The sequence below is a fragment of the Tyto alba genome, unplaced genomic scaffold (genome assembly GCF_018691265.1).
Source record: "Tyto alba isolate M040663 unplaced genomic scaffold, T.alba_DEE_v4.0 Super-Scaffold_5, whole genome shotgun sequence".
NCBI lineage: Eukaryota > Metazoa > Chordata > Aves > Strigiformes > Tytonidae > Tyto > Tyto alba.
This window is the reverse complement of record NW_024881326.1, coordinates 14,632,842-14,702,956: the sequence shown is the minus strand read 5'-3', so window position 1 is coordinate 14,702,956 and position 70,115 is coordinate 14,632,842. Positions and strand designations below refer to the sequence as shown.

Here is a 70,115-nt window from a genome sequence, read left to right as displayed (position 1 = left end):
ATGGTGTCAATGAGCAGAGCCCACACTGCTCCACTCTGAGGCCAGGTACTAGGGCAGCCACCTTTCCTCTGTGTTCCAAAGCTATTCTCACTCATCCCCAGAGCTCTGGCTGAGAATTGCATCCCACCAGCATCCCAACACAGGACTTTTGGTGTAAATATTCCAATCAGTCCACAATACAGTTGACATTATTTTTTTGAAAATACTGATTATGTGAACCAGAAACTCGGAACATTTTACTTAATCACAGTGTTCACTGTTAAGTGATAAGGTAATACTGCTGTGAGTTGGATATTCTTCCTTGTTCACCTCAGTATTGAGTGACTGGTCTGAGTAAAGCATGTATTGCATTAACATATAACACCTAAATAGCCTTGACAAAGGGTAACAAATGGTCCTGGTGAGGACTGCTATCTATGAGCAGAATTTGAGAATAGACATGATCCAGTGAAAGGAAGCAGACGATCAGACACATTTACTGGTGGACTGGTGGAGCGGCCGATGCAGAGAGCAGCAGAGCCTCAGCCCAGAGGGATATGAGTAACTTCTGGGCCAGCAGAAACCCCGTGAGGTACGTCCGGGAGAAGTGCCAGGTCCTTCACGTGGGCCAGGAAAAGCCCTGTCCCTGGTACGGGCTGGGAAGCTGCTGGGTGAGGAGCAGCCCTGCTGGAAAGCACCTGGGGTTTACAGAAGATGTAGGCTGAACATGAGCCACTGGCGTGTCCTCGTCTTCAGTAAGGCAGACCATGTACTGGGCGACATTTGGATGAGGGAAAATATTACCCCCCTTCTACTCAGTGAGACCTGGAGGCTGCATTCAGCTTCAAAGCAATAGGTGTCGGGACCTCCCACACCTCAGGAAGGACACAGAGACACCAGACAGGACCCACTGAAGACATAACCAAAATGGCCAGGGGCCCAGAGCACCCGACCTACAGCGAGAGGCTGGTGGAGCTGGGCTAGTCAGCCCGAAGAGGAGGAGGCCAAAGGGTGACCTAAGAGCTGCCCACAACTATATGAAGGGCAGTTACAGAAATCTCAGAACCAAACTCTTGCCAGCAGTGCCAGAAGATAGAAACAAGGTGCAATAGCCACCAACTGTGGCTTGGAAGACACAGATTGGACATTAGGAAAAAAAAGTCAGTAGGAAGGTAGTGTAGTACTGGACTAAGTTCCCCAGGCAGGTTGAGGAGTCTCCAACCTTAGTATTTTTAAAGATCAAGCTATATAAAACCTGAACTAATGTTGGTGATAGTTCTACTTTGGGAGGGAGGTTGGACTAAAAAACAACAAAATTCTCTTCTAACAAACATTCCCATGTTTATGTGATCTTAAATTCAGGCCAATGCACATGTCTTAAACATTAACTTGTTGAGATTTCAATATATCCTGAATTGATTTCCTTAAAAAGACTTTCCTTCTTGAACTGGGGTGCTTCATACAGAAGTGCAACAGAAGAAAACTACCATTTTTTAGGGATTTCTTAATTCCATTCCTTCAAAATGCAAATGTTATTCACTCTGCTGTGTGCTGGAGAGCCAACACATTCAAAAATAGCATCACATGGAGTCCCATCAAAGACTTCTATTATCACCAGGTGTCTCCTCAGGATGAAGAGATTTCTTGGAACAGGAAAATAAAGTACCGCAAGTTATTTCCCGTATCATGATGTGGTGTCTATCACATGAACAGAAAACACCTTCTGCGTAAAACCTGTAGTCTGCAAATATGATGCAGACAGTAGATTTGCTTTCCCTTAAAATCAAAAGCCATCTTCTCAAAACTAATACATTATTAAAAAATTAACAATTTTGTTAGTCTGTTTTGACAACATAATATTTCATGTATGGATTGAACTTTGTGTAAGTATGTGCTTGTGTCTGTATCAGAGTGTGTGTGTGTGTGTGTGTGTGATCATGTTTCTTCCTCTCTGCACTGTGAGGAGGAAACCCATGTGTGTGTGTTTGTGTGTGTACGATCACAGGCTTCTTCCTCTCTGCAGTGCAAAGAGGAAACGCAAGCTGGGCTCGGCAGCCTTCGTCTTACAGAACCAGCTTTCATCTTCACCCAGGAGCAGACACCGCAACGTTGTTGAGGCTTTGCCTCTCTTTGCTCACAGATAAACACCATAACAGGATACCAATATCACCTCTTGTGCTCCTCAACAGAAAATCTGCACCCGCTTGCACAACTTCTCTGATAATCTGCAGAAAAAAAAAAAAAAAAAAGGCAACAAATCTCTTTAACTGACGGTATTTGTACTCCAAGCTGCTGTTAGGACAGGTGTTCTGCGGTATTTCTATTTTTGACAGTATAGGCTTCACACAGATGAAAAGGGACACCTGTATTCTAAAAAAATGCCCGTATGAGTAGATGAGGGTGAAGGCATGTTTGTTTTCTGTCAGTGCTTCTTTTTTGAAAGTTCATATTATTTCATTAGGTAAAATGAAGCAAAAGGGCAGTGCAGCTGGCTACAAAAATTAGTAATGTGTTCTCACTCAAAGGCAAGTATGAGTTTGATTTCTGTTAGCATTAATGGACTTAAATTCAGTGGGTAAAGTGACACACTAAAATATTTTTTCTTCAAAGTTCTTATAAATTAGTTCTATTGTTATGATTCCTAAAGTATATACCTGCTCTTATTTAAACAGAAAAGTGACAGAAAGTAGGGTGCTATTTGCAGGAAAGGAATCTCTATAATTGCATTATAGCTTTTTTACTAGCTAGGTACTTTCAGTTCCAATTCTGATATACCTCTGCACATTTAACAAAACTGCTAAAGCCCTTGAAAGATTCACCTGTGATTTTTCACCCCAGCTCCAAAACCTTCTATAGCCTCTTAGTGCTCAGACTGGGTGCCTAATTACATCACCTTGTAAATAAGAAAACTCTCCAGCTGCCATATTGTCTAGCTATAAATCCTTTATTAATGACATATTAACAGATATAGCTACTTAATATGCAAATGGCGTGCATGCAACACAGTCCAAAGCACTGATGTTTCCTTGGCTTTTCGCAGAACTTCATCTTCACTGGAAGACTTGATCAATGTGTCTTGATCAAACTGCCAATGTGCCTACACAGCAGTTATTTACGTAGTTCAGGAGTGCTGTCTCTACAGGAACTATTTTCATTAAGCCAGAAAAGAGCTGTCCCTGTGTGCACAGCCATATCGACACATTGCAAAGTAAACCCACACATAACAAGTCCAACAAGCTACGCCAGTCAATGCACAGTTCTGACAGCACATTAGGGATCTCTGCCAACACAGCTCTGTTGATCTGGGAACATCTTCACACAGCCACAGTGTACGTACTGCTCTGGCTCTGGCTTAACTGCATTTGTAGGCAAGCACATGTCGAGTTCAGCACAGTTTGGGACAGCACAGCCAAACAAGATGCACCTGTGTCCATGCTCACCATTAAACTAAGTTCAAACTACGATTGTGGTCACAAACATGGTCAACACCGGGCTGTTTTGCTGCTGTTGATAAGAGGCTGGCCATCACAGCAATGTGGGCTGAGTCCCGCGTGTGGGTGTGGGCTCTGCTGCTGCTGCACCACATGCCAGCAGGCTGGCTCCGACGCCATCCCGCAACTCTTAGTAGCAAGGAGAGGTTAGGAGACAGAGAAAATGCCAAGGATGGAGGGGTGGGGTTAACCCCAGCACTTTCCCATTTAGGGTGTCTAACTCGTAACAGCCCCTGATCAGCCCGTGGTTCTTGCTCGGCCCCGGGGGTCCTCGCCAGAGTTGCAGCCCCAAGCAGGTGAACTCGCAGCACAGTGCCGCAGAGCAGTGGAGAGAACTGAGCCCCAGCCAGCCCACCTTGCTGGAGGGAGGATTGCTGGGGGATGCCCAACCTAAGGGTGGTTTGGGGGGGGAGTGTGCCCGAAAGGAAAAAGACGGAACCCAGGATGACACCCCTCAATACCAAGGTAAACATTACTCTATGCCCAGAAATGCGCATTTGGTCAGTAGAAGGCAGTTTGAGCTTTGAGTATTTATTGGTTTTCCTCTATTAACAGTGTTTAGCTATGCTTTTTTAGACCTGCCAAGACTCTGGGTTCCTAATATATTTCTGGTGTAATTCTGCTTGCCTCAGTGCAGTTATGCCAGAGGTGAATTTGGCCCTTCAATCGTTTGGGGTTGCTGATCACTTTGGGCGTGCTACTTGCTCAGCAGATTTTCCGGAGGACTGGAATTTCTTGTGGAATTCTGTTCTGTGAGGCAATGGCTGTGTGGGCGGTGAATCCTCATCAACATTGGTCTGAGCACAGCCATCAGAGAATGTGCTCTTGATGTTGTTGCATAATCAGTAATCACTTCTTCGTCTCTGTCTCCTTCAGGCTCACTTTTCTGCTAATCACTTCCACAGTTTGTCACTACAGAGAAAATGGACTCATGACTTTCCCCTGAATGTAAACAGGTTATTTTCCATTTAACTAATATTCCTTTTACAGTATTTTGTAACAAGGCAATCAGTAGAAGTAAGAGATGTGTGCTTTCTTTGCAACAGATACTAATCTAATACTGCCTCAGTGAAGAAAAGCACGCCAGGCAGTAAGGAAAGTCAGTGGAGCAAGCACAGCATTTGCTGTCCAGAAGCAGAGATCCTCAGTCAAGGGCTCAAATTCATCTCAAACCAGTAGGAAAAATTCTCCCCTACAAAAGTTTATATTGGCAGCTCTCAGCATGACAGTTTTGTAGCTTGAAATACAGATAGATTCCTTATCAACAGCCTTATAAAGAAGAGAGAGGTAGAAATGCAAAAGATTTCCCATGATCACTGGATTAGAGAAGGAATGGAGACCGTGAATATCAGAGCTAGAGTGAGAGAAAATGGGCTGAGAAGGTGTTAAAGGAGGATGTCTCAGCAAGAGTTGAAAAAAGCCTGGAGGCAAAAAGTAGAACTTCTGACATCTGGATAAACGTAAAATGTCAAACATGGGAAAGGTCTCCTTGCTTAAAGGAGAAAGTTTGTAGTTTTTCTTTCATTTTTAATAGTCCTACATGCATACTTGTTGTTTACCTTTTGCTGTCCTTTCAGTAATTATGCTACTCATAAAAAAATTAAATTGATAGATGTAGTGTATTTTAAAAACTATCATTAATTACAGATATTAATTATTGTTTCTCTACATGTGCTACCTTGAGTCTGGGCTGGGTCTTGACTGTGCACTGCCCTGTGCACGTGTAACACTGTGCAGGGCACAGCCCTTGTACCTGTGAACTTGTGCAATGTGCAGTGAGAGTATGAAGCTCAAGCCAAGGAAATATACTCTTCAGTACTTGACTATGTACCTGGATTCCAGACTAACAAAAAACTTAAAACACATGCTTAACATTAAACTGTGAGTGACCATTGAAATGTAAAGTGTGTGCTTACATGTCTTGCCAGACTGTAGCCCTCCTTTGTTTGAACTAGAACAATACACAACTGAAGATTATGCACATACCTAGTACCTTCTACTTCAAAGTCTGAGAATGCTTTACAAACTAGAACAAATATCATATTGTTCCCAAAAGGTAACAAAGTATTCTCCTGAACTACATGAGAGGAGGAGATAGAATAAACGTGAATGTATTTTAAAGTTTGAGTTTTTTAAGTAGTACATTAGTATAGTACAAAAATTCCTACACAGTAAAAATTAGTTTTAGTGCTGTGTAGAATTGCTCAAAAAGATGCTTCAAGTGGCATTATTTGCTGAACCAATGACTGGTCCAATAAAAGATACTACCTCATTTTACAAACCTTGTTCTTTAATGTTCTTAGACTTTCTAGGCTACTTACATCGTCACTGCCACTAAAAAGGGAGGTGTTGGTGTTTAACGTCACTTTTAAGAAATACAGTCTGTTTCTTTTTGTGAGTAAGCTTAAAGGTAACAGAATCATAGCCACTATAGCACACCACCATTTTTTTGGCCAAATTCCTCCAGTCTCTAAAACAATCTAGTCTGTATATTCGTTAAATTTTTAAGCAGTGTTGCTTTAACATTACAAACACCAGGATTGAAAGGATAATTAAGGATAAAGGGATAATCTCCTGTTTTTCAAGGTGATAAAGATGATCCCAGAATAAAAGCCAGTAAACTAATCCCAGGGTATTTTAGTAGAAAGGAAATTCTGAAATGTTATGGAATTCATAAGAATAAGTGGTATTACTTGGTTAGATGTCTTGGGATTTCCAGGCCTAAACTGCAGCCAACATATGGCAAAAGTCTGAAAGCAAACTGGGCTGGTACTAAGAGTCTCATGCAAAAGCATTTTAGAGGTGAAGTGGTAGAGTCCCCCATGGAGATCTCTAATACTTATTCAGTCCAACGACCTGATGATTTCAGGATGATAAAAAAAAAATCTGATTTTTCCTATGTCTATACATGAAGTCTTTTCTTCTTCTCCCCCTTTGGAGACATTAAATGAACGGAGATGCCTTGTGTGTCTCCCTGGGTGTTGAAGATCCCTCAGGCTATAGTTCACAAGGGAAGGCAGGTAGCTTAACTAAAAATATCCCCATCCCCGTGCCATGCTGAATGTGGCCCAGAGATGCCTGCTTTTCACCAGTGGCGCGTTCCCAGTGTAAAATACAGAGTATTAGACGTATGTACGATTGTGTGCACAAACAGTGCACAAACCTAAAGGGAAAGAAAATGATTGCTGTGGGGGCAGGCTCGAGAAACGTGCGACGGTCGCTGCCTCCTACTGCCGCTCGCTGCTGTCCCCTCACTGCTGTCCCCTCACTGCCACTGCCGGCCTCTCCCACATTTTAGGCTGATTTCAGGATGCAGGTCTCTTCTGGTTTGGCCCCTGCCCTTGCCTGCAAGGCTCCCCAAGCAGCCGTGGAGCTGCACAGCCCCTGGCAGGGAGAGCCATGGCACTTCTAGAAAGCTCCAGGAGAACAAAGGCCGCTGCAGCGAGGCCTGCGCTGCCGCGGCAGGCTTGACCTCAGCACTAAGGGCAGGCAGCGGTGTTCCCCAGCCATTCCCACACCGAACTGCTCAAAGGACCCGATTATCTCTTGCAGGGTGCCATCCTCCGCACAAACATGAAGCAAAAAGCAAGTTTCGGTCACCCTCAAGATGTTTACAGCACGTCTCCCTTCCGGGGGTCAAGTACGCTGCCCACTGTAATGGCGCCGGGGTGTCATTGACTTTCTCATCCCGCCTCACCTTCCGAGGGGAGGTAGGAGGTTTGGGGGGCGGGGATGGGACGCCGGCGCCCCCGGGGTGCTGCTCCGCGTCCCCGCTGCGGGGGCAGCGGGTCCCGCCACGGCGCGGCCGGCCTGCCGGGGGGAGGCGGAGCTCGGCGGAGACCCCGCCCCCGGGTCGCGGCGGGGGGGCGTGGCCATCCCGGCTCGCCCCGCCCCGCCGGCCGGAGGCTCTTCAGCGGGGAGGCGGCGGTGCGCAGGAGCGGAGCCATGGTGAAGATCGCGTTTAACTCCCCCTTCGCTCAGAAGGACGAGCCGAAGAAGGAGGCGGCCGAGGCGCTGGTGGCCGATAAGGTGCGGGGAGCGGGGTCTCTCCGCCGCCGGGTACGCGGCGGGAGGAGCGGTGGGCCGAGGGACGGCGGTGGGGGGTGGCGGCGGGAGGAGCCGCCGCCATCTTCTCGCAGCGGCTGCGGGCCGGGGGAAGGCGGCTGCCAGCCCTCGGAGCCTTCGGCGGCTCTGGCGGCCGCCCCGCCGCTCCCTCCGGCGCTCCTCGGCGCTGGGGCAGCCTTCCAGCGTGGGGGCGGCCGCTGTGCGGGCTGCCCCAGGAAGGGGGGGTGTGTGGGGGGTCGCTCCCCTCGGGGCCGCCGCGGGGCTGAGGGCCCGAGCGCGCCGCAGCGGTTTGCGGTTCCCTCACCGCAGCCGTTTCGGCAGCCCGGCTGCCGCTCGGCAGGCCGCGGGCGGAACTGAGCTGTGGGCTGGCGTGACATAACCCGGGACAGTTTCGGGCCCGCACGCAGGGGGCAGGCCCGGCTGTTAATCTCGCAACTGGGCCTGTGCCAGGGCCGTGTTTCCTGACGGGGTTTTTTAAACCTTTGTAGCTCGCAGGCGGGTGAGCCCTGTGCCCTGGGGAGTGAGCTCCGGGGCTTGGCTCCGGCCCGGCGCCGCGGCCAGCCTGGGGAAAGGCGCAGGGAAAGCGCCGTGCCCTCAGCGGTAGGCTGGTCCCTCCCCCAGGGAAGAGCAGGTTTGCAGCAGCGTCTTCAAGGCAAACAAAGTGGGTTAGGGCTCATCCTCCGTTCGCTGCTGCTCCAAAACCCTTGTAGGCAGCGAGTTGGAGAGAAGCGCTGTGGTGAGGTATCTGGGCTTCTGGTATGTCTAGCTTAAATTAAGAAACTTGCCATAAAGGGTTTTAAATAGAAACCCAGGCAAGTAGTCTGAGGTTGAGTTTTCCTTCCTAATGAGGTGCCGTGTTGCTGACTTGAATTGAACTTTCCAAATCTGTAGGAGGCTTTATTTTGAAGATGTCTTGCTTACCTGCTTATGTGTTAAGTCAGATGGAGATCAGCTTCTAGGTAAATAAATCAGTAGCTCTATAGGAGGAATATATGGTGGACTGAGTTTATTTGTAATCAGGGAGTGGGACTACTAAAAAACCAAAACACAAACAGCTGTGGACTTGGACTCTAGTATCTTTTTTTTGTATTTTCCTCCCCCTTTCTAAGCTGTAATCAGGAAAGCAGCCTGCCTTCCAGCCTACAGAATCTCCGACTCTCTTGAAATAGCCTCCCTTTAAAAGAGGAAGTGGTGCAGAGTGGTGTTACTGCTCAGTGGACTCTTTTGAGCTGTAGGAGTTGTATGCGTGCACAGTTAATACAGTAGCAGCGAATCGCTATATTGAGAGGAGGGGGAGGAAGTAGCAAAATAGTGTAGATAAAGGACTAATTTGAATTTTGAAAGTGTCAGTGTGTCCAATTCCTTGTAGGACAAACTCATCACCTACTCCTGAGGCAACGTATTGTACATATTTTTACTGGCCGTATACCATGCAAGGTTTGAGCATAATATTTCTAACAGACACACACTTTCTTCTCCTCGTGATAGCTGCTCTTCTCAGTTTAGAAGCTATATATGCTGTTTTGTTATACCTGTCACAATATTCTCCGTGTTTGTGCGTGTCTGCATGTTTTTTTTAACAACTCCACTCTGACTTTAGGGCTTGGAGTTGCATGTAAACATCAAGTTCACAATTTTACTCCAAGACAAACTTGTTCTAGTGCTTGTTAATGTCTCCTTTTGCTGGAGTATTTGTGCAGAGCAAACAAGCCTAATGGCTAAAGTTGGCTGAAAGAGTACAATAAAGTCCCCTAGAATATCTGCACAAAACACTTGAGCTTGCAGGATACTCTCCTTGCAGATTCTTTGGAGCTGACTGCGTCAACAGTGTCTCTTGAGCTAGCTGCAGATGTTAACACAAGAGATTTTTCTTTTCCTCTCTTACTCCTAGTTTGTTTTGCTTGTTACTGCTCAGCTTAGCACTGCATTTCCTTTACAGGTTTTTTGACATATTTTTGAGCAGAGGCTTTGTAACCTACTGGAGTGAAGTCTTGGTATTGTGTTGTCTTATCAGTTCTTCTCAGATTCAGGCTGCCTGCATTGCTTCTTAATATGATAAATATCTTTGCTTTGTTTGAAATATGTGTAGTGCAAGGGTAGCTAATTACATGTCAACATCATCCAAGCATTAGAGTGTCTGTAGTGCCAAAACCTGCTGCAGACTGTTGTGTTCAAGTAATGATAGGCTAGATGAATAAATTACTGAAAGGTGTAGACGAAGGTGGCAGAGTATGAGGAGAATCAGTCTTGATCTTAAAATCCAGTTAACTCTGAAAGATGGTTTTCACATAATGTCATATAAATGTGGCATAATTCTGGCTCCAAAATAGTGGTCTGTGGGTTTTTTTGTTGTTTTGGGTTTTTTTTTAACAAATGCTTAACTAACCAGTTGTAGCAGCTTATGTCTTGCTGAACCAACATTTTTCTGTTTGGAGGATGTGACAGTGGAATGTAGGAGTATTGACTTACACAAAACAGCTTGTTTTTTGTTTCAGTGCTTGCATAGCTAATGTGCTTGACTTTTACGGTGCTATATCTTGCTGAGCATAGAAATATGTGCAGCCTTTGTAATAATACTGTGGCTGCTTGTGATCATAGGTCACTTAAATATGTTGTGTTCTACAGGAGTGCAGATAGTGGGACCCAAATGAAGAAAGGCCATGGAAGCTGCTGTGTTAAATGTAGCTGCTGACTCAAGGAACAACGTGAAGGAAAAGATCTTTTCCTGCGAAATCTAATTTTTCTTCCTGATCAGTACAAAGAGCAGATCTTAAAAGTGAGGTGCTAAATACTGGAGTCATGAATAATTAAAGGGACATACTTGACCAAATATATAGATTATTTAAACATTTTGGTGGTGGTGTTGGGTTGTTTTGTGGTTTTTTTTTTTGTTTTTTTTTTTTTTTTTTGTTTTTTTTTTTTTTGAAAGACCCAAAACATATGTGTTTGCCCAAAGGGAATGTCTCTTCTGGTTGTTTACTGTTTGACAGTACTTTTGATGTTGTTGTAACTTGGCTTGTGTGAGCTTTTCACCTTGGAAGTCTAGAAAGGCCCTGAAAGAACTCTTGAGTGTTAAACTTACCATTCAGACACCATCACTAACTTTGCAATCGGTATTACACAACTTATGACCATGTTATGTGATGGTGATAGTGGTTTCCTTTGGATGCAGTCATCTTCTGTTTGAGAGAAAACTGTAGGAGGAAAAAACAAGTCACTGCACTAAAGAGATAAGTTTCAGGCTGCTAGAAACAAAACTTCTCTGGGACTTGGGTGGAAGAAAATATTTTGAAGCTGCAAGATAGGATGTGTCACAGGGACTTATTTTTATTTGGCATAATTTGAAGTTGCGTTTAAGCAGACAAGTGGTTCTCTTTCATAGAGACCTTCATGTGTGCATATTACAAGTTCTAAACCCTGAAAGTTTGGCTTGTGTCAGATGCCTGGTTGCCTGCTAATAAGACAAAGTTGCATCTTAGCTTTTTCTGTTAGTCCAGCCTTGTAAGGAAAAGTAATGTTATCTTAATCCATCTGATAGCAAGAGGGGAGGGATAGGGAAGAGGCCTGAAAATACTGTGTACCTTAAAATGACCTTGCTCTACAAATCTTGCATTCCATGTACTATGTTGTGGCTGCAGCACTGTATCTTTTGTTACAGTTACTTAAATTTCTTATGCCTCAAATAGTTTCTGGATAAAGCATTGTCTAGAAAGCATCCTCTAACTAAGAAAATATCCTCTTTCAGTGGCGTTTGAAAACTGATCTTAATATGATGCAGTAGTTTTTAATAAAAGTGTTTTGTTATTGTATGTTGCTTGACTTACAATTCTCACTGCATACCTAGATGAAATAGAAGATGGTAGGTCACAGTGAAGTAGTAGATAACAGCTTATTTTCAATTCAGAGTGGCTACGCTTTCTAAGTTCTCATCCCTCTTTATTTAAAGGATCCAGAAGTTGCCACCCATGGAGGTGAAAATTCATCTGGAAGATGTCTGTTGACTCTGCTGGGCCTAGCATTCATCTTGGCAGGAGTTGTTGTCGGTGGAGCCTGCATCTACAAGTACTTCATGCCTAAGGTAGTGTGAAATTTTCTTTTTTCTTTAAGAGTCACTAAACAAAAAATTTTTAATTATAAATGGATTACCACTATAATAGAAAACCTTCAGTAACTGGGACATGAAGACTGCTATGTCCTTTGTAAAAGTTCCACGTGTGACAGCCCTGTGCTTTGTTACAGTATTAGTGTTAGAAATACAGTTTTAAAGCAACATTTGCTGTAAAAATAACTAGCCTTGTTCTTACTTTCAGCATAAGGTGTACCGTGGTGAAATGTGTTACTTTGAAAATGAAAATCGTGATCGTGCGGTAGAACCTTATTTCCTCCCTATTGCTGAAGAAGCTGACATTCGAGAAGATGATAACATAGCTATCATCGATGTGCCCGTTCCAAAGTTCTCGGACAGTGATCCCGCAGCGATCGTTCATGACTTTGATAGGGTCAGTATATGTAAAGAGATAAGAAATAACTAGTCTTGCTGCTTACTGGGAAACTGTGGAGCAGATGGTAATAACAACAGCTCCAAAGTTTTCATTCTTGAGACCTTTAAAGCTTACTATCAATGCAAGCTTCTTTTTGGGGAGGGGCTTATGTGTGGGAAATTTTACCTTCTTAACTCTATTATAGTAGACTTAATTTCTGCAAGGGAGGAATGTTAGAAGAATGTTAGAAGAGTTCATACCCACAGTGACTCTAACTGCATCATTTCTCAGAACAGTGCATCTTGGTGCTAGTGCAACTTTTGAATACTGTTGCCCATAGGATATCTGGAAGTGACACTTGCTCTTTGGTCAAGAATCCTGTGAAAGTGAGAGTAGGAGGACGTTGTAAGTGTGAGTTAAGAAATGGGGAAACTGAGGATTTGGTCTAAGATTCTGCCAAACTGTGTTACAGCAAAATTTAGAATTCCAGACAAGTGTGGGCCTTGGATAAGTGATTTGAAAAATCACTTCAGGTGGCTGAAACCTAGAACTTGAATATGCTGTATTAGTTGCATGTAGTTTCTCTAAAGCAAAGATCAGAGTATGGTTTTAATTTGACTTTTAGAGTTGCGTTGATAGTATCAACAGTTATCCTTAGTCAACTGTAAAAGCTCTTGTAGGTTGTTTGTAAATCAAACCTTGGCAGTAAGGACGCTAGAATTGACCTCTGTACATGCTGCCTTTAACAGAATGCCACACAGCCAAGCTGCGCTACCTGTGTTCACAACTTTTATCTGCGTTGTCTTGACAGTATCTCGGCTATAAAGTAAAGGAATCAGGCAACTTAAGATCTTCAGTTGATTCTGGCTGAGTGCTGTGCAAAACATATTTTATAGTATATTTATTTCTTATATAACATAGTAATAAAACAAGTAGATATGTTCATAATTTTAGACTTTGCAGTCCTTGCACTCAGTGGTAATGCTGATGTGACTTTCTAGAGTCTGACACTTTTTCTTGAAGAACTATTTACAGGGAATGATTGCTATTCAGCAGCTAGATACCTTTTGTTTGCTCTCTGCCTAATTGGACTTCAGTTATGAGAGTGTACTCCCAAATACTTTCTCTGTATTAATGCAAACTACACTCATTTAGTATTATGATAGAAACTGCTTTTATAGTCAGCTCTCACTTCTGTACAAAAGTCATCTTGTAAACCACACCTATAAACACTTTGTTTGCAAAAGTGTCAATAGCTGAGTTCTTATACTAGACAGTTCCTGAATGCTTTGGTTTGATAGGAGCTATGCATGATCTCCAGCTTTTTGAGCTTCCTTCTTAGTCCTTGTAGAACTGCATTCTAATAATTAAATGCCACACTTAATTACTTGAAAACTTGTTTTCAAAATAGCTTCTGACGGCATATCTTGACTTGCAACTGGGTAACTGCTATGTGATTCCGCTGAACACATCCATAGTTATGCCACCAAGAAATTTGATGGATCTCTTCGCAAAACTGGCGGTACGTGTAAACTTTACTGTTTAATTATGCTGACAAGATCACTTTTGATAAGAATGCTGGGTGTTGCTTCTAAACTACAGTCTCTTGCTAGAACAGTCCTCTTGCCATCAAAGTACATAATCCCCCTGGCTCAGGCTTTGTACTGAAGTTAAGGCCAGCTGTCAGTGTATATTATGTTGAGTAGATTCATGCTTAATGCTCTTATTAATACCTAGCTTTATGAAAGCTGAAAGCAACTAGCAAATAAGGTTAAATTTAGCTATTATGAAGGAATTTCATAAGGCTCCAAATACCATTGAAAGCCTAAACCTGAAAGTTACTACCAGAAAGCTCACTTGCCCCCTGAGAGTTTTAATGAAAAGAACAATGCTAACTTGTTCTTCTGTTTTATTGGCACTGTAGTTACAAGCTCACTGCAAGCACTTTGACTCTTCAGTAACTAAAACTGGTGTTCTTCCAAGATGACTTATGGATCAAGTTTATAGAGCTTGCTGCTACTTCCAGACTAAATGCGATACTGAGCTATCGTGTATCAAATGTACTTTTCAGAAAAGTCATCGGCTCCTCTACACCTAGCACTAGAGGCCATCTGACCTAGCTTAGCTTGTTTCATTTTCTTCAGCTTCATGAAGATGAGCTTTAAGTGTGTGTCCCTGCCCCCATGTTTAGGAGTTCATGACAGGTGGGAAGTTGTTTCAACAGTGCTGTGATCTTCTAGTGAAGACTTTACTTTTGTGGGTGGCATTGCTTCTTTTTGTATTAGAAATACATTGCTTCAAACATGGAAACTTTCTTAATACTTTTTCTCCTCTTTTAACTGCAAACTTTGTTTAATACAAATAAACTTGAACAGGTTCTATTTATGTTTGCTTCACGTGAGGAAAGCAATGTTAAGGTTAACTGTGCTTTGTTTGGATGTAACTGCAACTTTTGAAATAGCCTTCATCAGTTTGTAACTTCTGATATTCAGCTGTTCAAGACTAGCTTATTTTAGTATTAAAAAGAAGGAAAGCTGAAGTCTAATGCATGAAGCCCTTCCTAAGCCAAGAGTAAAACGTAGTGATGTTTGTCCATTGTTAGCAGAATACTGTATCTCAGGTTTGTTTTTTTTTTCTCTTTAGACCGGCTCTTACTTGCCTCAGACTTACCTAGTCCGTGAAGAAATGGTGGTTACAGAGGAGATAGATAATGTGTCTGATTTGGGTATCTTCATCTACCAACTCTGTGTTGGAAAAGAGACATTCAGACTTCAGCGCAGAGACCAGATAACAGGTAAGTTCCTTTTAGTAAAAAAATAAATCTATTGTTTGAGTAGGGAAAGGGTAAATGCTTAAACCTTTGGGGTTTTTAGATGTGGAAATCTGTCAGTGTTCAACGTGAGCTGAGACTACTCATAGAACTGATGGGTATTTCCCCTACTTTCAAGTATGTATCTGAAGTTTCATTTGAACATGGTGAGAGAGTTTCAGTTATGGTATTCAGGGTTTGAACATAAGCCTATTTTTGGTCCATCTTTTGGTTGAAGTCGTAAGTTAGTTTAGCTCCAAAATTCATATAATCCATCTGATCATATGAGCCTCTGTAGCTACAGCTTAGTCTGTCACTGCCTTATCCAAAATTGGGTTACAGGAGCACCAATTAAAAGCATTATCTTTCTGTTCACTTGCTCTGAAAAGAAAAAATAACTGAACAGCTAGCTCCAGACATCCCAGACTTCCTCTCTGAAAGAGGAAGTACACTTCATAGGAACTTCTGAACTCTGTTTCTTTACCTATCTCCTCTCAACAGCCCCCTGCCATTCTGTAAAAAGGATTGAAGTCAGTGTCGCATACTGAAAGGAGGCCTGGAGTACAGAAAGCTGATGCCATGAATTTTAGTTCACTGTAGTTCTCCAAGCATTTCAGGGTTTGCTGCTCTCACCAAACGCATAGTGAACTAATCCTTTGTCAGTTACAGCATTTCAGAATGCAGATGTTTGGTTTGTCAGAGCTCTTGGCTCTGTTTTTCCTGCCAGGCCCTTAGGCAAGAGTTTCCTGAGCCCAGTTACAGCTTGCAGCATCAGGAGCCACACTTGCTGTTTGCTGGAGGCTGCATCCTGTTACTGGACGAAAGGCTGTGTGTGTGGGAGCATCAGACTGGTCCTGTGTAGCCAACAGAGTAGGGCACATAAAGGCAACATTTACTGTTTTGTCATGGAAGGAGGAGGCATGTATCTCTTAGCTGTTGCAAAGATGCTTTTGTGAACAAGTCTGAATTGACTGCTGCTGTGACTGAAAGACTAGTCTACAGACAATACTGTGAAAAGTGTTCATGATGTTTTCTAAATCATCTTGCTAGAGCGTGTTGTTGACAGCTTCGCTGCATGGTAAAAGACTTCTGTAGAATACTTGCACAAAAGGATTCTAGTAAATGAATAATGCTTCTTGGTACAGTTTCTATTCTGCAACTAACCTTGTTTGCCCTTGGGGGGGAGGGGGGCAGGAAATCTAGTCAAATGGAAGACTGCAGCTGAGGAGAAAATTGTTCAGGGACAAGGCTTGTCTTGCCTTCCAGATCAAATTTCTAGCACACCTTTCTTCTAGTGTGTACAAGCCATGCACACATAAATAATCAGACTAAAATGGATAAACTCCTGTAACTTCTGTGGAGAAGTCTTCTCACTTAGCTGGTGCTACACTGGCTCTCAGATTTTTGTAGAGTTCATGGGTTCATCTGTTAGATCAAACTGACCTCAGGTTCTGCGGCAGTTCCCTGGAGTTGTAACTGAAGAGAACTGGTGAGAAACCAGAAAGGTCATTCTGACTGTTCAATTATGTACCCAGTTAGATAGCCATCGGAAACTTCTTAGCTTGTACAGGCATTAAGACTGAGATGAATTGAAGGACAGCCTGTATTTTAAGTGTTTACAAACTAAAGCAGTGCCCTGCTGGGTTTGGTTTAAGAGCTAGTACTTCCAGACTTCGAGATAGCTTCTCCTGCTTAGTCTGAGGAATTATCTGCTTATTAAACAAGCTATAAATCTTTCTTCTCTAATTGTTGTATATTGAAGTGCTTTAGTTGAGCAGCTTGTGTTTGATGGCAAGACTACTATGCTCTTGTCTCCCAGTAAAGATTCACAGCTGATACAGGTAAACTGCCTATGTCAGATCCAATGCTGTCATGTCTCAGAATGGAGAAAATCACTTTACTGAAGTTTTTCCTGACACTATTAAGATCATCAGCTGAGTGGCAAATCCTCATAGGGCTCTTGAAGGTAGAGACTGTTCTACAGAAGCACACTCTGTGTTAATACATACTGGGTGGGGGTAAGTGCTGATGAAGAACAAGGGGTTTTTCTGAGTTTTTAAACTCCTTCCCTGTAATTTCGGTCTTCTTTGCTTTCCCTTTCTTTTGTGGCTAGGAAGGACTATGAGAAACTTTGCCATAAACAATCTATTTAGTGTTATCTCTTCTGTCACTAGAATGGTGGTGGGAATACTAGAAAAAAGCTCTTGCTTGCTTTGTCCCCTGTGTTGTATGTGGCCCCCTCTCTTGTTATTACCATTTTGAAAATGAGGGCAGCTTTATGATAGAAAACAAACTGATATCAGGCTCTGATGGCAATTCATGGCTGTAGGAACACTGTGTACTGAATGATTGTATCTTGCTGCTGTTCACGATGATACAAAACCTGTAAATACTTGCTGCTGGATTCTAGATTTGATTTACTTAGGCTCTCATCTTCTTTCTTCCCCAGGTCTGCAGAAACGTTCAGTGGAGAACTGTCACTCAATCAGACACTTTGAAAACTCTTTCGTTGTTGAAACAAAGATCTGTCAACAGTGAAAGGTGTTGGATGGGAGGTGACTAGTTCACACCTTCATTGAGAAGTCTGAGCATTAGACATCGACTTCTTAAATTAAAATGTGCAGTGATAATCAAAAGCCTTATGCATTTTCTGTGTATTGCTTGTATTTCAAAAGACAAAGCCACCATTTCAGCTTTCTTTGAATCTTGGTTTAACTTTTTAGTTGTCTCATGTAAAACTTAAATTTGAGTAAGGTTGGGTTGTTTTGTTTTGGTTTTTTTCTTAGAAGGTTAATATCAGTTTGTTGAATGTGTTTGATTTAGTGTAATCTGGGAATGGCAGAAAAATATATATATATAAAAAAATGTTAACCAGTTCCTTGGCTGGAACCAATTCTGTTCACCTTAACTTTCACAGAATGATTAATACTAATAATCTGTTGTTTGCACATCTTGTGTAGTTCTGTAGAATAGCTCTGCACTCCGTATCTTGGCTAAAAAACCTTCTGATGCGTATCATTAAAAGTTTATTTTAACTACCATGTGTGAAGCATGTAAAATCCAACCTCAGTGATCATAAACCTTTAACACTACCCTATTTCATTTTGTGCAATTACTGTATTGAATTCGTATGTATATTTGGAACCTTCCCCGAGCTTACGTTTAATTCTTCTACCTTTGTTTGGTTTTGTGGTATTTAGTTGTTAGATTCAGATAGAGTTGCTCTTAAAGCTTGTCAATATTTTTGGTTATGAGTTGGTTTATCCTGTAACTTCCTATTTCAGGAATCTGTTTTGGTATAGCTCACTTGTGAATGTGACTGTAGTTGTAAACTTAAACTACGCTGGCTTATATAAACTTTTTAGATCAACTTTTTATGAGCAAGTAGCATTACTACTGCAGTTAGAGAATTGTTCCTTTTTTTGAAAGCTGCAGTATAAAGATAATGAAGAGTTAGTGTCCTGCAGTTGATGAACTTGAGAGTTTTATTAAGGGACTTTATATTGGCATAAATTCTGCAACCCTATAATAAATGTTTCTCTAAAAATTTGGTGTTTGTGTGACTTCATGGCACTTGGAGGCAAGAGTGCAGTATGCTGCTATATGGCCCGTGTGGGGGAAGTGATGGTTATGGGCCTGCGGCAGCATGCAGTGCTCTTCCCTCTTACCCTCACCTCTTTTTCAGCTTGTGAAGCTGAATTTCCTCTTCCTGCTGCTGTGGAAATGCTTTGTGGGGCAAAATAAACTTGAACTCAAGCAAGAAAAGACATCTCGCTTCAGGCTTGATCCCCCACAAGGCAATTCTCGGTGATGTTTAGTGCTGTAAGTGGAGTCCACGGAGCAAGTTCCTGGTGTGTGGGCAGTACCTGTCAGCTGTGGTATCATAAAGGAAGGATGCATTCTGTAATTAATCCATTTGAACAGTGGTGGTGATGAGGCTGCTGATTAGTTTGTTTGTCTGTAGTGCATTTATGGCAGTGTTTATGAGAAATGTCTTTAGTATATCATAATAGACCAAGGCAGTGCAGGGTTAATCAGCAGCTTATTGTAACGCCTTTCAGCACTTACCACTGAGCTTTGCTGTGCTTTAAATTCAGAGCTCTGAGTGCTGCAGTGAAATTTCTGTGACTGGTTGCTCAGAGAACTAAAGTGTGTATTGAATCATTCTGGCTTTCCTGGAAAGTAACTTGGATTATACAGCTGGAAGTGAAACAGTAATCAGGCTTTGTGTGAAGAACTAGGGAGAAAGAAGTAGCTATAGGAGTAGCTGCTCTCAGTCATTGTTTATGAAACTCTGCAGAGGAAAGGAATGGAGCACAGCCCCTGGGTAGTAGGGAATTCTGCTGCCCTGTCCTGGGAACTTGCACAGCTCTTCTCTGGAGGTGTGTGGCAATGTAATACAGAGGATGTGTCCCAAAACTAGAGCTTTGGTCTGCTTGGCTCCCATAGCGTAGGAGAGCATTTCATTATGTACCTAACTTTACTGAAATAGAGTGCTGTGGAAAGCTCTAATTGTCACTGGGAGTCAGCTGTGCTTTACTGAAATAGGTATGTGTTACCAAGGAAGTAGCTGCTCCGACAAGTTTCTGCTACAGACTTGTAATGTGCTTGGGCAAGTAACAGTCATGGTGATCTCCTCTTCCAGATTGTCTGAGAGGATAACCAAGGTGAGTTGGCTGTCTTGTTTGTTTTGGTAGTCTTGAGTGGAAGGCTTTGGAAATGTATTAGTTGCAGAGAGCAGGAAGCATCTGCTTGCAGTGTTGAGGTTTGACTTAATTGAATACAAAAATTAGAAATTCTTCCTTCTAGCTTTGAGTGACTGGGCAGTGGATGGCTCTTGCTGTACAAACCTTTAACCTTAAGGCTACCTTAAGACATGTAATGGGAATGCTAGATGTGCTTCCAGTTAAGCTGAAACAGTTTCTCTTACATTTGGTAAAGATTTTAAAAGAAATTAAGTCAGTTCCTTAACATCATATTAGATGTTCTAGGCAGTAAGCCAGGAGACTCAAAGGAACAGATAGTTCTTACCTGCTTGATACTCTTGTGTTGAGGAAGTGGCTGAAGTTTTGGTCATGTGTGTGGTGTGCTAGGCTTATTACTTGTCTCCAGTCATTTTATGCTGGGGGGGGGGCATTCAAATCAAAGGATGTGCAGTTTTAAGGTTGCTTCTGTGAAAACAGCTGGTATTCCTGGGATCTTGTAATGCAGTATCTGTTTGCGTAACTCCTGTGTTCAGCTGGTCTGGAGGAAGTGGGGGAGAGGGTGTGAGTCAGAGCAGTCCTTTGCACCAGTAGATGGCACAGGCAGCAAGCGCTTGGGCGTAAAGTGTGCATAACTGATAAAAACTTGGTGTATTTATTCTAACATGGGGGGGGGGGCGGGTGTGTTTTCTCCAGCCAGACTTTGTAAAAAATCCACAGGAATTAAACTTATTTGCATATATAAAAACCTTGAGATGAAGATCCAGGGAATTAAAATGAGGACAGCGTGGAGACCTCTGAAAGACATACTGAGGCCTCAACCGGGTGTGAAATAGAGCTTTAGTACCTCAGGCTTGGTAAACTGCTTGTCTAAAAGTGAGACATTTTTCACAATAACCCCAACTTTATGCTATGGACTGTTGCAGCACAGCTGTGCTTAGTATGGTAGTGAAAAACTCTCACCTCACACCCCCAGCAGAAGTCAGTGTACGTGCAGATGCTTGGAGGACAGAGAGCCTGTTAGGACTTCAGCAAGACTGGACTAATTTCTGTGGACTTCATTAGTTCTCAGCATAGCAGGGAAAGCTGCCAAAAATATACATGTACTCAGCAGAGTTTATGGTGAAAGATGGCGGAAATATTGAAGCACTAAAATCAGCTCTGAATTTCCATGAGAAAAACTAAGGTTTACTGTTTTTAAATCATCCTCCTATGTTTGGGATTTCTTCTTGCCCTGCTGCTTCAAGTCTGCAGCAGGGTGGGCTGAATTGAACAGTCCCATTTGTTGATGATCAAGCAGCTGCCAGCTTTAGATTTTGTAGGCTAATGCTTTTGTTTCTTGATCTTCTCTGAAGCACTCAGGCTACAAAGAAAGAAAACCTTACAGCATTTAACTAAAGACAGCCTCTTCCCCCTGATCTGTTGCATTTCATCATGCATTCTCCTTATATGCCCCAAACTAAAAAAAAATAATCCTAGTATAGAAGGTTTGTAGGGCCAGATAAATGCAGTGCAGCCCACGAAGCCTGTGCAGTGGCCCAGTAGCTAGCCATGTGGCTGAAATACTGCTGGGGAAGCTGAGCTTGAGGTCAGGCTTGGAAGGATTAAAGCTGCTTTGGCTGTCCTAATTTTGAGCTGTGTGGGGGATGGCTTGGCTGCCAGCTAGGGCATGGAGCCCAAATGCCAACACTGATTGAAGCTTCGAGACTGCAACCAAAATAATTATAATATGCATAATTACAGTCACATTATTTAATTAAAATTATTTCTTCATTATGTGTATATATTTGTGATACTACCTAGGCAATATGAATGGGTGTATTTCCTGTCTGGAGAATAATTAAATACTCTTCACCTATCACTCCACCTCCAAAGGAAATTATTTCTTAGTTTAACTATTTTGTTTACTTAAGCATATTTTCTCTCTTTTTGCACTCTGACACCTCAGAGTTCCACATTAACAAATGTGAAAGTGAATTTACTGTCTTAGAAATAGTTCTGACTGTGAATGCAGATGTTTTGTGTCTGTTAGAGAAGCGTTCAGGCTCTCGTGAGTTGTTCCATTTTAGGCCTTGTTGATGTTTGAAGCTGTTCTGGGCTAAGCCTGTGTATGAACACCTGAGTCTAGAACAAGAAACTTTCTTGCTACAAACCTAATTGCTTGTTGAGTGGAACCAGGTGTTTTTATTATGGTGTGAGACTGCCAGCATGTGGGGTTCATCAGGGATAGATAAACCTACAGCTTCTACTTGATGTTCAAAGATCCCATGGGAGGGAAGGGGTGTGTAGGGTGTTTTGGTTCTGTGGGATGGTGATATCAGTGGTGACTGTGTACTCTTACTGGACAGTAAGTAATTCAGTACTTTGGTTTCTCTGCACTTTGCAATTATAGCTTCTTTGTCATCTCATATTCTCAGCCCCTTTCACTAGTTAATGCTTAGAAAAATAAGAGGGATGTAGAAGCCACCATGTAGGCTACCGGCTACCCTACCCTTACCAGTGTGCCTTATTGCCCAGTGTGAAGTTGGAAGCAGTTGGGGCTTTGTCTCCTCGTATCACAGTTAAAAATAAAAAAAAAAAAAAAAAAAAAAAAAAAAGGCAGGGTGATCAGACTTTCACACAGAGTTAAATGATAGGACTTTGGTGGCTGTCAGCTGAGCTATAACTGCTGGCTTTTCACATAAATTCGTAGTCTGAAAAGAAATGAAAGCATCTGGTACATCTGTGCTGCAGTGGAAGCTGCTTTCCTTGATGCCAGAGCTCTTTCTGCTCTTGTCAGAGCTTCAGTGTTACTGCTCTTGGCAATTCACAAGCAACGATTGAATCAGGTGGCTATCTGGATGGCTGAGAAGTAGGAATGATGCTCCAAAGACACAGTCTCCTCCTGTTACTGACTGCCTGGAAGTGCTTTCTGTGGTAAAGGTTTGCTTGAGTGGAGCTGGCTAGGAAGTAGATATGTCTGTGGGTTGAGGAGAGCTTGCACCTCAAAGTGCTGACTGCAGATGTATTTCTGAGGCCCCATTTTCACTGTAGATTAAGACCCTTGATTTTCAATAGGGAAATGACTTGTACAAACTAGAAGGAAAACAAAGTTTCTGACTGAGTGCCTTGAGTTTAAGAGAAAGAAGTGAGCTCCAGATCTCCACAACATTTGTATTTCTTCTATAAATATCCTCCTTGCAGATATACTGGATATCTGCAGTATCTATTTGCAGACTCACAATATTAGTTGTTTTTTAATGGAGCTAATGGGAGAAGACCTTAGAAATAAGTGCTCCACAGCACTGCCCGCATTACATGGCTGCAAAGGGTTGTGCACCCATGGGAAGCAAGGCAGTTGTTCGAGGCTGTCTTGTATCCTGGTAAGTAGGGGGATTATTTGCCCCACAGCAACCCATCCTGCTTCCCCGCCCGGCAGTTTTGGCAGTTGCATCCCTCCTTTGTGATGGGCAGAAGTGCAGTGTGGTGCCTCTGGCCCCAGGGGGGAGAGCACCCAGGGGCTGAGGTGTGGAGGGGTGATCTGCTCCTGGGGGCCGGGGGCTGCACCACATCTCTTTTATCAGTAAAAGGGAACTGCTTGACTCGAGATTTCCTGAAATTTGTAGCAAAATTTCCAAGGACAGCTCTGTCCCATGACCACCATGTCCCTTGGAGCATGTCATAGTCCATGGCTCTCTTTAAATATAATGACATATGAGGGGCTGGAGGCTAAATACCTCTTTTGTTGCCCTATAGGGAGAATGTGGCCCTGTCCCAAGCCAATGGCTGCTGTAGAAGATCCCACTGAACCAAGAAGCAGCCAAAGAGCTTTTGAGCTAGATGCCACCAGAAGTTTGGTGTCCCATGGGAGACACCTGGTCTGGGACAGTGGGGGGCAAATGAGCCCAGAGGGAGAAACTTTGGATGAAGTAACTTGCAGACACAGCACCATGCTGGCATGGGTGGTGGTGGTGTTGCTGTTAGGTTTGGGCTTGTGATGGTACTGCTCTGGGTTTTATAGATTTGTTAAGCAACAGGAACAGGCTGGGATGTGAGGCTTTTATGGTTGGCATTAATTCACTTAAATAAGAAACCTCTCATTAAACTAGAAACTCAAAGCTGTGTGATATTTAGCTTCTGTTTTACATAGGTCCCTTGGGAACTTTCTCTCTAGCTGTGCAGACCTCTGTGTGACCACAAGGAGTTGCCATTTCTTTAAATATCAACTATGTCATGTAAGAGTGGCATTTTTGCAAGATAATGGCACTGAATCATAGGAATGATAAACAGACTGACAGCAGATTAGAGTAACTAGTTAGCCAAGGCAAGAGTTTAGGTGGCTTAAAAACTTTATAAAATAGAGTTTTTCCCTTGGGACTCCTGGAAGGGCAAGCAGGGAGGTGAAGCTGGATATGGGGTGCTTGGAGCAGACTGCTAGTGGCTGCACGCTGCAGTTGGTAAAAGCCATGACGTTCAATTATCTGGAGCCCCACCAAGATATTCCCTTCTTACACCACTGTTGAGCCCACTGGGAAAATGGGTAGGCAGAAGAGTTAAGAGATTTGTTAATTTTCACACTACGTTACAACAATCCTTTCCTCTGAATTCTAGATCTAGGGTAAAAAAAGCAGGGGTGGAATGAAACCTAAGCAGACTGACATCAAGAATTACAGTCCTGACAATTGTAGCTCAGCCACTTGCTGACCATGGAGGTACCTAACCTCCAAGAGCCTTCATTTTTCCTCTCCCTTTAACTTTATGTTGGCACTTCTGCGTATGCCCAGAACTGAGCACTGGCTCTGTCTGGGATGAAGACTTAATTTTTGAGGTCTAACTCATGCTGAAATATGCTCTGGGTACACATGAGTGTGTTCCTGGACTTTCTTTCTTAGAGGTAGGTAGCTGTTGCTCAGTCATCACCCACACATGGACATGATGGAGATCCCTTAAAATGGAGCGCTAACTGCCACCAAAACCCACCACCTAATCCCTACCAGCAGCTGGTGATGTTTACAGAGTATATTCCGTGTTGGTTTGATGCAAGATACAGAAATAGAGCTGGAAGCAGGAACAAGCACCTAGGTCTTCCCCTCTGAGAAGATGGTACTAACCGCCAAAAGTCATGTTTGTGTCTGTTCCTCATACCCAGGAGCAGCCTACTGGTCTGCGATCTTTCCTTTTTTCTCCCACTGCTTTGATGGAGGAGCAGAGACTGTCCTCATGCAGGCCAGCCTAGGGCACTTTCCTAGCAAAGAGAAAGGGACATTCATATCCCCTCTTAAATAAAGGAGGAATTGTAACCATTTTCCTTCCTCCTTAGGCAAGGAGTGTCCTTACAGGGAGGGGCAGTGGCAGCCTTATCCCTTCCCCATGTTTTAGGACCAAGGTATACTCCTCCCTGAGAGATTCAGGCAATGCTGAATTGTTAAAACCCCCAGTCCTATATTAAATCTAGCCCTTCATATCAGATGGATGTGCCTGACCCTGGAGCTGGCATCTCCTGTTGGGTCAAGGTTGCTCTCTGAGGAAGAGAAGGATGATGACAATCCTGAAAGAAGATATATTGATGCCCAGAAGGAGTCTTTGTTACAACTGGAGATGATTCCTAAGTGCAGTGAAAGGTTTAGGAGCCCACTGGGCCAATAAGCAGTGTTGTAGCTACTGGAAACACCATGAGGAAGGACGTTTCTATTGCTTCCCTCCTGTGGTTGCTCTGGCTCTGGTGGAGCAGACCCTTGGACAAGGGTTGAGCATTCAGGAGACTGTACCAAGGCCACCCGCTCACATCAGCTGAGCTAATCCAAAAATGTGATGGTATTCATCCCTTTTTTCTCCTGAAAATGTCACTGTTTTCATGAATGGAAATTAATGAGCCTGCTTGTGTCAGCGGGAGTCCTTGCATGGAGTTCAGTCTTGGGATATAAGGAATGATGTAAAAAGTATGAGAAAAATAAAAAGGTTTTGGGGTGATTTGTCAGTATTGAGAGACTGTGGATGAGTATTTAATAGAGCAGAAAACATTAAAGAAACACTGGAGGAAAGAACTGCTGATAAGCAAAACAAAGATCCCTGTACTTCTGACAGTTCATTTCAACGGTAATGTTCTGCTTTCACCCCGAGCTTCTCAAATACTCTCCTTTGTGTCATACTTTTCTTTTAATTTTGAGAAATTTATAGAGTCTTTTGCTGTTTACTTATCTCAGCCGTGTTGCCCATGCAGTTAAATTCTGAAGTGCAGATCACTGTGTTAGAGGGAAGGGTGAGTGAAACAGGTTAATGACAGTTGCTAGTCCCAACAAACTAATTACAGCAGCAAGTGATGGCACCAAAATAGCTGTTGCAGATGTGTTCTGGTTTTTTATTGCTATTATTTTGTTCTTGATGGCTTTAAGTAACTGAATCTTTTTTCAAAATTGGATCTTTTGGCCACTGAGGTGTAGATCGCATTTACACAGAGATCAGTTTATCAGCCCAAATGCTGGAGCCTCTCTGCCCTGACTTAACTGGCAGTGTGAGCCAGGAACTGTCCAGACAGCTCCAGCTCTTCTCCTCTCTTTTTGTCAGGGTATTTATCAAACCGTCTCTGACAAGATTTTACTTTTTTTGTTTGTTTTTCTGCTAGATGGGGTTAACTTGTATCTAGGTCACTTGCTGTCATTTATTTTTAGTTACTAAGCTCTGAGGTGGCCTGCAGTGCTATGCTTTATGGCCTGTGTGCCTTTATGGCCAGGGAGCTGTTTTGGTGGTGATACTAATTTTTAGCCTCTAACAGAAAAGTGAAAAGGGAAGTAAACAGTGAAGTAGAGTGTCAAAGTTTGTTGCTGATGCAGCCTTAACCGGAGCAGGAAAATCTAGCACCGGCTACAGAGAAATGGGGAGTCTTCTCAGGATGTTGAGCAACCAGATAACAAAATAGCAAATAAAATCTAGTGCTGATAAAATAAAGGATGTGTAAGGGGGAAGAAAAACTCTGCTTAGATAAGAGGAGCTGTAAATCAGCCCTTTTCACATAGATATTTTGAGTTATGTGGCTAGGTCATGGGAAATGGCTGGTGATGGCAGAGGAGGTGAAGAGGATGTTGGAGGACCTGTGCCGTGGCCATGGACACGTGGCCCTGCTCCCACTTCTGGGTGGCAGCCGTGGTGGCAGGAGGTGGCTGGGGGTCCTGAGCGTGGGTGAGACCTCAACACCACCGAGGCAAGAGCCGTGCAGAGGCGGTGAAAAGGGAACTGGTCGCTCGTGATGCAAGAGGAAGGCGCACTGAAAGATATTGTCAGGTGGCTGGCTCAAAGCAACAGTGACACGTCTCTGAGCAGTGTACGTATAACTAAAATAGAGAATTCACTGCCACGGGACTTAAGGGATCGGTGGGTTGCGTGTATGTTGGTCAAGCAGGTTGGAAAAGACCATTTCATGGCTCTGGAGAATGATGCTTTCAGTGCAGCTGCAGGAAGCCCCCCAACCAGTGGCTGAGGGTGGCTGTGCCCAGGCAGGATTGCTGCCCCCAGCCTGGTGTTTCAACGCTCTCCCCAGACCCACCATCAGCAGCAAGTGAGCTCTGATCCGGCTCAACGCAACCACCTTGTGAGTGTGTAAAGAGGACAACGGGAAGAAGGGCAGGCATGTGCTCTCCCACTTCCGTAGCAGCCTGCACATGCAAGTACAGTTTTATGTCTCAAGGTGCAAAAAAAAAAAAACGCAACAAACCCTGTCATGTCTCTTTTCATGATGACAATGACACAAAGGAAGCTGTGAGAAGTGGCGCCCGAGGTGTGATGAAGTTGCCTGCAGCTGCTGCAGGCAGCGCTTGCACTTTCCGCGGCTGTGTGGGAGTCGATGGAAACGGGGGGGGGGCTGTGATGTGCAGCATTCGGAAACATGCTGAAAGCTCTGCCTCCACCCAGAACTGTGTCATCCTCATTCACTTTGTTTCATGTATAAATTAGACTTCCGCAAAAAACTTGATGATGCTTCTGAACAGCTTAAGGTCCCCAAGCATCCCCCTAAGACATCCCCTGGGTCTGAATTGTTATCACAATACCTTTTTGTTTGAGCTGGCGCAAATTAAACCTAACTCTGTGACAAAAAGCCACTTGTCACTTCAGCACAGTCAGCCTGGTGAGGTTGTTGGCAGAGACCTTGACGCTTTGCTTCTCAGCAATAACAGCCCTCTCAGGGGAAAGGTGCTTCTTGAGCAACCAGAGGAAATACTGCATGCAGAATAAAGGGGATGTTTTGGGGTTGGTTTTGTTCTCAGTTACATTCTCATTCAGATTCCCAGTCCTGTGCTGTAGAATTTATTACTCAAAAGACTTTCTGGAGAAAAGATTTCTGTGGGAAAATCAGCTTCTGCCAGCTTTGCACAGGCTATCGGAGAACTGCAGCCGGACCTGAGCCAAGTCCAGGTGAGGAATCGGACCGTGCCTAGCACAGAACTTGAAGCTGGGCAGAAAAACAATCAAACAGCTTTTTTCTGCTGCTCCCTGCTGCTGCAGTGGCTGGGCATTACTTGTCTTCTCCAAACCTCCTGTGTGCCACGTATCATCCCCACTTGAGGCTTTCTGGGGTGGCAGAAATGCAGCAGAGCATCTTTCTGCTGGTATGTGATTGCGGGCCTCAAGCATGGGCTGGTATCATGGATCCCAAGCCATCAACAGGGGATGAAAGTACAACTTCTGTTAATCTAAGTAATATCTCAGTTCTCCAGATGTCCATGGCAACATCAGTCAAGGGCTTGTGAGATCTCTGCAATGGAGAGCATGGCCCAAGCAAATGCTGCCTGGAGCAGAGATGCGACAGCATGGGGGGGGCAGGCAATGTCTCCTGAATTCAGCTCATGTGAGCTACCATGACTGTTACACCAAACTTCCTGTAAAAAGAGACCGTTAATACTAATATGAATAAACCACATTGCTATGGCAGCAGGGGAAACAGCTCATGTTGCACCCACAGTATTTTCTAGCTGGGAAAACTTAAGCTTATTGAGGTTTTTCTCACTGAAGAATTTCTGAACTTCTGACACCACTTTATGTAACATCTTTTCCCCTCAGAAGCTAAAGGTAGCTCGGGTGGGGGGTGTAGGGGCCATGCTGCTCCCCTCCCATGTGGCCAGGGACGGGGGCCAGTGGCCAGAAAGGTTGGTGATGGGTTTGTGCCGGTGCTGGCCTTCAGCTATAGGAAGTCACACTGCCTTGGTAAATCTCTCGTGGGGGGCAGATGAGATGCTGCAGTTGGAGCAGTGTGTTTTGTCCCTTGCAAGCCAGCATTTTGCTTTTCTCCCCAGTGCAAGAAGGAGGTTAAAATAATTTTGAAAAGGCATCTAAATTGTTCTACAGATGCTCGAGAGGCGTCAGCAATCCAAGCTCTGCCACACGTTGGTCCATGTAAGCGTGTATTGGGGATGCAGGCAGGTACAGAGGGAAAAGTGAGCCAAGAATTACATTTTTTTAAAAAATGTTAAAGGATTTATCATATGCAACAGGAAATTAAAAAAAAATTTTTTTTTCATTGCTATGAACAAATTACGATGTGCTTTGTGGTTTCCATGAACTAGCAGTGCTTACTCAGCTGACACTCTGGTATAGACACACTGCTCAGACTCCTGTAGGGATGAGGTGGTGGAGTTTGGTTTTATTATAGAGAAGGGTTTTTAAAAAGAAAAACGTCTTTCTGTGTTCCAACACTCTTTAGGATTCACATAATTTTTCTACAAAATACGTATTTTTTTATAAATTAAATCTATAAAACAACATTTGTATTAAATAAAACCTAATACCATCACAGTATTTTTACATTTCAAAATGTAACATTTCACAAGTTCACAGAAAAATAAATTTTACAAGAACGTGCAAATGAAATACCAGTTAAGCCCAAAGCTTCTGTTGTTTGATTTTAAAAAAATTCTCATTAAAAATACATCCACATTTGAGCCTTTCTTAAAAATCTTTTGTAGTCTGTTGGGTGGCACCTTTGACTCTGCTTATAGTGAGTTTCCACTACAGTCAACTTCAGGAAGGTTTGGTTCATCTGACTGTGTTTTAATTGTACTGCTGTTAATGAAGAGTAGGTGTGATGGCGCAGGCTCAGTTATCAATGAAAGGGAAATAATTTTCCCCATCTTTGGTGAAAAGAGGACCTGAAGGGCTTGATGGATGTCTAGCCTTAATAAATACCATACCCTCAAAGCACAGCCCTGTGGTTAAGGCTTATCCAAGGCAGCCATGTGGCTCCCAGCCATGTGGCTTTTGAGCCAGAAATGGGAACTGGTGGCAGAAAAATAGTGTCTGAACGCTTCAATGACTTTGTGATTTGGGGGTATGTCATTTGTTACACCCCAAAATGCAGGCTTGGTTCATTATTTAAATGACAAGTTCTTTAGGGCCACCTTACGCTCCTTGTTCCGTGGTCAACATGGCTTGAGGCTGGCTCTTGGCACTCTCCATGGAAATTAGTCACTGCTGGATTGTCTTTTGCTTCAGAAATATGTAATACTGTGTCACCTACTAATTTTTAGGATCAAATTCTTTCTGCATTGCAAGACCTCAAAATCTTTGCTACCTCTTGCTGAAGCCAGGGTGCGTGACCAGGACATGTCCAGGTAGTGGCCCACTGGTGACAATGGGGCACAGCCTCACCTCTCGCCATGGGCCCACGTCATCCTCCTACTGCCAAAGCTGCCTGCTCCTGGCTGCCCAGCTTAGAAATAGGACCTGTGGGAATTATATGGTGTTATTATTTTCAGAGGAAGTTTGCAACTAAAGTGTTAAATCAACATATTTGCCATCAGGTTTGGGTTTTGGGGGTTCTTCTTTTGTTTTCCGCCAAGCCTCACTGAAATCAGCAGCTTGGCTGAGTTTTTGCTCTCAGTGTCCTGGGGAAAAAAAAAAATAAAAATGGGCCAAACCCCAAAACATAGTGAACATTTGAAGTCCTAGCAACTGTTTGGGGAAGGCTGGTGCTAGTAGTCCATGGTGTCCTCCCTGAGCATGTCTCTGGAGTGCTTCCTCACGTAGCTGAGGTTGTGGAGCTGAATGCTGTCTTGCAAATCCTGCCTGGAAAGGCGTCTCCTGAACTCATCTGTAGTAAAGTAGTAGATGACTGGGTCCACACAGGAGTTCAAGCTGGCAAGGCATAAAGCTACAACGTGAAACACCGAGATCACCTTCTGGACACAGCCGTTTTTAATCTTTTTGGTTTTGACAAAGAAGTCTAGTGGAAAGCTGATATGATAAGGTGCAAAGCAAATCAGAAACACCACAGCGCAGGTGAGAATCATCTTTAAAGCCTTTTTTTTCTCTCCGAGGTCATGTGAAGCAGAATTTTTTTCTTTTAGAGATAAGATAGTCTTCCATGAGCAGTATAGGATGATGAGTAGGGGTGTTATGAACCCCAGCAATTCACCTATCGTCATCATTGCAATGGAGATGGGAAGGTCAACCTCCTTTACTGGGAGATCCACAAAACACGTGTTTTTAGCATCCTGGTGAAGTCTGAGAAGCGGGAAAGGCAAACAGCCAATGCAGACCACCACCCACCCGATGATGCTGATATACACATCACAGATACGTCTGCAGTCGCTGAATTTGAATGGGTACATAAGAAACAAATATCGTCTTACGCTGATGCAAACCAAGAAGTAGATGCTCGCATACATATTGACGTACTTCAAGTAGAAGCAAAGCATACAGAGACCTCCTCCAAATTCCCACGTCCCAGTCAAGTAGTAGAAAATTCTCAGGGGCAAGGATAAAACCTGTGCTAAGTCAGCAATGGCTAAATTGATCATAAATATTATGGCCCTTTTAGTCTCTTTCATGTACCCGTAAAAGACCCACAAGGCTAATGTGTTTCCTATTAGTCCAGGGATCAGGATAAAAGTATACGTAATTGCATAGTAGGGCTTGAGGTCTGTTTCGCTGCAGCTGGAACTGTTCATCATGGTTGTGCTCCACATCGGTGCTCAGTCCTGGCATGATAACATGTTCCTCACTCCCATCCTGCAGCCAGGTTGTCCCCAGGTTGTTGGTGCTTAAATAAAAAGGTTCAGCCCTGGCATCCGTGTGTGAAGCTTCGCTTACCAGATCATTGTGTCCACTCTGGGGAGGAGCTTCATTATAGGCTGAGTGAGTTAATTAAGGTCGAGCTCGTGTGCTTTGCTCATGCTCTTTGTCAGAAGTTACCAGACCTTACTCTAGTCACTTGCAGGATTGAGGGAGCAGGGATCCACACCAGGAAATACCTCATTGTGTGCCAAAGCAGTCGACGGTTTGTCACCGGAGCTGCACCTCTGTCACCTTTTGGGTGGCATTTCAGCCACTTCTCTCAACACAGGAGTTTGACAAATGATGTGGCCCCGCAGCTGAAAGACAGAAAGGTGCAGTTATAACACTGAAGGGAGACACGGGTCTTACAAAGCAGAGGGTATAGGAAAGCTTGCAAGAGTGGTCAGAGCATCTCTCTAACAGAAACAAACCTCTTGCTAGTGGCATCTGTGTGGTCTGCTCCTCTCCTGCCTGACAGTTGCCATGTCTCACCCAGTGAAGGGAGGTGCAAAACCACTGAAGAATAAATAGCAGATGTGTTTAACTGCCACTGCAAACCAGCCTCTGATGCTGTACTGCCAAGCAGAAGTCACCCCCAATCTCAGGGCATATTTAATTTTCCGCCAGGTTTCTGCAGCTGCCTCTTTCCCAGCTCCAGCTTTTCCATCCGAATCTCCCTTTACCGCCAGATGCATTGGTCTCCCCATGCCCAAGGGTGCAGCCAGTGCAGAGATGCTCCAGCGTGTTGTGCCTGCATCCCTCCCCGCTGCACTGGCACGGGCAGAGGGCTGCTCTCGCCTCACACAGCACTCAGGAGCTTCACGTTCCCCTAGTCTTCCCGGGAAAGCCCTTCAGAATCTTCCCACCTGCACCACACCTACAGGCAGCTGAGCAGATGATGGAACAAAATCTACTCCTTATGTAGTTGATCCTGACACACGCGCCTGAAAAATTAACATTTTCCACTGGTTCAGCTGCAGCTGCTGCAGCACAGAGTAGAAGTCTCAAGTCAGTGGCTTTCACTGAACCAGGGCCATCTTCTTAATTTATCTTTCATAAATATAATATAAAGCATACTTACAAGCAATCAGGGACAACTAGCTCACTTTCTAAACACTTTTTGCTGCAGAACCACCTGAATTATATTAAATTTTACTTTCTCATAACTGCTTTTTCTAAGCCTTTCCTTTACTCATCTTGAGCATGTGACTGCTGTAGCTGTTGGAAATACCAGATATCATCACTACGGTCACTGTAGGTGGACTTTATTTTAAAATTGTTTGCATGGTAAGCAGCTGATACTATCTGAATCTGTCAGATGAAAAAAACAAAAAACAAAAAACAAACAGATTTGATAAATATAGAGGAAACTCAGATCTCTGTCCAAACTCTCTGAGGTTTGCCTTTTGCTTCAGCATGAAGAATTGACCTACAGGTCTAAGTGTGAAAAGTTTGTAGGTACCAACCAAGATGCCAAAGGCACATTTATAAAGGCAAAATTATATCCTGCTGCCGTCCCTCATGTTTTTCCCGTGCTTTGACATATAGGCATTAGAATTGGAACATTTATTAATGAAGCGAATGTTTAGCACTTGTCAGTGTGATTTCACTGAAACTTTGAAGTAGCTTTGGGCAGAAACAGAAAATCTACAGAAGGAAACGGTTCGGGGAGCAGCTTTTCTGTGTCTATTTGTGTAGTTTCTCTTTCATACCATTGAATTATGAGTCCAATAAGACTGAGATGTCTTCTTTCTTCCAGGGAGCCACCATCTAACAGAACCAGTAGAGCAAAATGGCTCATGAAATAATCTCATTAAACTTCAGAAGCGACGATCAATAAGCCGTAGAGTTAATTAGCCTTCTGTTGAGAGACCTTCCAGTTCTTTTATTAATTCTCCGCCCAACTTCCGATGCACAAACCTGCATGACTAATTCTAGAAATGTTAGTAATGTCTTCGTCATGCAGCAAAACTAATTGGTGCTCATCTACTTGTTAGATTTTATCCATCGCTGGTGGGTAACTTGGGCCGAAGGCTTCAGTTTCCATTTGCTGGAGCTTGACTGGCACAAGTAACTGGGAGGGAGTTGTGGATGTGGCTGGTTTTTGGCAGTACCTGTCATGCCCTGGGGTTCCCTGGGGCTGCAGGGCTTGCCCTCAGCAGCTGGTTAACCCCTCTGGGGCTTCCTAACAACAGCACCTGTTTCAGGCATGTCCCCCCCTTCTCCTCTGTACTGGGATTGAGCCAAACCAGTTGGCCAAAACCAGTACATCCTCCCTGAGCGGTCGGAAATTGCCTTGCTGGGCTTGAAAAAATGCTGAGTCTAGGTCCAGGCAGAGCAGGCTGTGCTGAGGAAGCATCCTGAGCTGTTTAGTGGTACTTTTAGAGGATGGGAGGGATGCTCTCTTTCACGTTGTTTTTCCATGGTGATTGCTGAGGCCCTGTGAAGACATGCCCATCTTTACTGTTACAGCAAACTCCTCAGCATGACATGTTCAGGCTTCCCATCCAGGTCCTGGTCCTGCCAGAGTGTCGGAGCAAAACAACAACGTTGTAGGTCCCTGGGCTGTGACCAGGCAGTGGGCCTGGGTGCATCCTCTCACTCCTGATGAGCTCTTCTGTTCCTCCTGGCTCCCCAAATACCAGCACCATCCCCGAGGATGTGGTAGCCTGCCCAGCAGAGTAAGGGTGGCTCATGAGGAGCTGCACAGCTTTGCCTTGGATTGATTTTCACTTTTTTTTCACCCAGAACATCTCAACTTCTCACCTGAAACTTCCTCCGACATGCCAGCATCAAGGAGCTTGGGTGACTTTGCAGAGCCATTGCTCGCTGCCCGTACAGATGTCCCACTCCTGCTGATGCATGTGTGCTCAGGCAGAGGATGCATTTACAGGGGCATTTGCAAGATAAAGCCCTAAACCCACATCACCCAGCTCTTCCTTCCAATTATTTTTTTTAAATTTTGTTGGCTTTTTTTTTAAACACAAGCTTGTCTTTCCTCTCATCTCTTGCCCGAGGACTCCTATCACCCAGTCAGGGAGGCTGAATCATGCTCCTTTTCCACTGGCTTCGTTCCCGAGTAGGGAAATCCACCCTACCTCCATTGCTGGGCCATGAGACACACAAAGGGAAGGACAAGGTGCTGTCCCAGCCCATCTGTCTGTTCACAGCCCAGTGTGCACACACGTGCACACGAGCAATTTTTCCTGCTGCCCCCTCCAGTGTCTGCATTTCCCAATCCCCACTGCACAGCAACTCTCCTGCAACACCATCCTCTGTTCCCTCCAGCCCAGCCCCAGGGCAGGGATGCGCTTGCAGCACCTTCTGCCTCTCCCTGAGGCTGTAAAGCCATAGCACAAGGGGTCCCAGAAAGCCCAGCTAAAGCCGGGGAGCCGCGAGGACGCTTGCCCAGGGCACCCAAAACATCCCTGCGAGAGCAGCCACCCTTGGAGGTGGGGTAAAAAAACACAGCAATGTGAGAAACTGCACTTTGGAAATCCCATGCAGTAACATTGCAAAGTTCAGCCAATTGTGCTATGTAAAAACCAGCAGGATGCTAAAAAAAGCTCCAGAAAGAGGAAATTTTGTTTCATATGCTCTGCACTCGCTTCCTCTCAGCACAGGGGTCTGGCTGCGGTGATAGGTGTGAGACTCTCCTCAGGCACAGCTTCCTTCTTCCCCTGAATGTTTTTTCCCCCCACTATTTTGCCAAGGAGAGAGCCCACAGTCAGCCACGCCAGCACACTGGATGAAGACTTCTGTTTTGTATTTAATGAGTCAGAAACACCAGGTACATTTAGTAGCCAGGCTTTACAACCAGGGCTCGTTAAAGCTGGGCACATATTGTATAAAGTATTTTCCATATGTTGCGGGGCAGCCATATATCCATATGCCCCATATGAACAAGTGCAGGAGCTGGGGGTGCTGGAGCAGCCACAACACCCATGGGCCTGGGATGTGGGGCAGCTCTGCCCCATGCCCACCCCAGAGCCCATCACACCCTCCATGTGTAATCAGGCTCCTCACCTGAGGATAATTGTAACTGCCCAGGTCAGCCCAGGACCCTTGTTAGCAAATCCTGTGGTTTTTACCCCAGGAAGCAAAGCTACAGCAGCCATTAAAACCCAGCTTGGTGGACGAAGAGGCCCTTAAAGCAGTTTGGGGGAAAGCAGCCCGCAGCCAGGCAGTGTTTGTAGGGGCTGCCCCTGCTGCAGTGTCACACCTAGTCCCTTCTTGGAGCCCAGGTCCTTTGGGATGTTGCTCAACACCTCCTGCTCCCTCCCAGAGCTGGGGTAAGCGATCAGCCTGGCTGGATCTTGCCCCTGAGCACCGCTCTTGCAAGGACCGCTGCTGGATCAGGTGAGTGCTGGGTGTGTAGGCACACCGTGTTTAGTTTGGGGCTGGTATTTCTGCTGTAAAGGCACATAAAGTCTGTGGCAGAGGTGACATAGGTAGAGCAGCAGGTTGTGCTGCCCACGGCACCCTGGTGTCACCTGCTGACTTACCCTTCTGGGAGGAGGCCTGGGTATGTAGTTGACTGAGGCTTCTCTTCTATTTTTCCTCCTTCTCCTCCATGGCCTAAAATAAAAGGAGAATGTGCACAGGGGTAATCTCAAATAAAAATTTAGTTTCCTGCTGAAGCTGTGTAAGCAGAGGTGGTGTGGTGATGACTCTGTCCCTCCCTGTGCCGTCAGCCAGGGATGTGGGGACATGGGAGCTGGCCCAGGTCAGGGCAGTGGTGCCTTGTGCCAGGCTTCTCCCAGTAGCCACTTGTTTTCTACATCACCCGAAGTGCTGCTGTCCTATTTTGGGGAGATAACTACTAGTAGTAATAGTTAATAGGTATTAACTGAAAATGTAAATTGTAGAAATATAAACTGATCATTGCATAGGATTGCTTTTTAGTTCTTCTAAAAAATGTCAAGGGAGGATAAAGGCTTTTCTCTCCTGAAGCAGTTTTCTGGTATATTTTGGGGTTTTATATCTTCTTCCATGGGAGCAATGTTGTCTTTTGCTATACTAACTGTGGAGATTTCTCTCTTTTATTTTCTCTTTGGTAGCATCTGCCCCCAGAGGCCACAGGGCTTTTGTTAGGCATCCTTGGATCAGCTTTTTCATTTTGATTTAGTTGCAGGGTACCAGAGCAATTACCTCTTCATCCCATCTGATTTCTGTGGTTACCTGAAACGTGAGTCACTAAAGGTGGTGAATGTCTGTTCCAGGGGAAAAAGCTGTAAAACACCACAGGCTAGGACTGTGGGGCATTGGCAGAGCAGAATAAAAAGGATTCTTTCTATTTGTTCTTTCATTAATTTCTCAAGTGGGTCCAGAGGATGCTATGAAGATGACTGGGGTCTGGAGCACCTCCCCTGTGAGGACAGGCTGAGAGAGCCTGGAGAAGAGAAGGCTCTGGGGAGACCTTAGAGTGGCCTCCCAGCCCTTAAAGGGGCTACAGGAAAGGTGGGGAGGGACTCTTGATCAGGGGGTTTGGGGATAGAGGTAACAGTTATTTAGATTAGATATTAGGAAGAAATTCTTCCCTGTGCGGGTGGTGAGGCGCTGGCCCAGGGTGCCCAGAGCAGCTGTGGGTGCCCCCTCCCTGGGAGGGTTCAAGGCCAGGTTGGACGGGGCTGGGAGCCCCCTGGGCTGGGGGAAGGGGTCCCTGCCTGTGGCAGGGGGGCTGGGACAGGGTGGTCTTTAAGGTCCCTTCCAACCCAAACCAGTCTGGGATTTGCTCATCATTAAGGTAACTGAGCGCCCTGTGGCATGCCTATGCTCCCTGCCTTTCAGCATGTGCTGGGAGAAGCAGCATTGCTGCTGGCATCTGCTCAAGGGAGACTCCCCCTCTGGCACTGAAATTTTGGGAAGGGGCTGTGGGGCAGGAGCTCTGAGAGCTCACTGGGAAGAGAGGGTGGGGGGGGGGGGAGGTGGCGGCTGCGTGCTGGTGGGTGGTGAGTCAGGCTGGCAGGCAGCTGGGGACACCAGGGGGATTTTGGCTAGGTCAGTTCCAAAAATAGGCAGGAAAGAATAAAAGCTCTGGCTTAATGCCTTATGAAATATGCTGCTTTTGCCTTTTAATCCTTTGCAAAAGCTCTTGTCCTCCCTTGTTAATATCTATCCTGGTTAAAAAAGGGAAAATAAACCTGGAGCAGCAGTGTTGTGTATTAGCCTGATCCCCCATGCCTCTTCTCCCTCCCTGGCACACCCTGATGTCCCTGTTAGATGTGCATGGTAAGGAGCACCAAAGCTGTGAGTTTTCCACCCAAACTGTCAGCACACACCCCCCAGGCACGGCGCAGCTGCATGCCCACGCTCACCGGGCTGCGAGCAGAGGTGGTGGCACTGATAACCCTGCCTCCTCCCTCCCCCGGTTCTTGCGATTAAGTGGAAAATTGCCAGTGGAAAGTCAGCATACTGCTTCTTGTGAGGAACAGACCATTTAAGAAAATCTATTGGGCAAATACAGCGAGAGAAACCCAAGTGAGACCTGGAGTAATGAGTGAATTAGACCAGTTATCACCATGCTTGTGGGGATGGGGCTGTATGGCCTCAAAAAGTCCACTTATCTACAAGTCCTGCCACAAGCAGCTGTGGGCTTTGCAAAGGTTAAGAATCGCCAAGATTGGTGTTACTGTTAAACGCAACTTCTTGATAATCACATAACAGTAATAGAAAATACACTTTGAAACCTCATGGCTGGCTAGTTTGGCTTAAGCCCTACCCCTTCTTTCCCTTGGATACACAGAGCATCTCATGACCTCTTAGAGCTCAATCTTCTAATAAATGGCAATATTTGCTCCTCACCCATACCTGGGCTTAGCCTGCATCTCCTTGCTTCTACTCATTTACTTCTGGAGATTCATGGGGGTTGGTGGTTAACACTGCATCCTCCTGCCCTTCAGTGGGGTATCCTCAACACTTCTCAGCACTTCTAGTGTGAGTAAGAAAAGGCACCAAGTCTATGTTGCAATAATAAAAAAAAAAAGCACAATTTAAACCTGTTAGCCTGAACCAAAGATAACCAGAGATAAAAGAATATCAGTCCTACCTTTGCCTTCTCAGCGGGCTGCTCTAGTGTGACCCTGTGGGCCCCAATCCGTGGGTGCTGCCAGCGGGTCCCCACCCCTCTCGACGTGAAAAGCAAAAGTGCAACTGCCGGGAGCAGCAGCCTGCGCAGGCGGGGAGCAGGGCCCTCCCCAGCCGGCAGCGCTTTCTGTGCTGCTCCTCCCGCCCGTGGGTCCCAGCTGGACCTGGCCCTTTTTCTTTCTTTTTTTTTGTGTGTGGGTTGTTTTTTTTTTTATATATATATATATATATATATATATATCTATAAGTAAAGGTGCTGTTAGTTTTGGGGTGTGTTGGAAACTGCCGCCGCAGCGTGGCAGTTGCGGTTCGTTGCGAGGCTGCTGTCGCCCCAGCAGCCTCCCCCGCTGCTGGGGATGGGGGGCTCGGGGGCCCGGGGGGGCTGGGGGCCCTGGCAGCACCCAGCTGAAGCAGCGCAGGCTCCCACAGGCAAGTGCCTGCTCACAGAGCCCCTTCCTGCTAAGGCCACAGAACTAACAAGGCTGATGAAGCAAGATGCTTCATCAGTTATTTTCCTCTCCCTTTCCCAGTTTTCTGAGAGAGGTTGCTTTTCTCTCCTCTGGATGTTTTTACCCCCACGCTGCAGGTCCCTGCACCCAGCGCTTTGGTGGGGGCTTCAGAAAGTCGCACTGAAACAGATCACGGTCTGGTTCGGGCTTCCCCAAAAGCAGGACTTTTTCCACGGTCATTATTTTCTTATTTAATGGGTTTCTGCAGCTCATGTGGAGCAGCCCAGGGCCAGAGCTGAGGACTCTTCTCTGCCAAATGGAGGCTTGTGCCATGAAGCGGTGTCACCCACTGCCACATTCCCAAGCCACCGTGGCCCCGGCTCCGCACCCGCGGGGTGCCCGTCGGGCCGTGGCCATCAGCAGAGGGCGGCACTGGCCACCGCCTGGGCTGCTCGCTTGCCTCTGCACGCTCGGTGACTTCGTGGCTGTGAAAAGTAGCACTTCTCCAGTCATCCATCTGGGGTCTCTCGCCCAAGAAGTAATAAAAAAAAAAAAAATAAATAAAATTTTTTAAGATCGAGAGGAATTGACGATTCTTGACTCAATTGTTTATTCTGAAAAAGTGACTTTTCTGTAACAATTCACCCTAAAGTTATTTGCAACTTTTCAATTTGCATTTATTCACTTTTTTTGCATGTCTGCTCAGGAGAACAGGACTTATTTTGCAGCATGGCTTGTGAAGCAGTTTGCAGGTCTGCAGAAGGGTCATACAGGGGGCCAGGCAGTGGGGTCCACTGCGGTGTCCCCACCACATGTGCTCGCAGCAGGCACCAGGGTCTCAGACACCTACTGCTTTAAACCATTATTGATTTACTTGTATAACAACTCCAACTTATAGCAGGGTTTTGTAGCTCTATACACTTCTTTTTATTGTAGTTTAGAGGAAATTAATCTCTTGGGCACATTGTGGGCTTTTATAGTGTAGCAGTGTGCCAGGTTTGTCATCCCTGCAGTGGCACAGCTCCTTGCTGGGGCTTTGGAGCTTGCACCTCCCAAAACACACAGGCTCTTGCCTGTTTCAGCAGCTAACACTCCTACTAGTTAAAGCTTCTAGCCTTTTTTTCTGAAGCCTGCTGATTACTTAATGTGCCTTAATTAATCTTGCGTGGGAGCTAGAGCTTTCAGCACTGTGGAATCTTTGCTGCACAGTTGTCCCCTTGGGTGCAGGGATGGATTAATCTGCTTATGCTTTTGGACTAGAAGCAGCGGAGGTTTGGGGTTTATTACTTAAATGGGGCTTGTCACTGTTGCAGAGTCTCCTGGGAGATGTGCTGAGCCCTCAGTGGAGGATGCCGACTCAGTTCACATTAGTCCTGGAGCATTTCCATAACTGCAGTGGGGTCTAGGATGCAAAACTTTCCCCATGCTTGCCAACAGCTGCCTGTGCCACGTGCTCACGCTTTGTAAAGTGTTTTCACTGTAGTGATTTAAATAAAAACCTTTTATTTCCTCTTCCCAAAACCCAAAATCATGTGATGTGAAACCTGGTTGTCTCCAGGCTTCGCTCCTGCCCTGTGTCCAGTCCTGACACTAGTAACCCACAGGGACCTTGGGGGTGAGGGGGATGGTTTGGACAGCACTTTAATAGACAATAAAATTGAGGCCAGTCCCAAGAATAACAGCAGTACCAAGCCCCCGTGACTGAACACCACCTGGGCTCTGAAGAGGATGTCTTTCTCTTTTCCTAATCAAACATGTGATGGATGCTCAATTTTGCACTTTCATTTCCACAGAAGCTAGCCTACTTATAAGAAAGCATAGCCTGCGCTTGGGGCAGCGAGTGCATTTACCGCACAGATAGACTTTGTTTCAAAAACACCCTTTTAGAGCATAACCATATCCTGTTTTGCTGGCGCCGTGCTCTGCGCACAGCTGATGTGCATCGCCACCAGCATCCATCCCATTTCCCGTCACTCCAGGAGCTGCTGCGTGCGCCGGCACCCGCTCAGCCCCTCCTCGGGGTGCGTGGGTGGGAACCCAGGGGCTCCTTCCCCAGCTCACCTTTACCAGCAGCCGAATGTCAGTCTCCGGGTCGTGCTGTCCCCTGGCACAGGGTGCACAGTGACAGCACTGGCTGGACCCTCCCCAAACCTGCTGTAGTTGAGGCCACCAAAAATCAGGAGAACTTGGAGCTAGGCACCAATTCACAAGGCGATTATTTTACAGTATAAGATAAAATTTTATCTAATATTTTTCTCTTATATTACTTAGCTTTTATACTTACTTTTTTATCTTGTAAAAATTAGAAATTTTCAGTTCATCTAAGCTTGTGCTTCATGACCTTGTAGGAGATCCTCAGACAAAAACAGCGAAGGTCCTTCTGGTCTGCACTGACAGTCTTTAATAGAAATAATTAATGAGAATAGCTCGCATGTCTGTGTTCTCTCCACAAGGCTGGTGATATTTTTCTCAGTGATGACCCAGGAGGAGTGTGGGGAAGAGCACAGACCAGGCAGGAGCATGTTTGCAAAGGGGTAGCAGGCACAGTGCTAAAAAGTTCTGAATTTTCTTCCCTAGCCTTGGTGCCTGCCCTATCCGCCTACATCAGGGAAATTTTCTTTAAAAACAAAAAAATCCCCTGTTAAGAGAAGCAAGACTCAGCGATCAGCATGTCAATTCCTGCTAGAAAGGACTTGCTGACTGCAGCAAGGTTGAGGCTTTGACTGTTTCTCAGAGGAGAGCTAACTCTTACAGTGCTGAATGTGGCCATGGCATCGACTCACAGTTCCCAAAAATCTTTTCCCTTGTGCTGTGAACAGGACCCTACAATGCAGGAGGGACTGATGGACAGCCCTGGGTCTCTAAAATGGTGCTGTCCTGTTGAACACCACTGACTTGGGCTTTGCAGGGTGTTGCTGGCTGAGCCTGTGAATCAAAAAAATTGGACTCGGGTCTGATGAAATCACGACTGTCTGGAAAACCGCTTCCTGGCTTGGCTTAAAGCAGCAAAATTTGCTTTCTGTGCGTTTAGGTTGCACTCAGAGTTGAAGTTGTGTTTGTTTCTTTGCCAGGCACAGCACTTTCCCCTCTTTGGTGTGAGGTGGGTGGATGGAGAAGCAGCTTGGTGCCAGCAGTGCTGGCTATTAGCACTGTGCTAAAAATCATCAGTCTGAGTCTCACTACTGGGTAGGTGGTATGAGCTCTGATGAGGCTGAGTGGTTTTCCAGAGGCAAAGTCACTTTACTGGGGCTGCACTGGGAGGCATGTGATCATGGAGGGAGGAAAAAGGTATTTTTAGCAAACAGAAAAGCAACCTTCCCTCCTTCCTTGCGACGCCCTAGAAAGCATTGTGCACAAGAGATGGCTTCTTGGATATTACTAAGTACTGCATGATTTTAGGTATATGTAAGTGTAGTATGTGTGCAGGAGTGTATGTGTACAGGGATGGACACATATAAAAACAGCTAAACAGTTCTAGTCATAGCCACCAGTAAAGGAGTAAACCCTATAGAATAATGACTATGCGGATGTTGGTGCTGGCGGAGGTTGGGCTGAGCTGCCCGCTTTGCTGCTCTCCCTGCCGCTGCAGCCACTCGCCCTTTCTGCGAGGGCATTTCGGGAGCCCTCCTGCAGCACGCCTTGCTGGGGAGGGCAATATCACAGCCAAAATTGTCACCAGTGGCTTATCAGTCTGAGCGCTCGGGCTGGCTGAGGCTGCCTGGCTCACTGATCCCAGAGCATTTGCCATGGGCTCTCCGGTCGGAAGAGCAGAGGGTGGTATGTGGGGCTGAGAGTGCCCTGGGTCAGGGATGTGCTCCTGCGGGCCGGGCTGGTGGCAACAGCACTGAGAGCACGGCCAGGGTCTGTAATTGCCTGGAAATTCCCCTTATCTGAAAATGAATGAGGCTAAAGCACAGCACTGGGATTATTACTGGCTGATTTTTGCCATGTGAATAAAAGGTTTAATGCCCATAGGTAACGGCTTAGAGAGAGAAATCCTGAAAAGCCCTTAATTCACCCTGCCTTCTCTTCCCCTCTACATCATCTCCCAGTCCCTTCTTCTCCCTTTTCTTCAACCTTGAGCTTTTCCATTGTAAGAAGTTAGCTCATGCCTTGACAAAGCAAATCTTCAACACAGCAGCTTTTTGCCTAAATCTTCTTAGGGACACTGTAGAGCCAGACATCCCCCAGCCTGCTCTGTCCTGCTGCCCCCCGACAACCCCTCCCAGCTCTCACATCTCTAGATTGGGGACCAGCAGCATCCCTGTCCATCTGTTCCCCTCTCCATGTGCCATCTAGGTGGCAGAGCTCCCCAAATCCCCACAGTTTGGGTCCTGGCATCCAGACAGGATGTTTGTGGTAGTGGAGCTTGGTGGACTGTGATAAAACGGGAGGGCTGGCAGGCACCTTGTGGCTTCTGAAGGCTAGAAAGCACCAATCTTTGGTGGAAAAGGATATTTCCTCAGGGTTTGGTTTCTGTAAAACCCAGCAAAATCCTTGCTATCCAGTGCGTTTAACCCAGAAAGTGAATCTTCTACTGTATTTTCAATGTAACCTGTAGTGCAGGCAAGCCAGAGGGGCAGCCCAAGTAAGGGTTGCTGTTGTGTTTCAGTGTTACAGATTAGTGACAGGGTGGTTTTTTTTTTTTTCTTGCTTTCTTTTCCCTGTTTTCTTTTTGGAAGGGGGAAGCTGCATTGCAGAAATTTCAGAAAAGTTGTGCCATCTGAAAACAAACTGGAAAAGTCCCAGTGGTAACTGGAGCTATTGGGAAACCTGGAGCTGGTGCTGCCGGTAAGGCTGGAGCCGCAATACAGGCTTTGTGGTCAGTCAGCAGGACTTATAAATATCTAGACTTATAAATATCTAGCTGTGGTTATTGAGGGCTACCTAGATGTCCACCTCGGCTACGCAGGGTTGAACCGTTCCCAAAAGATGCTCACAGGATAAGACCACAGTCCTGGTTAAGGTGCTGGTGGTGTGACTTGTCGTCTCTATGGTGGCTGCCCGGAGCCGGGTCTTGCAGCCACGGCATCGGCGAGGTTTTGCTTGGGTGTCCTGTTTTACCTGCACATGCTTCTGGGTTTGTGCCATCTGAAGCAGCTTTTTTTCAGCCCTCAAAACTCTCCCTTACCCCCCCAAGCAAACAAGGAAAATGTGTCCTTTTGCAGTTTGTTTCCTTTTGTGAGAGGAGGAGGAGGAGATTTGGGACAGAACAGGCTGCAGGACAGCATGTTTTCTGACTGTCTCTGGCACATTGTAAGTACTAAAGCAAATTTCTCTGGGTTGTCTGGATCTCCACTCATCTTTCTAAGACCAGCCTTGGCAATGTGACAGTAAACCACCGCCTGCACTACATTTCCCAGAAACGCTGCATGAGTTGGAAATGTGCATCCAATCATCAGCAAAGCTGTTTCCTATCAAACCCCCTCTGCCTACGTTTACTTATATAATTCCCCGAGGGCTTTTTGGCACTGCAGTCTTCCATGCTTTAGCCTACAAGGAGGAAACCTCACAGCCCCCATGCTGGCCGCTGTGTGAGGGGCCACAGCGGCAACTGGGCCTCTCTGAGCCCCAAGCTGGGGCTCCCCGCCTCTGCAGATTGTACTGTTGCTCTGAGTGCAGACGTGGTGCATAATGAGACTATTTACAAGCACTTAAAATAATACCCATGATGCTAAAATACGTGTTGAGATCTTTTTATTTCTTCCCAAGTTTGAAGCTTTAAAGATGCACTTGGGTCAGTTTTGTAAACTTTACTCAGTACCCAGCAAGGGTTGGGACCTTTTCTGGTTTTTAAAGCAAAACTGAGATGCCTGGATGACATCTTAATCTGCAACCACAGGCTTTAGCAAAATGCCAAATAACACAAGACTCCTAATAACCCAAGAAACGGCAATGCCAACTACTAGTCCACCATTATGCAGCTCACACCAAGTCTCTGTGAGTAAATGTGTCCTGGGAGATGTCCTTCATCCTCTTTGCTCATGGCATATCCAATAACTGTCTTCCAAGTATTCATTTCCCCAAAATCAGCTGAGCATCCTGTAGCTCCCAGGAGCCAGGCGTGAGCTGAGCCCAGTTTGTTTGAAAACTCCCTTTAACACTGATATGGATATAGGTTAATACTCTTTGCTTGATACATGTTGGTAAAGTTATAGTCTTGCAGCCCAAATTGGGCTAGATTAGATCCAGATGATTGATTTTAAGCAATGGGAAGAGGTTCAGTTTATGTGGAGATAATTAGCTGTCCTGATCTAGACCCTCACGTTAGCGTGGTGGATGCTGTAAGTCACCATGGGCTGCAGGTAGCTGCGGTCAGGGCTGAAACTCCCCTGGTGCTACCGCCCCAAGCTGCGCTGGGTCTGAGCTACCCACTTACAACACAGGATCCAGAAGGATTTTCAGAAATTAAAAATATGTAGAAATGATGAAAAAAACAGAAATGAGAGGGACCTGAACCCAGCTGCAGTTCAGCACAGGAGAGGCACTGGATTAGCAACAGCTGTTTTGGGTATTTAACAACATTATGACAGAGAATACTGTAAGGCAAACAGTCCTCAGCAGCAACAATGCAACCAGCAAGTCTTTTTGCATCAAAATGTCCTTCTGGGTCAGATCTTAGCATCTGTGGCACACAAGGGGTAATTCAAGATGTATTTGGAGGCTGAACGCAATCCTCACTCAAGCTATGAGAAGCGCCTACATGGACAGAAATATCTTAAGTTTCAAGAGATGGACTCCAGCAGAAGCTCGTCAGGTGGCATGGGGGGGATTTCCATGCTGTTTATTCGGCCAAAGAACTTGGGAAGAGACCAAAACTTAAAGCGTGGAAGATTTCTCTTCTTCACACGAATGTCGTGTCCGGTTTCTGTGATAGAGAGACGGCTCCCGTGGCGTGTGAACCGAGCACGCAGGGCAGCACAGCTGTGGCGCAGAAGCTGGTCCTGGAACTCAGAGGTCATGAAGTAGTAGAGGACCGGATCCAGGCAGCAGTTGAGGCTTGCCAGGCAGAGGGAGATGGGGTGGAAGCGGAGTGTGCTCCTGTGAACAGCACAGTCCTGGATGATGTTCTCTATCACCATCATGAAGAAAGGGAAGTTGATGTGGTAGGGGGTGAAGCAGATGAAGAAGACTGCTGCACACATCAAAACCATGCGCAAAGCCTTCTGCTTCTCACTGGTGTTTTGCAGCTGCGTTGGACACTCCCGCAGGGACTGCCACATCTTCCAAGTGCAGCAGGCAATGATACTAAAAGGGATGACAAACCCAAACAGCTCCGCCACAGTTACCAGTGCGATGGAGGCTCCCGGGCTCAGCTGCTTCACCCCCAGGTCTGAGAAGCAGGTATCTGTGCTGTTGGACAAGGCTGGGCTCCTCACTACAAGCAGGGGTAAGCACGCTGCCCCAACAAAGAGCCAGACAGCAGCACTGATGGCTGCGTCGTACCGCCGCTTCCAGTCCTTGGCTTTGAAGGGATGGAGAAGGAAGAGGTACCGCTGGATGCTGATGCAGGTGAGGAAGCAAATGCTGGCATACATGTTGAGATACTTCAGGTAGAAGCACACCTGGCAAAGAAAACTTCCAAATGGCCAAGTGTGGTTTATGTAATAATACATACGTAAGGGCAGCGAGAGGACATGAGCCAGGTCGGCCACAGCCAGGTTGATCATGAAGATGACAGCTTTGCTCTTCTTGTTGATGAAGCGGCACAAGACCCACAGGGCAGCACTGTTTGCCAGGAGGCCAGGGATGAATATGATGGTGTAAGTGGTTGCGTACAGGGTGGACTGGAAGGACATTTGGGGATCAGTACAGTTCCCGGAGGACATGTTGCTCTCCATCGCGACCAAAGCTCTACGCTCATGGGGTGATTAAGGCGGGTGGAGAGTTTCTGTAGGGAATAAAAACAGATACTGCAAAGCCAAAAGCTCACCAGTATTTCCCCACGTGGAGTAAATGCACTTCAGTACAGCAGAGTAAATTGTGTGTAGGTGTGTACAGCGCGTATGTGCAAGACAGAGTGTGTGTGTGTTGTGAAGGGTGTGGAGCCAGACCCCACTTACAGGCAGCGATCCTGGGCATCTTCCGTGCAGCTTCTTTCAGATGTGCTCTGCAGGATCTCGTACCCTGCCACCTCCTGAGGCAATGCCACAATTACAGTGACATTGCAACTGAGCTGCGTAGCATTTACCTCTTTATCACTAATGCCAAAGAGCTGCTTCAGCTCCCTGGGGGTTTTCAGGACCACTTCTACTGCATATAGTTTTCTGTCAAATTCCCATCAATTTAGTGCTCTGGTATGTCTACAAGCAATTTAGTGGGGCTGTAAATAAATAGGAACTTTAAATGGAACTAGACACTGTCTTTTCAGATCCAGGCAGAGATCTGAAACAAATCAGCAGTGAGGGCAATAATTAGCATCAGCAAATGATGGTGCTGGCAGGCAGCTGACTAGAACAGAGGCCAGTGGGAGAGGTGCAGACAGATCTATCAGAGCTCTGGCTCCAGTTTTTAAGGCTGGATTTATAAACTAATAGCTGGCCGAGCACACGCTGGTTGCTCTGCCGGTCCTGCTAACTCAATTCCGGCACTCATGGCACATTGTGCAGGCATCGTGTTGTAGCAACAGAAATTATCCTCCAGAAACAGTTCAGGACATGAAGATAAATACATCTGACTCTTCGAGTAGAAATCCTTTTCATCCATTTACCCAATCCACCTCACCCAGCCAGTGCTGAGGGTATTATTGGGTCATGGTGAGTTCACAGGTACTTGTGCAGCCCTCCAGAGAGGTGATAAATTTTGCCATTTATGAGCAGATCCCCCAGGGAAAGGATCTGCATCTTCAGGAAGGGGTGATTTAGCAGCAACAGGTTACAAACCAAGGGCCTGTAGCATCATCTGCAACAAAATGGTGCAATTTTCCCCGTGGAAAAGGAGCCTATAGCTGCCTCCATGGTGTCAGGCAGCCTGCGCTTCCCTTCCAGAAGACAAAAGCCTGACCTGGCAGAGCCCTGAGCACCTCTTGCCATTGCCACCAAGCCCCTCAACAGCCTTGTGTTTGCCACGGGGGTGGATTTCTAAAAGCTAATCTCTCTCAGCAGGGACCAGGCTTCTGCTCAGAGCCTGGCACCGCTTCGAGGTGCAGGGTGAAGGCTCCTCTACCTAGGCAGCTCTTCAGAGGAATCTGCCATGTTTTCAGTTTCAGGAGGAATGATACATATTTATATACATATATATCTACAGCTATATATATATATAAAATATAGCCAGTAGCCTCTTGGCTGGCTGCTCACCACTTGCACCTCTGATGTGAGAAGGGTCAGTGCATTTATCCCCATTTCTGTGCATGTGCAGTGCTTATACCCTGCTTTCTGATCTAAGCCCTTACCAAACTGCATTCTCCCATTTGCTTATCTCTCCAGGGTTTGGCTGCAAAAAAAAAGCAAGGCTGAAGTGAAACCCTGGCTGTAGGCAGGCTGCTGGGCTAGTGCACCTTTTGGCTGCTTACTGGGCTTTAGCAGTCAGCACCGGGTCAGAGATTTCTGATTTATCCACTGAGCCAGGGACAAGGCAGGGTAGCAGGGCATCTGTCTTGAGGGGACAGTAGGAAACAAAACCCTTTGGTCCCTGCAGCATCCCCATGTGCTCCTCACTTGCTTGAAAACCCATGATGGGCTCATGCTCAGCACTGGCCCCACTCTTGGCCAGAGCCCTTTGCACTGAGTCTGTTTAACCCTGGAAAAGTGGTGGCAGGACACCTTGTCTTTGCATCCCTGCAGAAAATAGAGAGGGAAAAACTGCAGGGGAGCATGGGGGATGCAGCTGTGCCCAGCTCTTGTCATGGCCTTCCAGTGACAGAGGTGGCACTTGCTAGTCTGGGCTTGTGAAAATGATAATAGAGTGCTTGGCATCCCTGTCCCACCGTATCCTCCCTGTCGCACATCTCAGCCCAAATCCTAAACCTTGTCCCTGCAGGGGTGACTGTGAGGAGCCTCCTTGTCGTTTTTCTCCATTTTTTGGCTTTCCCTGGGAGCGTAGGAGTGCCTGTTTCTCCATGGGAGGGCCGGGTATCACTCCTGGTACCTGACACTTTTAGTTTTTAGGTGAGACCGCTTGTTGGGGCACCTGGCAAGAAAGCACCAGGGAGCTCCCAGCCGAGCCACTGCTGGGCTGAGTTCAGGCCAGTGCTTGTTCAGTACAATGCTTCCTGAAAGGGTGGATTTCTTCCTTTATTATTACTTTTCAGTTTTTGCCTTGCCCCAACCCCATCCAGCTTCCCTCACGTTGTGATGCTGGTGTTGGGGCAGAGATGCTCCCGTGGCCTTTGGCAGGGGTTTTGTTCAGCATCTTTATAAAGCTTGTATTAAATACTCCCTGTCACTGCTTGATTGTTTTCCTATTTCATCCACACATAGATTTACACACGGGCAGGAGCAGGAGGTGGATTTTTAACTAGCGAAGCTGAATTTTATCCAGCTGCATGCTGAAACAGAGGAGTAAGACCATTGGCTGTGGATGTAGCACTGCAATTCATTAAATATCAAGTAACTCTGCAATTAATTAGGAGGTTAAGGCAGCTATTAAAACACCCATGTTTCTTTTTCTGAGTATGTTAGCAGTATCTGTTCCTGGAGGCGTATGTGGCTGTCACTATTGAAAATCGCTTGGCTACTCTGAATCACTCTGCGCCCCACCCAGCCCTACATTACTGCGGTCTTGCATTTACTACTCCCAGATTCACTGGCAAACTTGCCCTCATCTTTTCCATGGATTGTTGGACAAACCAGGGTAAAGCTGTGTTCCTGGTATGGCTGGGGAGAGCCCCCGGCTTCGGGACCCCCCAGAGGCAGAGCTGCCTCCCTTCAGCCCTGCTCAAGCCTGGAATACTGGAGGAAAAGCAGTCTAGAGGGGGGGGAAAAATAATAATAAAAAGTCCACTTTTGCTTGAAATAAGATCCTGATTTGAAGCAGTGGAGGCTTTCTGGCACTTGTGTTTTAAGCAATAATTTTGTTTGTTTAATCCAGGCACTAATAGGAAGTGCATAAACAGAGCTGGTTGGTTATGGCAGCTTCTGTCAGTAACGACAAAATTGAAGTATTTTGGGTAAAACAGGCTTTCCCCATGTACTGCCACACACAGCAGCCTGCTCAGACACACTGAGCTCCACTCACCCACCCCTCCGAGCTGGGTGAGACAGAAATAAATACATGGGCACAGTCAGAAACTGCTGGGGATGTTGTAGCAGCTTCTGCCTGATAAGATCTCTCGAAGAACTAAAAAAAAAAAAAGGTGATAACATTGCTCAAAACTACGATTGCTTCAATCTACAAAAGAAAACACGCAGCAGAAAACAATCTTACCTTCCTGTGACTCCCATCCTTCTTGGGGGCTGACATCCATGTTAGAGAGCAGGAGAAGCGATCTTTCTGCTTTTATTTTCTACTGATTTTCGCAGCGATCCCAGCCCCACCGACTCGTTAAACTTCCACATGTTTCGGAGCACTGGAATCCTGCCGGCATCTGCAGCCCAGTACAGTGGCTGCAGAACAGGAAATCCTGTATTTTGTTTCTCTTCACCACACAAAATGTGTACGGCTAATGACGTTAAAACAACTGGGAAGGCGATGACGTCATTTGATTCAACTGCCATGCGATAGAGACTTCGGATACAGATTTCTTCCCTCTTTCTTGCACAGAAGTTGTGTTAGGTGTCAGTGTACTTCAGTTGAGCTGCTTCTGCTTTTATCCACGGTCACTTGCCATTTGTTTGCTAAAAACTATAAAATACAGAAGGAAAAATCTTCCAGTAAGCGCTTGCTAAAGGAAAACTGAAAACTGTGCCAGTGTAAGTTACTGGAAGGTAGTCATTTCCCTTCATTTTCTTGGCAGTTTGGTTAGCCTCAGACTATCAAGGCTATAGGCTCAAGCTAAAGGTTTGGACTTTATTTTGGAAATAATATGATGGTTTACGGTGGAGATTTTCCCAAAATACTATTGCTTAAAAAAAAAAAAACAAAAACATAATGTGCATCTTTCCCAATTTATTTTTTCTTTTTGCCTCCTTTAATTCCTGTCCCATATATATATATAAATAAGTTCTTTTACTGCCTTCTAAGCATGACCTCCTTCTTTCTGAATTGCTGAAAACTGCCAGGCATATATTGTAGTGTAACTTATTATGAGATGCCTCATTTCCAGCTGAATGGTTTTACTTGATATATAGTGTCACATACTATGGCCCAGGGCTTTCAAAGATAATATGGCTGTTGGCATCTTTCCCTTTCTTACTGTAGGTAGTGTATAAATAGATCTATTTGTTTTGCTCCATTCAGCTATTTTCTGTAATTTGTCCTATGACCCTGCAGAATTATCAGAAACATAACTGTGGAAGAGAAATGAAAGAAGGAAGTTACTATAACCTTTAACTGTAGAGTAAATGGCCAGCTCAGGGTCTGGGATCAGGCGTGCATCTTTGCCCACAGCACATAAGCCCACCGGCTCTGCCGGCGGCGCAGTTGCCAGGGTTTCTCTGTGCTGGCAGTGATGCTGACCACGGGGACACACGTGTGCTCCCGTGCCTTGAAGTGGTGCTTCATGAAGGTAGCATAGAGAACGGAGAAGAGGATCCTTGACCTGAAGTATCCTGTGATCAGTGGAGATGCAGTTAATTAAATCCATTGGTTAACATCCTCATGAAAGCAAGACCAGGTTATATACAGTTTATATACCAGCCTTTATAGACTTATCTATAGGCTTCTTCATTACCACTTGCTTATCCATCAGGTAAATGTAGCCTGCTAGCAAATAAGTAGCTGCAAAGCCCCATGCTTATCTCAGCTGAGAGCAAAGTGATCTGGAAGATGCAAGAGCTGCTTATCATTCCAAGTTTTTTCTTGCACATGTTTTTCAGCAGCTGATATTGATACTTGGAAGAAAGAGCAATGCTTGTGTATTTGCAAAACATTCACAGATTTGCAGAAGGGAGGTCGGCACTGCACCCCATCCCTCTCCAGAGGTTAAAGGTTTATCCCAAAGTGAAATGGCTGTTTTATCAGGATATCCTGCCTAGGACATCCTACTTCTGTGTCCACAGCACACATCCAGCACTTTATCCAGCCATCTCTGAGCCCTATTTTTAGGTACATGTTTACAGCAGAACTGCTGGGGAAGAAGGGGTCAGTGGATGTCAGACTTGCACCTCAGGGTCATAACCACGTCAAGTCTTTCCTCTGCTCATAGTTTTTTGGAAGTACTTTTGCAGAAGATTGCAACCTTCCTGAGCATGAAAGGCTGATGGATTGACAAGCCTCAAACCTCTTCCTTCAAAATATACCGATCAACCTCTTCTTTCAACTGCATGCATATGTTTGTTTAGCATTTCTGTTTGTCTGGCTCGTTACCAATACTAAACATGCATTTTATGCTATGCAATGTTACACTTTCAAAGGCAGAAGACACAAAGGAATTTTTAAATAACTGTGAGACTTTATCTAAGGCTTCCAGAAAAAAAGGTCGTCTTAGTCTTTAGCCTGGTATCCTGTGGGCAGAAGGCCAAATGCATATGATCAGCATCTCTTTAAGCACTCAGCATTTAGCAATATCTGACAGGATGCACCTGAAGGATGTATGTAAAACAGTGGGCCATTCAAGAGGAGGAGGTCTTGTTCACAGAGAGCAACTCACCCTTGTGCAGAGACTTGCTATGCCTTGACCAGAGCTGTGGGCACATTGTCCGGGGGGCTGGATGAGTCCCTGGTGCCCTGCAGCACACAGTCCCTCTCACCACTGCACAGTGGTCTCTACAGGGGCAGCAGTTTTAGGAAGCTTGGATTTATTTTACAGCAAATAATTGTTGGTCACTCCCTAACTTTTTGGGCTAAGCCCTTGTGTAATCCAGCGACCCAGCAATTTTGTCAAAATGTACCAGTCATAGCCCTGAAATCTGTTAAATGCAATGAAGCGTTTTCATATTTTTGAGCTGGCTCCTAGTTCTTGAGCTGTTATCCTGCATTTACAGCATTTTTTTTTTTTTTTTTTTCTGCATGGAGAGATAGTAATTTAATTTAAGGAAAGGAAATGAAACTGAGATACTCGCGAGATCCTGCAGCTCAGAACCTGAGGCATTAAATCCCACGGGGTTTCTTTCCAAATACATTTGCCATTAAGCATGGGAGGGCCCTTTCTCAACCAGGAAAGGAATTACTAGGCCTCTGATACCAATTAAGACAGGGCGGCCATTTGCTGGCACTGCAAAGAAACACATTTTCTTTTGCTAACATGTCTCGTGCTAGAGGAGAATATGTTATGCCACAGTTTTGCTCAGGGCTGTGCCATCAGGGGACGTGCACTACCATTGGTGTAAGTGGCTTGGACACCTCACCATGTTTTCACCCTGAGCAGTTCCCTTTGGGGTGAGGCTTGATGCAGGGTTGCTCCAGCAGCAGGTGCCAGTGGAGCCCTTCAGATCCATCCTCCACAAACCTGCATAGCTGTTGTATCCAGCCTCTTGATTCGGTTAACTTCTGCCTTTCTGTGGCATCTCTGTTGAAAGACTGTTTATTTATGTCTGCCCAAGAAGGATGAAGATGTCTTTTTATAGCTGATGAGTCTGGGCAATGGGACCAGGACAAGAGATAATCCAGGAGCAACATCATGAAATTATATTTCCTCTTGTCAAAATAATAAACACGTTTTATGCTCACTGGAAATGGGGTGAATTACAGGAACTGGAACTGGGCACACTGTGCCTTTGAAAACGTGAGAGCTGGCAGGCAAAGCCAGCACCTGCACCCCCAGGTCTTGTGTTGGATCCAGCACCTCCCAGACATGAAAGCAGTTGAAATACCATCCTCCTCCTCCTCAGCAGTAATGCTGGAGTCATCTGTTGTTCTCCTGAGACACACTGCTGAGGTCTTGGAGGACTTGAACTAAAGGCTTTGAGTTTCAGATAGGGATTTGTGGAGGCTAAACTGACGGTCTTTGACTTTCTATGCGCTTTCAGAAAATTACAAGTTTTTCTTGACCTCTTTTTACTTTGAATTGTTGCTCTCAGCTAGCTCACTGTCATGACATCTTGGCTAACTTTCTGTTGTGGTTTAATCCCATGTGGCAACTAAGCACCGCACAGCCAATTTAACGCTATCCCAGCCAAAACCAGTATGCTTTCACACACACCAGAAGAGACCATTAGACCAAGTTGTCTAACCTCATGTGCATCAAAGTGATGGGACTTGAAAAGCTGAAAATGTTGAACGTGGCTTTTCCTCACAGGCTGGGGCTGCAGTACGTAAAAAGGACAGCCTTGGGGGGTCTAAGGGTGTTCAGAGGGTGAACAAGGCAGGAAGACGGGGGGAGAGCATGAGCAGCTGAGGTGCTTGGGGATGCCATCATGGTGTTGAGGAACATTATCCCTCATGGAGCCACCAAATTCATTGTTAATGTTAAGGGTGGGAGACCCACTGTCACTCTTCAGACGTTCATACGCTGGAGCAGGTATTCCCCTGCCAGGTCCATGTTACAGCTTTCAGTACGTGGGGGACTACAGTGACCAATTTCTGCTTTACCAATCTTGTTGTAAATGGTGTAAGAGTTTTTTTTTAAGCTGTATAGATTTGGATCTGTGAAATGATTGTTGGATGAGATATAGAGATGGTTTCTGTGGTCCTGCCTGCATGTAAGGACAATAGCAGTCACTGTTCACCCAGTTACACACCACCTGCAGCACAGCTATTCCCATGGAGGACCTTTCTCTCTCCGAAATACCTCTAAATCCAAAGTAACTTTTGTAGTTTTTAAATAAACACCAGCCGTGTTAGAGTGGGGTGAAAACCTTTCTGTAGACAAACAAGCAACCTGCTTAAGAATAATAAAAGTTGATACACTCCATCACTTGATTCAAGGAGGAGCTGATCCCATTCAGTTTTCTAGGTATAACTGATAACTATAAAACTCAGTTTATGTTTGCAAAAATGCGTTTATTTTTTAAGCATCAGTTTTTGGAAAGAAAAATGTAGGACAAGCTACATAGTTACCATAACAGTGCCTTCAGCTTGTTTTCATCTGATAAATGGTGAATTGCATGAGAAAAAAAAAATCACAGTAAACAGCTCCCAGTCACATGCTACCTGATTGAGGTCCATAAAAATCCTCAAAACAAACATTGAAACTAAAGTCTCCTTCTCCAATGTTACACAGCATCTAGCTTATGAGAAAACTGCTAAATTGACAAAAATTTCATTACACATGCTTAACTGTGTACCTGAGCATCAACTTCTGCTCGCATTTTTAAAGGGACTACTTGCAGTTTGTAAACATGTACATATATCATTGTCATAATGAACTGCCAGTTAAATTGGAGAAAACATTTCCATTGACCAGCGAGAGATGGACTGTTTGCCTTCTCTGCAGCTTTCTCACCAGAAGCCTGCAATAATTCGCTGTGACAGTTACTTCCTTCAGATAGGCATATTTTGGTATTGTCACTTATCTCATGTAAGATTAAGTTCATCATACTGTAGCCCGTAATCATCTTCTCACAAATGAGAGGAGAACTGCAAGACCTTTTTGTATATAATCAGTATGTCTTCACTGTCTTTTAGAGGAACTGAAGTGTAATGTTTTTTTAAACCTGGCTATTTGCTTTTTCCCATTTTATTGTAAAACAGCCAAGCGGGAAAACATAATATGCAGAAAATTTTTGGCTGAGTTAAAATATAATTAAGTGGAATTTAGTAGTTAGATTTAAAATGTACTTAGCAAGTGTTTTTGGTATTTCTTCTATTTTTGTAACAACATATAAGATGTTGGCACTGGCGCTTACTGAGTACTGTACTCTTTGAAAAAACACATGTTTTTCAAAGGCAGTAAGTCAGTGCCTGCGTTCAGCCAAAACAATCCCCATGTATCGTGAGGATACCTTTGAAGTTACACAAAGTGGGTGAACTTGGCCAAAGAGCTGTCACCAATTTAAAATAAGAGGTAAATCATCACTGCTTTCCATATCTTCATAGCCAATTATAAAAAAAGGACCTGGTGGAAAAAATCGTGGTGAATAATTTATGTCAGAAATTAGCCTATGCTCTATTAGTGAAATCACCTTGGCAAGAACACCCCTCTTTTTTAAAAGATATGTCAATTGAACCCACTGAGTTGAGGTTTCATGGGGCAGATCCATTGCAGGTACATCTGGGCCCAAGAAGCCACATGCAGAAGAGACCAAGGATCTGAACGGTACCACCAGCATCACCAAATCCACCTGCACCAGTGCCGAGTCCAGCTGCACCCAGCCAGCAGCACACTCCCAGTGGTCCTGCCCCTCAGGGCCCAAAGGCAAAGGCCACCCCGATACCCCCCCTTGCCAATGGGGGCAGCTCAGAGAGGAAGAAAGTCACTCCGAGCAAGGGGAGGTCCCACTCTGAAGTGTTTGAGGAGCCACCGGGAGAATTTGTCTTGCAGAGGGTCTTGCACCAGCTGTAGGTGCAAGTTACAGGATGCATCGACAATTAGGGACAAACTTAGATCTGGATGAGGAGGAAATAATGAACGAGAGCAAGAGGGGAAGTCTGGGGAAGGTGAAGCAGAAGTAAATGTGGTGATGAGTGGGATGCATTCAAAGCCAGGAGTGGGCAGTGGCAAGCCGGGGCTGCCGTGCTGAAGCAAGCTGCCAACCTTCACACGTGTGCAGCCCTGAGTGTGAAGACTAAAACTGCCATTTATTATTACTGGCCATTTTCAAGTCCTTGTATGTATTGTGTGGTTTTAGCAGAGAAGAAACTTCAGCAGATGTCAATGTATGGATGTGGGATTGTCTTTGGCTTGATCATAGAGCCATGGAGTTGGGAAAATAGAAGAAAATCTCCTGGGACTTTTCCACCATTTCCTAGCAAAAGCTTTGTCACTCCCTCTTGTATATTTTCAAGTCCAGCTAAGCCAGGCATGGGTGGCACAGCAGTAAGTGTAGTCACACCAGTTGGGTCACTCATCAGCTTCCAACACATCGGTCTTAAACAGAGTTCTATCTTCTATATATTGTTAGATGTCCACTGGCACAAAACTCCCCTGTATAGACTTGCAGGATCTTCCACAACAGAGTTGGTAAGTCAAGTATCACAGAACAGTCCCAGATCTCGTATGAAATATCTTCATTCTTTTAAGCTGTCTTCCTTGTCATTCCTTAATTGATGAACCACTCTCTTTGCTCATGAGCCGACTCCTGATGACCATGCTGCTGTGCCTTGATATCTGGTCCTGAAACTCTGAAGTCATAAAGAAATACAGTATCGGATCCAAACAGCAGTCCAGACTTGCAAGACTTAAGCAAAAGGGCTGGACATAGAGTGTGATGGAACTCAGGAAGCAGTCTGTAATTACATTTTCTTTCACCAACATGTAGAAAAAGAAGTTGATGTGGTATGGTGCAAAACACACACAGAACACAATGGCACACATGGAAACCATCCTTAAAGCCTTCCGCCTCTCGCTGCTGTTTTGCAGTGGTATCTGGAAGCCCCGAAGAGAGTCCTTTGTTTTCCAAGTACAGAATAAAATAATGATGAGTGGGCCGATGAACCCGAAGAGCTCTGCTGTGACTGTCATCAGCACAGTGGCCACCTTGCTGTCAATCTGCCGGACTTGAAGGTCTGCAAAGCAGGTATTTGTGTTTTTGGCCAGGCCGTAGCCACGCATGATGGGGAACGGCAAGCATGCCATCCCAACAAAGAGCCACACCACAGCACTGATGGCAACATCGTACCGCCGCTTCCAGTCCTTGGCTTTGAATGGCTGATACAGGAAGAAATACCTTTGAATGCTGATGCAGGTGAGGAAACAAATGCTGGCATACATGTTGAGGTACTTCAGGTAGAAACACAGTAAGCAAAGGAATCTCCCAAAAGGCCACGTGGAATTAATATAATAGTATATTCGCAGTGGCAGTGAAAGGACGTGAGCCAGGTCGGCCACAGCCAGGTTGATCATGAAGATGACGGCTTTGTTCTTCTTGCTGATGAAGCGGCACAAGACCCATAAGGCAGCGCTGTTTGCCAGGAGGCCAGGGATGAATATGATGGTGTAAGTGGTTGCGTACAGGCTGTTTTTGAATGTTATATTGTGACTGGAGCAGGTCTGGTTGCTCTGTGTCATGACTGGGCTGCTAGAAGCATCTGTGGTGGTATAGGGCTGGTGTGTCATTCCTGTAGAAAACAAAAACAGGGACTGTAAAGACAAAGACACTGCAAGAGTTCTCAGTATTCACATTTGCATTTCTGAGTTGCCTATTCAGTACAAACTAGAGGTTTGGAACTGTCTTCTGTATAAATCATCCTGCTATTTTTTTCAAAGCTGCCCTTTCAGAGGTCTCCCACTATTCACACAGAGTTTGGGGACCATTCCCGTTGTGTCAGTCACCTTGGTGGGATGTCTGAGTGCCATAAGCATGGGTGAAGCTGTGCTGTACTGCTAATAGAGAAGCAGGAGAAGCTGCCTATCCTTTTGGCAGCTGAAGGTCATCTGTAGTTTGGTCTCTGGGTAGCAGGTGAGGAATACATGGCAGAAAGGTGTGCCATAGCCCAGCTTCTGTGTGTGAGCAATCACATGGCCTGGCGATCAAAATACGGGCACCAACCACTGAATGGTACCTGCCATTAAGTTGTATGTTAGGCATTGCATGGGTGGCATGTTTCCTGACCCTTTCAGTGGACTGCATGGACCCACCTTCTCTGGAATGATGGGGACGGGGCATGTGGAAAAGGGTAGCAGGGAGCAGCCTTGAAAAGCTTGACTGTTGTAAATGCAGCCAGTGCTCCTGAAATGTGCTGCCATGCATTTAAGCTAATGTAACAAGCAGAGACCTAATCAGATCACCGACTTCCATTTCTCATCACCCCAGCAGCCTCAGTTTAACATTTTTTTTTCCATCAGATAATTTTATTTTTAGATACTTCCAATTTCTGGCTCTTCTTTGATTCATGTGATGATGGAGGATAGAAAATGTCACATATTGAACTGTTGGGCCATCTTTCTTTTCTCAGCTTTTGTAACTGGAACTTGTCTTCACTAAGGCATCACAGGGAGAAAGAGTTTGGTTTTATCGGGTATTTCCCCATAGGATTATAATTCCCATTACATTGATTCCCTCCTGTGTCTAGTATAGTGGTTAAAATTGAATATCAGCTTCCTATTTCATGCGGCACTGCAGACACTGATTCATTCCTTCTGACTCATTTCCTTCACCAGTAGCAAGGGGCATTTGACAGAAAAAATGTCTCTGTAGGTAACTCATACCTCGTCACTAATTTTTTTTTTCCTTCATGTTTCAAAGAAAGAGTAGAGTTTAGAGCTCTCAAGTGTCAAAGAACACCAATACCTGTTTTTTCAGCTTGTTAATTGTTGCAGTACATGGACTTGGCAGCTCATACAGACACTGTTCAAGGCTACTATGCAAGGGTTGTAATTCAGGCCCCAGAAGTGCCCAGACATGGCAAGGTCCCAACATGAGACACAGGCCACCGTTGCCATGAATGCAGTGGTTCTGGCTGACACTGATGGTGAGCAGGGCCACCTAGCCACTGTTTCTGTAGGCTCCCCAAAGAGATGCTGCTGCCAACTTTCTTGCTTTTCTTTTTAAACTTGTCTTTAATTTTCTCACAGTCTTCAAAAAGCAAGGTCTGCATGTTTATTTCTTACAGTACTCTCAGCTTTAGTAGCTGAGCTACATCCTTCAGTTGCACTGAACATCAAAGATGTACTGCAGTCGAGAAACTTGCTATCTAATCCCCTTCCTTTACCACAATGGCACGAGTACATGGAGGCCAGGTGCCCCAAGAGCACATGTCCCAGGCTGGCTTTGTCTCTCCAGTGCAATCCCCCCAGTCTGCAGTTTGCTCGCAGTAACCCTTGCCCCAAGGCAGCTCTGGGACAAGATGCTCTGCTCTGTGGTAGGGTGTCCCCAGCTGCCCCCATCCCCAGGACACCACAGCCTTGTTCCTATCACAAGGCCATGACATGCCCATAAGGAGGTAAGAGGCTCAAAGGGTGCTGGAAACAAGGGGGAAAGATGCATCTAGCCTATGGCCTTATCTCCACCAGTCTGAGAAGCAACGTTGGAGGCCTCCCACTCTCCTTTCTGGTGTTCCTCAGGATGCTGAGACAGGCAGTGGTCAAGGCATGGAGCTGGGCACTGGGGTGTTCACTCAGGGCGTTGCTCCTCAGAGAAGTAAATTGTGGTAACATCCAATTTCTGGTGGTCTGGAGGTTTGTGTTCCTTTGCATCTGGTTTGTCTGCAGCTCTAGATGGACATGCTGTCTGCTGCCCATGCCTCTGGTAGGAGCACTGCTCACTACACCCAATTTTTGTCCCTTCAGGTGGCCTCCCACTTTGCCAAGAAGCCATTAAAGAGCCACTTTCAAAGTTATTAGCTGCCTGCTTTCCCTTGGTTGTCAAGGTTAGGCTGACTGGCCAGTGCTCCTCCAAAACACGAGTGCTAGATGGCCATTGAAACCATGGAGGATTAGGTATGTTTGCAAAATGCTCTATTTTAAGGACACACTTATATTTAAATGCTGCCAGTGGACATGTGTTCTTCAGTTCAAATGAGTCATAACAGTTTTCTTATTGAGGTCCCTAGATACAGTTAGCCCTTATTTACATTTCATGTGACAGCTAAGGAGCCGACCGCCACATCAGCACTCAGAATAATCAAGTTCAGGCTGCTGACTCAAACTGGCCTCTGAATGGAGCCATTTAGGGTAAATTGACGTGCCCAGGATGTGTCTGCTGTAACACGAGGGTGACACTGAGTGCACATGCTTGATACCAGAATTCAGCCTTAACTTTCTGATTGCAGCAAACTGTGCCCAGGCACGCAGACGAGTAAGGGGCTGGGCTGCAAGGGCTGCAGCACGCCTGGGACCATGCTGGAGCCCACAGCACAGAGAGGTTCCCCCTTGGCCTTCATCTTCATCTGCTAATTGTCCACAAGGTGTCAGAGTTAATCAAGATTACATTTCTTTGCCTTCCTCTTTAAGGTGTTTTTTTCTAACCCCCAAGGGACTAGGAGTGGCAGGAGGCAGAGGCGGTGGTGTGACTGTCCTCATGAGTTTGTGTTGCTATCTTCTAGAGTCATCCCAAATTGAAAAGCCCTTGTGTTGCTGAATCATAGATTTACAGAATGGTTTGGGTTGCAAGGGACCTTAAAGATTATCTAGTTTAAACCCCCCCACCATGGGCAGGGACAATTTCCACTAGACCAGGTTGCTCAAAGCCCTGTCCAACCTGGCTTTGAACACTTCCAGGAAAGGGGCATCCACAATTTCTCTAGGCAATCTGTTCCAGTGTCTCACCATTATTTCATAATAACTGATATTAGGCAAAAAAATGCTCCCAGGAGTAGTCCTCATTTCTGGTATTTACAGGTAAAAGAGTTCTGAAGAGCTACACTTTGATGGAGACCAGGGAACTGCTTTGAATCTTAGAGCCAAAAGATTATAAAACCCAACCTGTGGAAATGCAGGTGATCTCCCATCCCTACCACCCTGAGCAAATGTAACACTGTGATTGGCGAATGGAAGACATATGGCCCATAGAGTCAGAGAAAGCCTCTCCTTTGCATTCGGTGAACTCGAGGTCAGGCCATTTATGATTAAGTGGACTGAGCAGGATGACCTGGCTGGGAGTGCAAAAGCTTTAACACAATTAATATATACATGGGTGATGTCTTCTGGCTCATCAGAACAGGGCACTTTCTGAGAATGAATGACTTCATTACAAAGTCATAAAAATATAATGAGATTAAACCATCTCTTTAGGCAGAATGCACCCAGGCATATGCACAGGGGACTACAAAACAATTGTACTTCTGCCCTTCCTCCCACTTCTCTTGTTCAGATTAAAGCTTAATCCCACACTGTACCCTTATCTTCCTTCAGGTGCACAAAATCAGACACTCAGAGATACCATTGAATTTCAGTCTGAAATTAGGTGTCCAAAGCTGTAAAGAAAGCAAAGTTATTTGCTGCATGATGTGTGTACAGGAAAGGTAGAAGGCTGAAAATCTCCATCAGATTTTATCAACGCTTATTTACATATTGCAGGGAGACAGCTCCTACTGCAACATCATTTTAGAACATGAAATTCCAAAAAAATTGGTAGCAAATAAATACACGGTTATCTAACTACTGTTCTTTACATTTTAATTACAGTCTGTATTTCTGAGGCTGTTGCAATAAGGACATAATTAAATGTGCACATTACTACTGGACATTTAGAAATTAAAGATGGCATTTCTAAGAAAAAGATGTTCATCTTTATAGAACTGAGAAGCACAGGAATGTCACTCCAGAGTCCTGGATCTCTCTGGCATGCCCATCAGCAGACAGGTTAATTGATTCGATTAAGACACAAATAACTCTATACCATGCCCTCATTGCGTGGCCATGAATGTCTCATGCTATTGCACTCACACTTCAGTATGAAACCTCTGCAGTCAGAAGTGGAAAGTTCTACAGTTAAGGGTACTTTTTCTGGTTTTCTTCTTCCACAAAAAAAAAAAAAAAAAAAAAAAAAAAAAAGAAGAAGAAAAAAAAAAGCGGATCTATATTGTCTGATCTGTTGTCTTGAGATGTTTTCATTTTGCAACACTAGTCTAATTTTCAATTCTGCAGCTCTGGCAGCTGAAGAAACAGGGCATGCACGGGCAGCAGGACACCGGCAGCCCCGTTGGAGTGCTTGTTTCAGGCTGGGCGCGGGCTGTCCCACACACAGACTTCCATCATGGATACAATTCCCATGGCTGGTGATGTTCTCACTGAAGCCAAGGTCCCAGCACTTTCACTTGACACCAGAAAAGATGCTCTTGAACAAAAATCACACTCTTACTTCACACACCCAACTGCTCCAGCCTCCTGCTGAAGTCCTCTCCTACATAAATCTGCGGCAAGCCAGATTTGACATACTGACTCACCTTTGGTGCAATTGCCTTTTGATTTACTTTAAGAAATTTCAGATTCAGGGGTCACCCGCTAGGAATCCTGTCTATAAGTGCCAGACTGCATATGTGCTATTTTGCTGGGCTCCCATCAGAGCTCAGCTGCTAGTACAAGTGAATGAAAGCCCATCAGTAAACCACCTTTTACAAAACACGGTTTAAAAGCTTCAGTCCATGAAGTAAGTTAAGTTTTAATCCAGATCAATAACTGCAGTCTGAATTATGAATTAAAACTGCCTCAGGATTCTCATTAGCAAAAATAAGTCCAAGCAATCTTGCTATTTTTGTCATATTGTGTGCCCATGGCTAATATTAATTTCCTACTGTTGCAACTCAGAGAGCATTGGATGGCACAAATACAGGCAGCCTGTAGATTTTTTTTATGGTAGTATAAATCACCATTAGAAAAAACAGATTTGCAGGTTTCCCTTACTGTCAAGTATGATTTTAAAATAAAATATATTCCCTGAGAAATCAAGCAAAAGAAGGAAATTGTGCCTAGTAATGACACTGGAGAACAGTTGGAGAACCGTTAATTGCCCACACTGTATCATTTTGCTTTCTCTAGCAACAGCAATTTCACGCAGCCACTGTTTCAACTCCTCCATGTGTTCATACAGCGGATTGGCGCGCAAGCAGGGCTGCTGTTTTCTCAAGACTCAAAGCGCCACAGATCTCCTCCTGGAAAGAGCCAACCCCTAAGAAAAAGCCTGAGGAGCACAATGTTTTCATAGGAAACAGCACAAGCTCACTAACATTGGTTCTAGATCACAAAGAGAGAGCTCAGAAGCAGCCTTACCTTTTCAGGCAGAAACCCAGCTAGGCGCAACTGTGCTGTCAGGAGGAAGTGGAGTGTCCGGGCTGCACCGCTCCAGCCTTGTTTACATGTGCACCGCGACCTGAATGACATCACGGGGTGCTGCAAGGTGCTGCTTTGCCTACGGCTCCGCGCTGGGGCTGCAGCTGGGGCGGGCGCCTGCCTCCCAGCCCTTACCTGCCTCTGCAGGACTCGCTTGCTCAGCTCCCAGCCCCGCTCAGCTGAGTCCCGGCCAAGCGTGCGCACGGTTGCCCCAAAATCGGGTTCGTGTGCCTTTGTCCTTGGTGTTTTCTCTCCTGCTGCTTCATCAGGATGACTTGATACCCCCCTCAGGCTGCTGAGTGGGAGAAGGTCCTGAGTGGAGCTGGGTGCTGCTCTGTGCAGGGCACCCCTTCCTCCCCTGCCATTCTTCCTCCTCTCCAAGCACAGCTCCAAGCTGCCTATGGAAACAGTCCTGAGGTTTCTGCTTGCTCCTCCCTGGGAAGTTCAGCTTTGCTCTTGCCTCCTGGTCGTGGGGCTGGAGATGGTCATTGTTGTGCGTGAGCCTCGGCTGGTGGTTGCTCTGTTTCACCTAGTGCTAAGTCCCCTTGCTGATGAAGTCCAACTTCCCAATGGCTTTTTATAGCACTCGTGTGAGCCTTGCTTGACATTTCTCTTGGACTAAATAAGCAGGCAGATCAGTTTACACTTGATGGAGTTCATAGAATCATAGAATGGTTTGAGTTGGAAGGAACCTTAAAGAAGTTCACTGCCAGCAATCTCAAACAGTGGCACTTAAATAGTTTCAAGCATTGGGGTGAAATCCAGCCTTACTCTTTCCCCAGGGGTTAAATGCATTAGTGAGGCTAGGATTTCACCCACTTAGAGGATCTAATTGTTTGGATTTTCAGAAAGCCACCAGGAATCTGCCCTGTTTTGCCTCTTCAGGGTCAGCCTCTGGCTTGCAGCACACCACTGTCCCTGTAGCTCAGCAGTTAAACTCTCTGCTCTCTTGTGGTTTAAGGAAGATGAAGTAGAACATCACTGTGGCTACTGCCTTACTTGGGGTCAATATAGATGTCGATGTCTGACTGCTCAGAAACCTCAGAAACCCAAACCTAATGGCTCTGATTCAAATAAGAATGCCCCACAATGAACACCCCCTAAAATGCATTGCTGTGCTTTACAGACGGTCCCGTTTCCATGAATTGTCAAAGGAAGTTGGTAGAAGTTGGGAGATTGTCAGATGTTTATTTTAAAATTATTTATGTGGCCTTCATGAAAAGCAATAGTGAGCTTTTGGCCAATGTTTCAGTGTTTATCAGTGCATCCTGTTTAGCTGATTTTTAAAGTTGTTCATTAGCAATGGGAACATATTAGCTGGAATTTATCCAATCACGAAGTTGTCTTTAACATTAAATCACAGCATAATACTTGCAGCCCAGCAAGCAAAGCAGAATCTCATTTGGTGACAGCAATTCAGAAACAGTTCACTGATTGACCCGACTAGCACTTGCGGAAAACAAACATTATCAACTCTTCTGCAGCTGCTCTCTCTTGTCTGCATGAACTTCCATCTATAATTCTTTCATCCCTCATTTAGTTGTCACTAATAGACCTGCCTGATTTGAGAAAAAGCCATGATCTTTGAGGAAAGGAGAGATGAAGTTAATTACATCTGCACCTGTACATGTTGGTACATGAAACATTGCAGTCACAAAAGTAAACTGTAACAACAAAAAAGAGTGTTTGTGAAAACACACTGTATACTTAAGAACAGGTCTACTGAGAAGAGATACAACTACTGTTGCTGCTTTATACTCATGCACATAAATTGTTCTGGCAGCCTGGTTTAGGGGAAATTGTTATATGACAAATGTAGGACCAAGAAAGAGATTTAAAGGCACAAGTCATAGCACCTGCAGAATAGTTCTGCTGATTTTTTTTGTGCTTAAATTTATCCAGTTGCAAAGTGGGGATAACATTTTCCTGTCTGAAACCGAAGGATGTTTGCTGTCCTGACTTTTGTAAGGCTCAGCTAGAAGATTACATGCATTCAAAAATCTTGTAAGTGACCTGTCCAGCACCATGCATGCTTGGCGCTGGAGGAGGACTATTGTACAGCCAGCCTGCAGGCTTTGAACCTCACTTGCCAGTATTGCATATCAGTTATCCTGCAGGCAAGGAGTCAGGAAGTGGCTTTTTTTTGATGATAAAACTGAACTTACAGTAGGGATTTTGCAGACAGTAATATTGGTTATAGGTGTACCTATAGGTCTATTTGTCCTAATTATGTAGATAAAACTTTGATTTGCATAGCATGCCAAAGCCTGTTGCACTCTTGGTTATTGCTTACCAGAATAATGAGCTTGCCAAAATATTTGCTACCATAATTGCCTATGTTAGAGGAGAGCTTGGCTCCTGCAAACCAGCACGGGCAATATTTCCTGGAGTTCAGGGAAGGGGCGCGACCTCAGCTATCTTTGTGTGGCTCTGGGCTGGTTCCTTGTGGACCTTCCCCGGGTGGTCTGCAGCATGACTTTTGTGTCCTCCACTGTGGAGATGAGGAGCCGGTGTGGAGCAGCCTCCCTGCAGCGCGGAGCCTGCCTGCCGGGCTGGCAGGCCTCGGGGTTTGACCGCAGCATCACCCGGGAGGCAGCCGCTGCAGCGCGACGGTGCGTTAGGTAACGAATAATTGAGCAATACACGCTCTCACGGCTTTCATGAAAAAAATAGCTCCACATTTGCCTGTTTGTCTGTTAGCAAGCTTGTTTCAATATGCAAGAACGAACCCATGTAAAAACATGTTACTGCGTCTTTTTCATGCTTCTGTTTCCTTTCCCAGTTCTTTACCAAAATCCAAAATTAAGTTGCTACTATGTGTCTTACCAGGCAATAACATCATCAATGCATTTTAGTTCATAGAACATTTGAAGTGGTTTTTTTTAGATATGCCTGTTTTCCACATGTACAAGGGAAAGAGTTACACGGGGTAAAAAAATCAATCTCCAATGAAACAGATTAGATCCCTTTAGTGGGAGCCATGAGAAAAACAATTGCATGTCTAAATTACCAGTAGCATCACTAAAACTATATAATTGTTAAGATTTGCCTGAAATAAGAGTTAGATTTCATGTTGTGGCATGGATAAGAAATCTATTTTGCTGTCAACTCAAGCCTTCGTAGTATGGAAAAGCAGAAATTCAGTGAAAGATACTACCAAGAAGTTACATGAGTTTGGTCAAAAATTGTGCTGTGACAAACAGAAAGTAAATATTTGTATCCTGACTGTTCTTGTTCTTATGGAGAATTAGATGGGTTTATTTAAAGGAGTACAATGACTTATAATAGAAAGTGAAAAGCATATGTGCAGATTAAAGTACCTAAAAGTGTTGTTTATTCTAAAATCCTCTTGCATGCTATAAATCAGATAACAAAAAGAGGAACACAAAGTGGCAAGCATTTCAAAATTCTGTACCTTTATCTATGTATTAGGGCCCTCAGATGGTAATCTTAATTTCCCTTGGAAAAAAAAAAAAAAAAAAAAAGAAAAGGCAGATATATTGAAAAGGGAAAAACTGGGTGTACTCTGAGAAATAATTTCTAATTACCTGTCTGTATTTTTATGGAAACTGAAATATCATTTCTCATCAGTGACTTTTGCTGTTACAGAACAACAATTAGATAGTATAGTTAAATCATGTTGTTAATAATTTCCTCTGGTCCTAGCACAGACACACGTTACTTTTGTCTGAAAAAGAGTCAGATTCTGTTTGAAATAGATAGGGTTTTAATTCAAAACAGGAGCATTTTCTAATAGAGAAGCCTGCTAGTTCTGCCTTAGTTCATCACTGACTACATCCCACAACACGCGCTCCCTTCCGTGGGCTCTTGAAACTGTGAATAGGTAACGAACTGAAAACATTGGTATCTGAGTGTTTCTACAGTAACAAAAATATTCCTCTCTGACTGCAGACAGGGAAAGGAAATCTTAGAATGTTTTGGAGTATGAGGTACCCAAAACATTGGAAGCTCACCCCAGATTTCATTCAGACCATCTGAACACCTTGAATCTCTGGAACTGGAAGAAATTCTGAGATTTTCTCATGGAAGATTTGGGGTTTTTCAATACCAGCCACTAGTATTTACCCATTAGAATTGTTACACTTTTGTTATTGTTATTTACTTCTGAAGTTCTGCTTTTCAGCAGAAATTAAAAAGGAGGAAATAAGTCTTCTACTTGGACACATCAGAGCCTCTGAGAAGTATTTTCCATGCAGCTGATATTAAAAATAGCTTCATCGGTTGTCATTGCTAAAACTTGCCATCCTTTACAGTTCAGAATCCCTTGGCACACAGAATCCAGTAACTTAAAGCCTTTTGGAAGGGATAAAAGAAAATTTTGTAGGGGAGGGACCTGGTGGGGGGAATGCATGTGAATTTTTGTTGGTGGTGATTTTCATTTCTTTGCCCAGTTTGTCCATGAGGCTTGCAAAAGTTCTCTTCGCAAGGGCATCTATATAACAGTGAGTAACCCTGTAGCAGCTGCTGAAAGCCAGCACATGATTCCTTTTTCTTATCTGCACAGCATATTGAACACATCCTTTATGTAACTTTAGGAGCTTTATGCTAACTGCCATTGCTCGCTGCCAGTCAGTGTACATGGAGCTGAAAGACTGGCACAGTCTGGTGAGATCCAACTAAATGTAAAGGTTATACAATTACCAGGCTTTAGAGGTCTCTGCATAAGGATCTTCTAGTATCAGATCATCAAACTAAGGGAACCAAAATCACTTTGGAAGCTATCTGCTAGAGTTATGTCAACTCCTGCATGCTGGTGACTAACCCCTCTTGTATTGGCAAGCCAGTTATAGGAGTAGTGGTAATGAAAGTCTGCAATAGTGAACTTGTACATCCTCAGGTGGTTGTCATTGGGAACCTACCTGAAATATAATAGCTGGCTTTCAGGAAATGAGATTTTCAACCTGTATTGGAACCTTTGGGGCATTCCTACGCCCCTGCCTAAGCCAGCAGATACTTTAACTGTGAACTGTGGTTGTGCCTTGGTCGGCAGGGGAAAGCTCATGAAACTGGTGTGGGAAGATCCATGGTTCTGAGTTCAGGTATTTGCATGTTTGCAGTACTTCCTCTCAGCAGACCAAAGGAGTTCCCATCTGCTATGTGACGTTGCTTACCAGCACAGGAGCACGTATCATGATTTAACACATGTGGAGAGGCAGAGAAGTGGGCACCAGGAAGGCTGGAAGGAACATGAGGCTGCTTCAAAAGCCATTGGTATACCAATGTCCCAGATACTGGCTGTGATGCTGCAGACTGATGCACCCTGAATATGATGGCTGCAAAGTGAAGGGCAAGCATTTGCATGCAAACTAGAACACAAAAAATTATGAACTCCATGGGGGATTCCCAAGAGTGGAAAACAGCCTCCTAACAAATACAAGCAACCTCCGCTCATATTCTTCATCACATTTGCTTCATAAGGCTGTGCTTCCCCTTTCACTTCATCTGGGTAGACGGCAGCAAAGGTTTCAGCAGAGAACTTAATTTTAATTAAAAACTAGGAATAACCCGGCAAGAATGAGGTCAGACTACTAACATACACAAATGAGATTGGTGCACAGATCAAACCATGCAAGAGCAAAAGTCAAAGCAAGTCAACTAAGCTCAATATGCAGAAGTACTGGTAGGGGTTTGGCATTAGAGCTAATCCCCTGTAAGCCCCTTTCATATCTTCTGCCCTCAACCAAAGCCAACTGCTACTGAAGGACGATGAAATCCTTTGCAACTTCACTGGCCATCCTTCAAAGTAATTATCAAGTGTGTGCAGCCAGTGGTGCTTGGTCTGAGGCCCAAGCAGCCATACGTGCTGCTGGCAGGCCACAGGGCTAACAGGAATCCAGGCTGGAAAGCTCTCCCTGGTGTCCAGGCGCAGAAGGGTTAAGAGATACAGGAACGGAGAACACTGGGACCATGATGGAAACACCTTCTACTCATGCTTTGTAGGACAAGAGTGCTACAAATGGGGGTATTTCCCAAGGGAGGGTAGCTGATGTCTGCATCCCCAGAAACTGTGCAGAGCTGGCAACATCATGCTGGACTGGGGTGGTAAAAGGCCTGTCAGGTACGGAGTAGGACAAGCAAGGTGTCTTACAAGCATGAACACAGAGCTATGCATGTGCCTATGTATCAAGATGTAAACCTGTTCAGTGAAAAAAAACAAATTCAGTTA

General features: G+C 45.1%; 4 protein-coding genes across 6 annotated transcripts; 1 reads left to right on the top strand and 3 right to left on the bottom strand.

Annotated features, from left to right (window-relative positions):
* The first annotated feature begins 7,350 nt into the window (after positions 1-7,350).
* On the top strand, positions 7,351-18,372 carry ITM2A (integral membrane protein 2A). The gene is made up of 6 exons (XM_033001472.2): positions 7,351-7,499; positions 11,482-11,613; positions 11,846-12,034; positions 13,428-13,538; positions 14,660-14,810; positions 17,275-18,372. The coding sequence occupies exons 1-6, from the start codon at positions 7,416-7,418 to the stop codon at positions 17,361-17,363; spliced, it is 756 nt and encodes a 251-aa protein (XP_032857363.2). The 5' UTR covers positions 7,351-7,415; the 3' UTR covers positions 17,364-18,372.
* A 10,901-nt stretch (positions 18,373-29,273) lies between these two features.
* On the bottom strand, positions 29,274-38,682 carry GPR174 (G protein-coupled receptor 174). Of its 3 annotated transcripts, XM_042807320.1 has the most exons (4): positions 38,598-38,614; positions 38,360-38,508; positions 36,055-36,127; positions 29,274-31,866 (listed from the first exon to the last, which is right to left on the bottom strand). In XM_042807320.1, exon 4 carries the CDS (start codon positions 31,459-31,461, stop codon positions 30,466-30,468), a length of 996 nt encoding a protein of 331 aa, XP_042663254.1. In that variant the 5' UTR covers positions 31,462-31,866; positions 36,055-36,127; positions 38,360-38,508; positions 38,598-38,614; the 3' UTR covers positions 29,274-30,465. The 3 variants fall into 3 exon arrangements, with proteins under 3 accessions (XP_042663254.1, XP_032857091.1, XP_042663256.1); XM_033001200.1 differs by lacking the exon at positions 38,360-38,508 and having other exon boundaries at positions 38,598-38,682; XM_042807322.1 differs by lacking the exons at positions 36,055-36,127; positions 38,360-38,508; positions 38,598-38,614 and adding an exon at positions 33,262-33,298.
* A 6,082-nt stretch (positions 38,683-44,764) lies between these two features.
* LOC104360403 (putative P2Y purinoceptor 10) lies at positions 44,765-50,669 on the bottom strand. Its single transcript, XM_009966343.2, has 2 exons — positions 50,449-50,669; positions 44,765-46,975 (listed from the first exon to the last, which is right to left on the bottom strand). The coding sequence occupies exon 2, from the start codon at positions 46,923-46,925 to the stop codon at positions 45,810-45,812; it is 1,116 nt and encodes a 371-aa protein (XP_009964645.1). The 5' UTR covers positions 46,926-46,975; positions 50,449-50,669; the 3' UTR covers positions 44,765-45,809.
* A 4,372-nt stretch (positions 50,670-55,041) lies between these two features.
* Positions 55,042-64,226, bottom strand: LOC104360404 (putative P2Y purinoceptor 10). Its single transcript, XM_009966344.3, has 2 exons — positions 63,869-64,226; positions 55,042-58,278 (listed from the first exon to the last, which is right to left on the bottom strand). The coding sequence occupies exon 2, from the start codon at positions 58,274-58,276 to the stop codon at positions 57,254-57,256; it is 1,023 nt and encodes a 340-aa protein (XP_009964646.1). The 5' UTR covers positions 58,277-58,278; positions 63,869-64,226; the 3' UTR covers positions 55,042-57,253.
* Between the last annotated feature and the right edge of the window lie 5,889 nt (positions 64,227-70,115).

Coding starts and splice junctions, on each gene's coding strand:
- GPR174 (XM_033001200.1), bottom strand. CDS start 31,461: ATGTGGAGCACAACCATGATGAACAGTTCCAGCTGCAGCGAAACAGAC.
- LOC104360404 (XM_009966344.3), bottom strand. CDS start 58,276: ATGACACACCAGCCCTATACCACCACAGATGCTTCTAGCAGCCCAGTC.
- ITM2A (XM_033001472.2), top strand. CDS start 7,416: ATGGTGAAGATCGCGTTTAACTCCCCCTTCGCTCAGAAGGACGAGCCG. Junction 7,500..11,481: donor AGGCGCTGGTGGCCGATAAG/GTGCGGGGAGCG, acceptor CTTTATTTAAAG/GATCCAGAAGTTGCCACCCA. Junction 12,035..13,427: donor TCGTTCATGACTTTGATAGG/GTCAGTATATGT, acceptor TTTTCAAAATAG/CTTCTGACGGCATATCTTGA.
- LOC104360403 (XM_009966343.2), bottom strand. CDS start 46,925: ATGGAGAGCAACATGTCCTCCGGGAACTGTACTGATCCCCAAATGTCC.